This window comes from Acartia tonsa, chromosome 3, assembly GCF_053477335.1.
Source record: "Acartia tonsa isolate MP-2025a chromosome 3, ASM5347733v1, whole genome shotgun sequence".
Lineage (NCBI taxonomy): Eukaryota > Metazoa > Arthropoda > Copepoda > Calanoida > Acartiidae > Acartia > Acartia tonsa.
The window spans coordinates 13762926-13835014 of record NC_137262.1 but is presented as its reverse complement, the minus strand read 5'-3'; the positions used below and the strand labels follow the sequence as shown (position 1 = coordinate 13835014).

Below are 72089 nucleotides of genomic sequence, written 5' to 3'. Positions count from 1 at the left end.
TTTTATTTAAAAAGTACAGTAAAATCTAAAATTCAAAACTTAGGTGTCAACATCTATAAATGGCTTTAGCGCATTTTTCTTATGCTCAAATAATCAACCTTTTGCAAGAATGGCTGCTAAACACTTCAAAATTGAGATATAGAGCTAAAAATGTATACAGATACTATAAGGGACATGTACTAGAACATATCAAAGCTTGAAGGTCATATCTCAACCAGAGAGGGAGTACTGGCCCCCCAAAGTCGACTACAGAAAATCCATTTTTTAAAGAAAAATGTGCTAAAACCATTTTTATATGTTGACACCTAAGTTTTGAAATTGATCTAGCTATGAATTAAATTAATCAATAAAAATGTATTTCAGTTTGATATTTGTATCTATTCATCCTAATTATACTAGATATACAGGATAGCCTATATATAGTTTATTTTCTTGATAAGTGAAACTGCTAAATTATTTCTCTAGGTATAAATTTGTGGTATAGGAGTAAATATGGGACAGAGAGAGTTTATTGGACAGAAGATGTAAGTTTCTTGGCATTTAACAATGAGTACTTAATTAGATCATGCTCATACAGTTTCTAAACTATATTAATCTGCAAGCGGCTACGCCCGTAGGGGCCTCTAGGGGTACTTGATGGAAAGGGGATCAGAGTTTATACTTTTTATTTTAGTTTTAGAAAAAAAAAGGAAAAAAACGAAGCTCATAGAGGTTAGGGGCAACGCAACTGGTATTAAATGACTAAAACACAATTCAGCCATTTGAAAATAAATAATTCACGAAAATCGTGAAATCAAAATAGATCTACTTTTTAAAAAGTATACTCTCATATGAAACTAGTGTAGTGACTGCACTCCTTATCTCTTATTGCTTATACTAAGGATGGAGTTATGACAATGGTGTAAATGAAATAGAATAGCGTGAAACCTTCCCATATACAAAACGAATCTGCCCACTAAAAACTCAAACTGAGAACTTAATACAAAGAAAGACAAATAAATATAAAACAAAATATGTGGGGTAGATAGAATGCTCGATTAATTCTATTTCACCTCTTTTATATTAGGACTAGCGGCTACGCTCCTGCATCAGGGGACATTGTATTCTAAATTAATAGGTTGTAAATAGATTTTGAAAAAAATCTAAAGCACCATTTTATTATTTTAAAAATTGTCTGAATAATTCAAAATTAATTCAACCTATTATATTACACCAAATAGTTAGGTTTTTTGTCGGAAGCTTTAAATCTCAATAACAGTTGAACTTATTGTGTTCTCTATTTTAGGAAAGATTCACACAGTCCATATAATGGTTTTAAGCTATTTTATTATTTAGATTTAAGTCTTGGGATGGTTTTAATTCATATTTATACAGTGTGTTTTTTTTATGAGAACTTTTTTGAAAGCAATTTTACCCCACTTATAGTTATCAGAATTTAATGATTAATGGCTTATTTTCTTCGTTTTTTAAGACAACAAAAAAATATTTCAGTTTTTATTTAAAAAGTACAGTAAAATCTAAAATTCAAAACTTAGGTGTCAACATCTATAAATGGCTTTAGCGCATTTTTCTTATGCTCAAATAATCAACCTTTTGCAAGAATGGCTGCTAAACACTTCAAAATTGAGATATAGAGCTAAAAATGTATACAGATACTATAAGGGACATGTACTAGAACATATCAAAGCTTGAAGGTCATATCTCAACCAGAGAGGGAGTACTGGCCCCCCAAAGTCGACTACAGAAAATCCATTTTTTAAAGAAAAATGTGCTAAAACCATTTTTATATGTTGACACCTAAGTTTTGAAATTGATCTAGCTATGAATTAAATTAATCAATAAAAATGTATTTCAGTTTGATATTTGTATCTATTCATCCTAATTATACTAGATATACAGGATAGCCTATATATAGTTTATTTTCTTGATAAGTGAAACTGCTAAATTATTTCTCTAGGTATAAATTTGTGGTATAGGAGTAAATATGGGACAGAGAGAGTTTATTGGACAGAAGATGTAAGTTTCTTGGCATTTAACAATGAGTACTTAATTAGATCATGCTCATACAGTTTCTAAACTATATTAATCTGCAAGCGGCTACGCCCGTAGGGGCCTCTAGGGGTACTTGATGGAAAGGGGATCAGAGTTTATACTTTTTATTTTAGTTTTAGAAAAAAAAGGAAAAAAACGAAGCTCATAGAGGTTAGGGGCAACGCAACTGGTATTAAATGACTAAAACACAATTCAGCCATTTGAAAATAAATAATTCACGAAAATCGTGAAATCAAAATAGATCTACTTTTTAAAAAGTATACTCTCATATGAAACTAGTGTAGTGACTGCACTCCTTATCTCTTATTGCTTATACTAAGGATGGAGTTATGACAATGGTGTAAATGAAATAGAATAGCGTGAAACCTTCCCATATACAAAACGAATCTGCCCACTAAAAACTCAAACTGAGAACTTAATACAAAGAAAGACAAATAAATATAAAACAAAATATGTGGGGTAGATAGAATGCTCGATTAATTCTATTTCACCTCTTTTATATTAGGACTAGCGGCTACGCTCCTGCATCAGGGGACATTGTATTCTAAATTAATAGGTTGTAAATAGATTTTGAAAAAAATCTAAAGCACCATTTTATTATTTTAAAAATTGTCTGAATAATTCAAAATTAATTCAACCTATTATATTACACCAAATAGTTAGGTTTTTTGTCGGAAGCTTTAAATCTCAATAACAGTTGAACTTATTGTGTTCTCTATTTTAGGAAAGATTCACACAGTCCATATAATGGTTTTAAGCTATTTTATTATTTAGATTTAAGTCTTGGGATGGTTTTAATTCATATTTATACAGTGTGTTTTTTTTATGAGAACTTTTTTGAAAGCAATTTTACCCCACTTATAGTTATCAGAATTTAATGATTAATGGCTTATTTTCTTCGTTTTTTAAGACAACAAAAAAATATTTCAGTTTTTATTTAAAAAGTACAGTAAAATCTAAAATTCAAAACTTAGGTGTCAACATCTATAAATGGCTTTAGCGCATTTTTCTTATGCTCAAATAATCAACCTTTTGCAAGAATGGCTGCTAAACACTTCAAAATTGAGATATAGAGCTAAAAATGTATACAGATACTATAAGGGACATGTACTAGAACATATCAAAGCTTGAAGGTCATATCTCAACCAGAGAGGGAGTACTGGCCCCCCAAAGTCGACTACAGAAAATCCATTTTTTAAAGAAAAATGTGCTAAAACCATTTTTATATGTTGACACCTAAGTTTTGAAATTGATCTAGCTATGAATTAAATTAATCAATAAAAATGTATTTCAGTTTGATATTTGTATCTATTCATCCTAATTATACTAGATATACAGGATAGCCTATATATAGTTTATTTTCTTGATAAGTGAAACTGCTAAATTATTTCTCTAGGTATAAATTTGTGGTATAGGAGTAAATATGGGACAGAGAGAGTTTATTGGACAGAAGATGTAAGTTTCTTGGCATTTAACAATGAGTACTTAATTAGATCATGCTCATACAGTTTCTAAACTATATTAATCTGCAAGCGGCTACGCCCGTAGGGGCCTCTAGGGGTACTTGATGGAAAGGGGATCAGAGTTTATACTTTTTATTTTAGTTTTAGAAAAAAAAAGGAAAAAAACGAAGCTCATAGAGGTTAGGGGCAACGCAACTGGTATTAAATGACTAAAACACAATTCAGCCATTTGAAAATAAATAATTCACGAAAATCGTGAAATCAAAATAGATCTACTTTTTAAAAAGTATACTCTCATATGAAACTAGTGTAGTGACTGCACTCCTTATCTCTTATTGCTTATACTAAGGATGGAGTTATGACAATGGTGTAAATGAAATAGAATAGCGTGAAACCTTCCCATATACAAAACGAATCTGCCCACTAAAAACTCAAACTGAGAACTTAATACAAAGAAAGACAAATAAATATAAAACAAAATATGTGGGGTAGATAGAATGCTCGATTAATTCTATTTCACCTCTTTTATATTAGGACTAGCGGCTACGCTCCTGCATCAGGGGACATTGTATTCTAAATTAATAGGTTGTAAATAGATTTTGAAAAAAATCTAAAGCACCATTTTATTATTTTAAAAATTGTCTGAATAATTCAAAATTAATTCAACCTATTATATTACACCAAATAGTTAGGTTTTTTGTCGGAAGCTTTAAATCTCAATAACAGTTGAACTTATTGTGTTCTCTATTTTAGGAAAGATTCACACAGTCCATATAATGGTTTTAAGCTATTTTATTATTTAGATTTAAGTCTTGGGATGGTTTTAATTCATATTTATACAGTGTGTTTTTTTTATGAGAACTTTTTTGAAAGCAATTTTACCCCACTTATAGTTATCAGAATTTAATGATTAATGGCTTATTTTCTTCGTTTTTTAAGACAACAAAAAAATATTTCAGTTTTTATTTAAAAAGTACAGTAAAATCTAAAATTCAAAACTTAGGTGTCAACATCTATAAATGGCTTTAGCGCATTTTTCTTATGCTCAAATAATCAACCTTTTGCAAGAATGGCTGCTAAACACTTCAAAATTGAGATATAGAGCTAAAAATGTATACAGATACTATAAGGGACATGTACTAGAACATATCAAAGCTTGAAGGTCATATCTCAACCAGAGAGGGAGTACTGGCCCCCCAAAGTCGACTACAGAAAATCCATTTTTTAAAGAAAAATGTGCTAAAACCATTTTTATATGTTGACACCTAAGTTTTGAAATTGATCTAGCTATGAATTAAATTAATCAATAAAAATGTATTTCAGTTTGATATTTGTATCTATTCATCCTAATTATACTAGATATACAGGATAGCCTATATATAGTTTATTTTCTTGATAAGTGAAACTGCTAAATTATTTCTCTAGGTATAAATTTGTGGTATAGGAGTAAATATGGGACAGAGAGAGTTTATTGGACAGAAGATGTAAGTTTCTTGGCATTTAACAATGAGTACTTAATTAGATCATGCTCATACAGTTTCTAAACTATATTAATCTGCAAGCGGCTACGCCCGTAGGGGCCTCTAGGGGTACTTGATGGAAAGGGGATCAGAGTTTATACTTTTTATTTTAGTTTTAGAAAAAAAAAGGAAAAAAACGAAGCTCATAGAGGTTAGGGGCAACGCAACTGGTATTAAATGACTAAAACACAATTCAGCCATTTGAAAATAAATAATTCACGAAAATCGTGAAATCAAAATAGATCTACTTTTTAAAAAGTATACTCTCATATGAAACTAGTGTAGTGACTGCACTCCTTATCTCTTATTGCTTATACTAAGGATGGAGTTATGACAATGGTGTAAATGAAATAGAATAGCGTGAAACCTTCCCATATACAAAACGAATCTGCCCACTAAAAACTCAAACTGAGAACTTAATACAAAGAAAGACAAATAAATATAAAACAAAATATGTGGGGTAGATAGAATGCTCGATTAATTCTATTTCACCTCTTTTATATTAGGACTAGCGGCTACGCTCCTGCATCAGGGGACATTGTATTCTAAATTAATAGGTTGTAAATAGATTTTGAAAAAAATCTAAAGCACCATTTTATTATTTTAAAAATTGTCTGAATAATTCAAAATTAATTCAACCTATTATATTACACCAAATAGTTAGGTTTTTTGTCGGAAGCTTTAAATCTCAATAACAGTTGAACTTATTGTGTTCTCTATTTTAGGAAAGATTCACACAGTCCATATAATGGTTTTAAGCTATTTTATTATTTAGATTTAAGTCTTGGGATGGTTTTAATTCATATTTATACAGTGTGTTTTTTTTATGAGAACTTTTTTGAAAGCAATTTTACCCCACTTATAGTTATCAGAATTTAATGATTAATGGCTTATTTTCTTCGTTTTTTAAGACAACAAAAAAATATTTCAGTTTTTATTTAAAAAGTACAGTAAAATCTAAAATTCAAAACTTAGGTGTCAACATCTATAAATGGCTTTAGCGCATTTTTCTTATGCTCAAATAATCAACCTTTTGCAAGAATGGCTGCTAAACACTTCAAAATTGAGATATAGAGCTAAAAATGTATACAGACACTATAAGGGACATGTACTAGAACATATCAAAGCTTGAAGGTCATATCTCAACCAGAGAGGGAGTACTGGCCCCCCAAAGTCGACTACAGAAAATCCATTTTTTAAAGAAAAATGTGCTAAAACCATTTTTATATGTTGACACCTAAGTTTTGAAATTGATCTAGCTATGAATTAAATTAATCAATAAAAATGTATTTCAGTTTGATATTTGTATCTATTCATCCTAATTATACTAGATATACAGGATAGCCTATATATAGTTTATTTTCTTGATAAGTGAAACTGCTAAATTATTTCTCTAGGTATAAATTTGTGGTATAGGAGTAAATATGGGACAGAGAGAGTTTATTGGACAGAAGATGTAAGTTTCTTGGCATTTAACAATGAGTACTTAATTAGATCATGCTCATACAGTTTCTAAACTATATTAATCTGCAAGCGGCTACGCCCGTAGGGGCCTCTAGGGGTACTTGATGGAAAGGGGATCAGAGTTTATACTTTTTATTTTAGTTTTAGAAAAAAAAAGGAAAAAAACGAAGCTCATAGAGGTTAGGGGCAACGCAACTGGTATTAAATGACTAAAACACAATTCAGCCATTTGAAAATAAATAATTCACGAAAATCGTGAAATCAAAATAGATCTACTTTTTAAAAAGTATACTCTCATATGAAACTAGTGTAGTGACTGCACTCCTTATCTCTTATTGCTTATACTAAGGATGGAGTTATGACAATGGTGTAAATGAAATAGAATAGCGTGAAACCTTCCCATATACAAAACGAATCTGCCCACTAAAAACTCAAACTGAGAACTTAATACAAAGAAAGACAAATAAATATAAAACAAAATATGTGGGGTAGATAGAATGCTCGATTAATTCTATTTCACCTCTTTTATATTAGGACTAGCGGCTACGCTCCTGCATCAGGGGACATTGTATTCTAAATTAATAGGTTGTAAATAGATTTTGAAAAAAATCTAAAGCACCATTTTATTATTTTAAAAATTGTCTGAATAATTCAAAATTAATTCAACCTATTATATTACACCAAATAGTTAGGTTTTTTGTCGGAAGCTTTAAATCTCAATAACAGTTGAACTTATTGTGTTCTCTATTTTAGGAAAGATTCACACAGTCCATATAATGGTTTTAAGCTATTTTATTATTTAGATTTAAGTCTTGGGATGGTTTTAATTCATATTTATACAGTGTGTTTTTTTTATGAGAACTTTTTTGAAAGCAATTTTACCCCACTTATAGTTATCAGAATTTAATGATTAATGGCTTATTTTCTTCGTTTTTTAAGACAACAAAAAAATATTTCAGTTTTTATTTAAAAAGTACAGTAAAATCTAAAATTCAAAACTTAGGTGTCAACATCTATAAATGGCTTTAGCGCATTTTTCTTATGCTCAAATAATCAACCTTTTGCAAGAATGGCTGCTAAACACTTCAAAATTGAGATATAGAGCTAAAAATGTATACAGATACTATAAGGGACATGTACTAGAACATATCAAAGCTTGAAGGTCATATCTCAACCAGAGAGGGAGTACTGGCCCCCCAAAGTCGACTACAGAAAATCCATTTTTTAAAGAAAAATGTGCTAAAACCATTTTTATATGTTGACACCTAAGTTTTGAAATTGATCTAGCTATGAATTAAATTAATCAATAAAAATGTATTTCAGTTTGATATTTGTATCTATTCATCCTAATTATACTAGATATACAGGATAGCCTATATATAGTTTATTTTCTTGATAAGTGAAACTGCTAAATTATTTCTCTAGGTATAAATTTGTGGTATAGGAGTAAATATGGGACAGAGAGAGTTTATTGGACAGAAGATGTAAGTTTCTTGGCATTTAACAATGAGTACTTAATTAGATCATGCTCATACAGTTTCTAAACTATATTAATCTGCAAGCGGCTACGCCCGTAGGGGCCTCTAGGGGTACTTGATGGAAAGGGGATCAGAGTTTATACTTTTTATTTTAGTTTTAGAAAAAAAAAGGAAAAAAACGAAGCTCATAGAGGTTAGGGGCAACGCAACTGGTATTAAATGACTAAAACACAATTCAGCCATTTGAAAATAAATAATTCACGAAAATCGTGAAATCAAAATAGATCTACTTTTTAAAAAGTATACTCTCATATGAAACTAGTGTAGTGACTGCACTCCTTATCTCTTATTGCTTATACTAAGGATGGAGTTATGACAATGGTGTAAATGAAATAGAATAGCGTGAAACCTTCCCATATACAAAACGAATCTGCCCACTAAAAACTCAAACTGAGAACTTAATACAAAGAAAGACAAATAAATATAAAACAAAATATGTGGGGTAGATAGAATGCTCGATTAATTCTATTTCACCTCTTTTATATTAGGACTAGCGGCTACGCTCCTGCATCAGGGGACATTGTATTCTAAATTAATAGGTTGTAAATAGATTTTGAAAAAAATCTAAAGCACCATTTTATTATTTTAAAAATTGTCTGAATAATTCAAAATTAATTCAACCTATTATATTACACCAAATAGTTAGGTTTTTTGTCGGAAGCTTTAAATCTCAATAACAGTTGAACTTATTGTGTTCTCTATTTTAGGAAAGATTCACACAGTCCATATAATGGTTTTAAGCTATTTTATTATTTAGATTTAAGTCTTGGGATGGTTTTAATTCATATTTATACAGTGTGTTTTTTTTATGAGAACTTTTTTGAAAGCAATTTTACCCCACTTATAGTTATCAGAATTTAATGATTAATGGCTTATTTTCTTCGTTTTTTAAGACAACAAAAAAATATTTCAGTTTTTATTTAAAAAGTACAGTAAAATCTAAAATTCAAAACTTAGGTGTCAACATCTATAAATGGCTTTAGCGCATTTTTCTTATGCTCAAATAATCAACCTTTTGCAAGAATGGCTGCTAAACACTTCAAAATTGAGATATAGAGCTAAAAATGTATACAGATACTATAAGGGACATGTACTAGAACATATCAAAGCTTGAAGGTCATATCTCAACCAGAGAGGGAGTACTGGCCCCCCAAAGTCGACTACAGAAAATCCATTTTTTAAAGAAAAATGTGCTAAAACCATTTTTATATGTTGACACCTAAGTTTTGAAATTGATCTAGCTATGAATTAAATTAATCAATAAAAATGTATTTCAGTTTGATATTTGTATCTATTCATCCTAATTATACTAGATATACAGGATAGCCTATATATAGTTTATTTTCTTGATAAGTGAAACTGCTAAATTATTTCTCTAGGTATAAATTTGTGGTATAGGAGTAAATATGGGACAGAGAGAGTTTATTGGACAGAAGATGTAAGTTTCTTGGCATTTAACAATGAGTACTTAATTAGATCATGCTCATACAGTTTCTAAACTATATTAATCTGCAAGCGGCTACGCCCGTAGGGGCCTCTAGGGGTACTTGATGGAAAGGGGATCAGAGTTTATACTTTTTATTTTAGTTTTAGAAAAAAAAAGGAAAAAAACGAAGCTCATAGAGGTTAGGGGCAACGCAACTGGTATTAAATGACTAAAACACAATTCAGCCATTTGAAAATAAATAATTCACGAAAATCGTGAAATCAAAATAGATCTACTTTTTAAAAAGTATACTCTCATATGAAACTAGTGTAGTGACTGCACTCCTTATCTCTTATTGCTTATACTAAGGATGGAGTTATGACAATGGTGTAAATGAAATAGAATAGCGTGAAACCTTCCCATATACAAAACGAATCTGCCCACTAAAAACTCAAACTGAGAACTTAATACAAAGAAAGACAAATAAATATAAAACAAAATATGTGGGGTAGATAGAATGCTCGATTAATTCTATTTCACCTCTTTTATATTAGGACTAGCGGCTACGCTCCTGCATCAGGGGACATTGTATTCTAAATTAATAGGTTGTAAATAGATTTTGAAAAAAATCTAAAGCACCATTTTATTATTTTAAAAATTGTCTGAATAATTCAAAATTAATTCAACCTATTATATTACACCAAATAGTTAGGTTTTTTGTCGGAAGCTTTAAATCTCAATAACAGTTGAACTTATTGTGTTCTCTATTTTAGGAAAGATTCACACAGTCCATATAATGGTTTTAAGCTATTTTATTATTTAGATTTAAGTCTTGGGATGGTTTTAATTCATATTTATACAGTGTGTTTTTTTTATGAGAACTTTTTTGAAAGCAATTTTACCCCACTTATAGTTATCAGAATTTAATGATTAATGGCTTATTTTCTTCGTTTTTTAAGACAACAAAAAAATATTTCAGTTTTTATTTAAAAAGTACAGTAAAATCTAAAATTCAAAACTTAGGTGTCAACATCTATAAATGGCTTTAGCGCATTTTTCTTATGCTCAAATAATCAACCTTTTGCAAGAATGGCTGCTAAACACTTCAAAATTGAGATATAGAGCTAAAAATGTATACAGATACTATAAGGGACATGTACTAGAACATATCAAAGCTTGAAGGTCATATCTCAACCAGAGAGGGAGTACTGGCCCCCCAAAGTCGACTACAGAAAATCCATTTTTTAAAGAAAAATGTGCTAAAACCATTTTTATATGTTGACACCTAAGTTTTGAAATTGATCTAGCTATGAATTAAATTAATCAATAAAAATGTATTTCAGTTTGATATTTGTATCTATTCATCCTAATTATACTAGATATACAGGATAGCCTATATATAGTTTATTTTCTTGATAAGTGAAACTGCTAAATTATTTCTCTAGGTATAAATTTGTGGTATAGGAGTAAATATGGGACAGAGAGAGTTTATTGGACAGAAGATGTAAGTTTCTTGGCATTTAACAATGAGTACTTAATTAGATCATGCTCATACAGTTTCTAAACTATATTAATCTGCAAGCGGCTACGCCCGTAGGGGCCTCTAGGGGTACTTGATGGAAAGGGGATCAGAGTTTATACTTTTTATTTTAGTTTTAGAAAAAAAAAGGAAAAAAACGAAGCTCATAGAGGTTAGGGGCAACGCAACTGGTATTAAATGACTAAAACACAATTCAGCCATTTGAAAATAAATAATTCACGAAAATCGTGAAATCAAAATAGATCTACTTTTTAAAAAGTATACTCTCATATGAAACTAGTGTAGTGACTGCACTCCTTATCTCTTATTGCTTATACTAAGGATGGAGTTATGACAATGGTGTAAATGAAATAGAATAGCGTGAAACCTTCCCATATACAAAACGAATCTGCCCACTAAAAACTCAAACTGAGAACTTAATACAAAGAAAGACAAATAAATATAAAACAAAATATGTGGGGTAGATAGAATGCTCGATTAATTCTATTTCACCTCTTTTATATTAGGACTAGCGGCTACGCTCCTGCATCAGGGGACATTGTATTCTAAATTAATAGGTTGTAAATAGATTTTGAAAAAAATCTAAAGCACCATTTTATTATTTTAAAAATTGTCTGAATAATTCAAAATTAATTCAACCTATTATATTACACCAAATAGTTAGGTTTTTTGTCGGAAGCTTTAAATCTCAATAACAGTTGAACTTATTGTGTTCTCTATTTTAGGAAAGATTCACACAGTCCATATAATGGTTTTAAGCTATTTTATTATTTAGATTTAAGTCTTGGGATGGTTTTAATTCATATTTATACAGTGTGTTTTTTTTATGAGAACTTTTTTGAAAGCAATTTTACCCCACTTATAGTTATCAGAATTTAATGATTAATGGCTTATTTTCTTCGTTTTTTAAGACAACAAAAAAATATTTCAGTTTTTATTTAAAAAGTACAGTAAAATCTAAAATTCAAAACTTAGGTGTCAACATCTATAAATGGCTTTAGCGCATTTTTCTTATGCTCAAATAATCAACCTTTTGCAAGAATGGCTGCTAAACACTTCAAAATTGAGATATAGAGCTAAAAATGTATACAGATACTATAAGGGACATGTACTAGAACATATCAAAGCTTGAAGGTCATATCTCAACCAGAGAGGGAGTACTGGCCCCCCAAAGTCGACTACAGAAAATCCATTTTTTAAAGAAAAATGTGCTAAAACCATTTTTATATGTTGACACCTAAGTTTTGAAATTGATCTAGCTATGAATTAAATTAATCAATAAAAATGTATTTCAGTTTGATATTTGTATCTATTCATCCTAATTATACTAGATATACAGGATAGCCTATATATAGTTTATTTTCTTGATAAGTGAAACTGCTAAATTATTTCTCTAGGTATAAATTTGTGGTATAGGAGTAAATATGGGACAGAGAGAGTTTATTGGACAGAAGATGTAAGTTTCTTGGCATTTAACAATGAGTACTTAATTAGATCATGCTCATACAGTTTCTAAACTATATTAATCTGCAAGCGGCTACGCCCGTAGGGGCCTCTAGGGGTACTTGATGGAAAGGGGATCAGAGTTTATACTTTTTATTTTAGTTTTAGAAAAAAAAAGGAAAAAAACGAAGCTCATAGAGGTTAGGGGCAACGCAACTGGTATTAAATGACTAAAACACAATTCAGCCATTTGAAAATAAATAATTCACGAAAATCGTGAAATCAAAATAGATCTACTTTTTAAAAAGTATACTCTCATATGAAACTAGTGTAGTGACTGCACTCCTTATCTCTTATTGCTTATACTAAGGATGGAGTTATGACAATGGTGTAAATGAAATAGAATAGCGTGAAACCTTCCCATATACAAAACGAATCTGCCCACTAAAAACTCAAACTGAGAACTTAATACAAAGAAAGACAAATAAATATAAAACAAAATATGTGGGGTAGATAGAATGCTCGATTAATTCTATTTCACCTCTTTTATATTAGGACTAGCGGCTACGCTCCTAGCATCAGGGGACATTGTATTCTAAATAGCAGAGAGGAACTATAAATATGAATTAAAACCATCCCAAGACTTAAATCTAAATAATAAAATAGCTTAAAACCATTATATGGACTGTGTGAATCTTTCCTAAAATAGAAAACACAATAAGTTCAACTGTTATTGAGATTTAAAGCTTCCGACAAAAAAAACTAACTACTTTGTGTAATATAATAGGTTGAATTAGTTTTGAATTATTCAGACAATTTTTAAAATAATAAAATGGTGCTTTAGATTTCCTCCTTTTAACTCCTGTAGAAATATCTTTAAAAAAAATTTTCAAAATCTATTTACAATCTATTAATGTCTTTTATATAACCGTTCTAGATATACTTTCCTTTTATCAGTAACAGACAAAAGTTTTAAAAGTGTAAATAAGATAAAATGTGGAGCAAATCTTTCAGACACACAACAATTGGATTATTTACTTTATATCATAAACAGATGAAGACAAGAGAACGGCCAGGCTGGTGGACAGCAGGCTGGCTGGCTGGCGGACAGCAGGCAGGCAGCCACAAGGCAGCCATGCTACCCAGGATACAATTGAATTACAAACTTTACCAACTTTTCTCATCTAACTTTCAAACAGGAAAGGAAAAGGGGTCCTTTGCAAGCAAATATTGATCATTAAATGAGTAAATAAAATATGACTAAATATAAATTATAATTTTTAAAATTTATAAATGAACCTAAAAATATTAGCCCGAAGCAAAAATAATTCTTGTCTGAATTCTAAACTACAACTTATTATAGAAAGTCTAGATGATGAATCTCTTAATTAAACCATTAGTAACACAGTTTAGGATAAATATGATCACTTTTTTGGCTAGAATGTATACTTTTTTTTTAGAAAGAAAGAGCATTTTTTCATTTCATTCAACAAGTTAAGTACTTAAGGCCAAATTGGTAGATATTACTTCGTCCAAAATTCCGTTGTTTGGGAATATATAATAGGTGACTAATCATAGACAAAAAACTTTTTATGCTTTAAATTCCTTTTTAATCTGGACAAATTATTTTATCAAATCTATCATCTAGGGTATCAAATCTATTGTGTCACAAACCCAATTTAACCTTACTCATAGATAGATAAAAAGACGTGTCACTTAAATACATTTTTTAGCCAATTTATTTACCTGTGCAACCATGATCCAGGTAGAGTGGGAGTAAGATCTTACCATGAGAAAATTTGAACTACAAGAGGAGAAGGAAAACAGTGTTCTTACAAGTAGGAACTTAAAACAATTTTAAAATCACCCACAGGAACTTATTATGAACACTATCCAAAATTTTTTATATATAAAAGTAACAGGATGTCTATGTGTTTCTGTACCTAAGGATCTAGCTAACCACTGAACCGGTATTGTTCTTCTCATAGGTCATGGGAAGGTTTTTAACCTCAAGTGCCCTTAGAGGCCTCTAATGGCGTAACAGCAAGTAAAACATAAATTTACTGGATCGAGAACAATATCAGAATAATTTCTATATATAGGTAATAAAAAAATTTTTTTTTGCATGCCCCATAGCAAAATTTGACTTAACTACAAATAGAAGAAGAAAAAAAACAAATATAGTACCTGCCGATTTAAAAAGGTGGAGAATTTAGGAAAATAGAATAAACTAAACAACGAAAAATAGTAAACTATAAAATTTATTACTTTGCAGGAACATCTTTTATGTTTTAAAATTGTGAAAAGTTTAGATTAAAGATTTACTTCTTTTCTGGCAAGTTGATTGACCAATTATCTTCTTTTAGTAGTGCAAATACCCAGCTAACAGAGGATTTCAAGAGGTCAAGTAGGATTTACAACTTCAATAAAAGAAAACTTTTAAGACAAGAACAGTTTTGTAGTTAAAGGTAATAAAACAAGGACGATTAGCTTCTAATTTTACATAACATTCATAGCTCAGAAACAACACGGCTGCTGCAGCTGGGAAAAAATTGAACCGCTTGGCCGCCTCCTTGGCTTATTTTAAATTTAGGATACTAACTGTTGCTTCAATAGTATCTAGGAGAGCAAATACAAACCTAAACCGTTAAAGGCCTTAAATAAAAGGATGAAAAAGCTTTTAAACGTTCAGGGACCGATGTGAAGCTTCTTAAAAAGGAGAACAATGGCTTAGTTTATATATTAGTATGTGGCTGCAGTCAATTATAGCTGCTGCGAGTTCAAGTAAGTTTTGTCAAATATGTATATCTAATTTTGTATTAGATAATTTTGCTTTTGTTATGATGTGTGAAATAAATAATATAAAAAGTACAAAAAAAAACTGCAGAAGCAAAATAAAAAGTACATAAGCGATCGCGTTACAGACCGACAAACATACAAAAGAACCACCGACCGACAGTCTTGGTGATATCAAAAGATATTTTTTGTAAAAAAAATGTGAAAAACTTAATAAATTTAATCAAATATTTTCTATTTTTATCAGTTTATCTTTGGATTTAGTTGAAATGTTGATTAGTTTTTTCTTTTAACTTAAGTAAAAAGTTAAAATTGTAAACATAAACTAATGAAAAATCACAGATTATGCTAATCTTTTCTTTATTCAACTTAATCAAAATAATTAATTTTTAGAGAATAAAACAAAATACAAATTAAAATGATTTGAACAAGTATGACAACATCTATAAAAACGAAGCTCTAAAACGGTAGGACAAACGAACATTAATACTTGTAGAGTGTTAGAGCTGAATAATCAGAATATAAATGTATAAAAGTCGAAACTTTATTGTAGGTAAATCAGTATAAAAAGTGCTTAAATACAGGATATGTTTAATGCACAAATTTCTTTGTCTGCAGCCGAGTCAAGTTTTTTTTTTCATTATTCTTCATCAATATACAACTCCAACAAAGCTGTTCTTAATAATTATAATAATAATAACATAAAAATGATAATTACATATATTTCCTACAAGCTGCGACCTCCACTGTCCTTGCGACTCGCACCTCCAAACAAAGAAGGGGCCGGCTGATTACATACAATTGATGATTACAGGAGGTAATCGCCCATCAGCTTGGGAGCTACCACCTTAACAGATTGTAATATAATTACAATGCTTTTTGGTAAATCAACATATTAAAATTATCATAATGTAATAAAGCATACAGCCAAATTAACTGCCAACTAAATATTAGTGTGGTAGCCGGACAGACTATCAATTCCCAGAGTATGCTACGCTACGGGGCTCCCGATAAAACGCACAGGTGATTAATCCCCTAACCATCACATTCCTAAGCCAACCCTTTCTTCTATTGTTTGACCGCCAGAGAATGCGGTCAAAGTTTATCAGCCGCCGATGTGGGGAGGGAGTTGCCCCTCCCCCTCTTCATGTTCCAGATAACCTACCCTTTTCTGGGGGACGTCTACCTTATCCCCACAGGGGCCTGCCCGTCTGCCATTCACCTGGCCTGCAGCCCCCCATTTTCCCCACACCCATTTTCTACCTAACCCAATATTGTAATCTGTTGTATATAAAGCCATTAATTTGTTATGTCTAATCAGTTCTAAATAAACCTTCAAACTGTAACTACTTGAAGTATTTTATTGATAGAATCATTAAGGCTAGGGGCTCTTTTGACCGGACTCGCTCAGTAGGGTTGAACTGCTTCCAACTAAAAGGTCCAAAAACTAAAGATGTGTTACCAAATGAATAATAATAATTCTTTGTACTTATAATGAAGGTTAAAGCATACATTTATGTACATAGAAAGAAACACTCGGACAGAACAAAAAATATATAATGAATAAAGATTAAATAGTCATGGAAACGAATAATTCCTCGGAAAATTATTTACTTTTAGTAAAAAATTATAGCTTTTTAAGTAAAATTTTCAGTTAAGTTAGAAGTTATTTTTTTCATAGTCGAGTTTGATATCTTTAACATTTTATAATTACCATTTTTCATAAACAATTTCAAAAGCCTTTTGACCCGGTAAATGTTGGATGCATACTATCAACATTCAATTTTCCATGGTTTCTGTCGACTTTATGGCATTTATGAAAATGTTCGCATTTAACAAAATGTTGTCATGTTGTCTTACCTTCACATCAATAGTTATCATTTATCATTGATTTTAAAGTGGCTATTTATAATGCTATTTCATTACTACATAAAAATTTTGACAGTTCAATATCGCAAATTATTACTAGAGCTCAAAATCTTTAGACTAATCTAATTATTTTCTTTCCTTCCGAATACAAATATCTGACCGTGTTTATGTATGTATGGAAGGGAGGGGGAGGGGGAGGGGAGCTTGTATATACAAATCCTGAGGATTTATCCTGGATTATCTTTATTACTGAGACAGAATTTAGTACCATACCCTGCCCTACCCTGCCAAACAGACTAGTTCTGTTTAGCTGGGTCTTTGGGCATAGAAAAATATGAGAGGCCCAGAACGCTTATTTCGTCCTGTCTACACTGTTTTTTGTTTACAAATAATGAACTAAAATAGTGGAATGATATTATTTTCACATTATTTTAATAAAAGTAGTTTTAATTCAGCTAAAACTGAAGAGAAAATTGGGCTTACTGAATCAATTGAGGATTTTTTTTCTCGTATTCATTGGAATCCGGTGGATAGGAACCGGTTTTCATCTATACGAAAAAACTATGTCTAGCATCGTATTATATCCAGCTTTCTACGAATATAAAAATGCACAATCATAAGATTAAAACCATTTTTTTAGCCCGTGCCTTCGGCACCTCGGGGATAAAAAAACTGGTTTTAATCTTATAATTGTACATTCTATATCCGCGGAAAGCGGTTTATAATACGACGAAAAAAATAACTATTCTTCCGACAATTTCTAATTCATTGTGTTAGTAAATAAGCATCTTTTTGAGTATAATACTGTAGTTTCTATATAGTTAGTATTCAATGTTTTTAAGCCATCTTCAGCCATCTCATTAAATTATGGTAATATGTCCTATTCATTATGTTATATCGTATTAGTCTCTCTTTTAAGACGTATTTATCTTTTTATATTGAAAACAAATAAGCAATAAATTGAAAAATGCACAGCAAATTGTTAAATGTTTTAGCCAATATTAAAAAATTCATAAAAGTAATAATAAACCTTTAAACGATTTATTATAAATTTCATTAGGCATTATTGAGCACTTACCCCCCCCCCCCCTCCCTTTTTTCATAAAAAAAGTCGCACAAGATTTGGGCAACACGGATTTAGGCCCCGCAGTGATAAGGCACAGAACAAACCTACCCATCTTTATCAAAGAGGGAGATTTAATGCTTGATATGCAATTTGAGGTAAAGCACAAATTTATCTTTCTTGAAATCTTAAGAGAAAGAAAAACATCCACAAATATTAAACACTTGTAAAGCAGCTTTACTTATAAAAAGCTGGATATTTTCATTCTTTCTCTTTCTTCCAATATGGTATGACTTATATATATTAAAAGAATGGGTGCATGCAGTGCTTCTAGATTCAGGGCTCGGCAGCCGCACAGAAGCTATTATAATCCGTAAGAAATATACTTTTGTTATTTTTGAAAATCAGTTTGATGTATCAACAAATTACTGATATAGCAATTCGTCTGTTCGAAAAAAAAACACCCAAATAGGTTTTCATTGGTGGCTTATAAGCTACTCACGCTATGCTGCTGATCTATCAAAGTAAAGCAATAGAGGGGAAAGAGGTTTAATAACTGTATGTCTCCTCCCCGCTTACCCTGTGCCGACTTTCAATTGGGTCTTTAATATCAGCCAATGGTGAGGGAATTTTTAACACATCTAAATCGCTACAAAAGAGCAGAAAGCAAATTGCTAGCTGACGAAAAATGTCCCCGCCACTAGATCCAGGCAGCTGTCTAGGTTCTACCTAAAACATTTATTGGTGAGCCCTGGCCATAATCATAATAAATCTCTCACAATAAATGCCTCTCTATTCATTAACCTCTTCCGCTTACTTATGGTTGGAACAATATATAATGAATTCTTTTTCATATTTATTTATTTTTCATGCTGGCGGCTACGCCCTTGGAGGCCTATATGGAGGGGGGGGGGGGGTGAGGTGTAAGTAGATCCTCAATTTTGCATCTTAGTTTAAAAAAAATTAAGGGGGGGAGTAAGGTGTTACAATGCCCCGAAAAAGAAACATCACTATACAGGAGAACCATATGGGTCCAGCGGTTACCTAAATCTTAAGCTACAGACAAAAATCAGGTTACTTTTAAATGAGAATACATAATAATATTTTAAATACCAGATCATTGAAGTAGAATTAAACGCACAGGTTCTAAATGAATACAATATATTTTGTCTTGGTGTGTTTCCTAATAAAAATCTTAAATTGTGTAAATGATAAATCTGTCTTGCTGATATTATTTCTATTCATTTTGGTTTCTTGAGTTGCCTTTAAGTGTAACAATTTACGACATACAGAAAAAGTTTTTTACCTATAGCCTTCATAATAGTTATTTCTCGCATCGTAGTATAAACAGCTTTCCGCGGATATGGAACGTAAAATTATAAGATTAAAACCAGTTTTTTTAGCCCTGAGGTGCCGAAGGCACTGGCTAAAAAAAGGTTTTAATCATATGATTGTACATTTTCATATTCGTAGAAAGCTGGATATAATACGATTCTAGACATAGTTTTTTCGTATGGATGAGAACCGGAGCCTATCCACCGGATTCGAATGAAAACGAGAAATTATTTTAAAGAGGGCCCTTTGGAAGGTAGAAAACATTATGTTACTATAAAAACAAATGCACAGACAAAGTTTGAGATATAACAAGGATGACAACATCCATAAAAGCGAAGCACTGAAACGGTAGGACAAACGGACATTAACAATTGCATGGTATCTGAACTGAATAATCAGAATTTAAAAGTATTAGAGTCGAAGCAAAATTGTAAGTAAATTTGTTGAAAAAACTGCTTGAAGCAGGATAATGTTTATGGACATACTTACATATTTGGACTTGATTATAGAGTTGCTTTGCTTATAATATTGTTCGTTGTTGTCCCAGGAATCAATATATCAAAAATCAGATCAAACGGATAATTAGAACACTTGAAAATTTGTTGTTAAAAAAATAGAAAAATCAACATTTTTAAAATGGACGTACGGACATTCTGGTAATGATTATAGAGTTGCTACGCTTTCTAAATCGTGCTCAACTTCTACAGGAATCATCATGCAAAGTTTGAAATCCATAGGACAATTCTAACATGCCTAAATTAACGAATAAAAGCTATCTATCTCGGACGGACGGACGGACCGACCCTAATTACAGAAAAGCTTCGCTTTTAAAAATTTATTCTATGTATGTTCTGTAAAACAATCAGGACAGTGGTTTCAACTTTTACACTTTTTGTGTGTGTGTTTGTGTGTGTGTGTGTGTGTGTGTGTGTGTGAGTGTGTATATGTATGTGTGTGTGTGTATGTGTATGTGTGTGTGTGTGTGGGCGTGACTGTGGCCGTTTTTGCGTTTCAATGGACAAATTTTATCACATTGGCATAGCACAGTGCATAAATTAACAAATAAAAGACAAAATTTATTGAAAAGAAAGTCTATACATCCAAATAATTATCAATCACTACATCTTATATTATCAATAATTTTTATAATTTTGTACATTTTTTATGATAATTTTTCATTTTCAGTTTCAAATTAATACATACAAATTTATTAGCTAAAATGCTTTATGCGCTTGATTTAAAAAAAGAAAATTAGTAAATAAGAATTTCAAAATTGAATTTACTACTTGCTCTGATTAATAAAAAAATCAAATAAAATGGATTGACAATTTGTTGAAAAAAAAGGGTTATAACTTAATTGAACCAAAATTAGGCCCTAATAATCTTTTAAGGGATATTTTTTATTACATAATTTCCATACCACGTATTTACAAGACTATATACAACTATATTACAATATTTACTATAAAAAGGAACATTATCACAACCTTGTTGTACAAATATTTTATCCTAACTGGACAAAGAATCTCAAAAATCAGCCCTGTGACGTCATAAAAATGAGGGACTATCAATCTCTTTTTAAGGGGTTTCTTTCCCACTTCTCCTCTCATCTCCCTCATTTTTATGACGTCACAGGGCTGATTTTTGAGACACTTTGTCCAGTTACTATTTTATCCACCCTCTCCCAACCTTTGTCACATTATGTCCAGTTCAATTTCACAAACACTGTGGACAGTAAGTGTTCTTAAGTGACAAGATTCTGACCAGAAATAGTGTAAACCTGCTCGGGATCTGAATTCAATCCATTGTTTTCTTTCTCAAGTAATCTCTGAGTGGAACAGGACCGGTCCAGTCCAATGGCCGCCATTTTAGCCGGCTTCGTCACAATCATCACCTGCCGCAGCGTAAATATGGCGCCGAGAATTATGAAAAGTGACAAAATCATTGAGCCGCCGATTATGTAGCGCGTAAAGTCTGTTTTTCCCGCGTGGTGCTCCTTTGTGGTAATGTTGATGGAGCCAATAATGGCGAGGCTGGGACAGAATGGAATGTCCTGGAAGAATTGTATGTGGTAAGTCTGGTTGGGTGCCAAATTCTTTATGGTCAGATCATTACTCGTCCTGTCAACCTGGTAAAATAGAGTTGTAAATCACATGAATAAGTCAGGTTTACTTTTTTGTTTAAATATAAGAACATAATATTTTATGCCTACTCTAGCGGCTGCGCTCCAATCATTTAAGAGATTTGTAATTGGAAGGGTAAAGATGAAGCAGAAAAATAGAAACTATCTAAAGCCATAAGGGGCGATTCGTCGTATCTTTAAAATGGCTTTTTATAGGTTATTTTAGGTTATATTGGGTTAGGTGATTGCCCTACAGGGTTAGGTAATTGGCCCCGCAGGGTTAGAGCCCCCCGCAGGGGCTAGAAATAGTAGAAAAGCAACTGTGAAAAATACGAAGAATCGCCCCATAAGGTGAGTGTTACGAAAGGGACTATACCCAAATTTTCTTTGTAATTATTGCCTAAAAACTAAGAATTCAATTGGTAAAGTAGTTAGTAAATCTTAACTAACAAACAAAAAATATTAAATACTACTTTATTTAATAAATTTTTTTTTAGAAAATACCTGATGATAAATAAATAACAAAGCACAATTAAATGTAAATTATATAACTTAGTCTTACGTTTTTCCACATAACCAATTAGACAATGAAAAAAAAATTACTTCTGATCATCTGTTAGAAATGTACTGAATCACAACATGCGTTCTCTTATATATATTGTAAGACAATTATGCATTTGGGAGCCTAACGATTTTACAAAGGGTGTGTGTGATGCTTTTTGAGTAGACTTATTACTACTAACACATTCTTACCTTTGCAAGAAATATGTATATATATTGAAACACCAGAAATAAATTTTATGTAATTTTAACAGAGAACAAGGACTTTTCTTTTCTTTACTAATACCTATTCCAATTCTGGTTGGTATGAAAAATCAGAAAACAGTTTTCTTTAAATCGTACTATATCTTGGGGCACTTGAAGAAGGGAAAGTCAAATTTGATTACCAAATTTGTTATTTTAGATTTATAAGAAAAAGTAAAAAATATTTTTATTTGTAGGGGCGATTTCTCTTGGGAGGGTGGTGATACCCTCCCCCCAAAAAGTTATAAACCTTCCCTGGACCTATGAGAAGCTACCCTGTTAAGGAGAACCCGATCGGTTAAGCGGTTAGCGAGATCTTTTGGTACAGACAGACAAACAAACAAACAGACATCTATTTACTTTATTATAAGGATTAACCAAATATGTATTTACCTCAATAGTAAGATGTCCATCTCTAAGTTCATCCCCCGCCTTAGCAATAGAGAAATGATAGGTGGCTGGATAAGCACTGCGCAGGCTGGCAAACCAGATCAACTTGACATGGTTGTCAGTTATCTCTGTGTGGTGCAACTGTATGCTTGGAACCTGAAATAAGGAAAATATTAGCCTATGAATAACAAAAATCTAATTCTAATTTATCTTCTGCTTTGAAATAAGTCAAGCATACCGAAAATAAACAAGTGCAAAATTTATAATCCTGATATAAAAGTAACAGGATCTATGTATGTCTATCTGTACCAAAGGATCTGGCAAACCGCCTGATCGAAAGGGTTCTCCTTTACAATGTAGCTTCTCATAGATCCTAGGTAGGTGTATAACTTTTTTGGGTGATGGTACTTGGATGGTTTTACACTGTTTCATTTTTTTTATTCAAGTCTTTTTTTAAGAATTGAAAAAACAAGTCACATGTCAGATCAAGAAACAGACAAACATACTAATAATCAAATAAGTAGCTTTGCTGTTAAAATGAGATAATTATGTCAGATGTATTATTTCAATCAGACAAATAGACAGAAAAATCATACTAAAACAAATAATAGCTTAGCTTTTAATTATATTTAATTACCCGACATAAGAAGATGTATGAATGTATTTTATATCATTTAGTAAGGTAGGTTAATGAGTTTTTGATGCAATTATTGAAAGAACCTAGACAGATACATCTATCAGATAAATGTAGTATCATCGATTTTAGAAGCTAAATTGGTAAGATACATGAACAGTACATTATCAGATTAAATGGAGTGTATTGTATTTCAGTATTTCTTACTATATGTACATTCTATATAATAAGGAACCCAACAGGGTTCCATGAAATAATGGCAATAAATAATATCATCAAGTACTACCCTTTGAGATCCAGGTAATAAATTTTAATTGCATATCCTTTAGATTTATTTAATCTTTTACAGTAAATCTAAATTTCTGTCAAATACTACTCTAAAGTCAAGCTGATCTAAATTATTTTGTACATTTTTTGGGGTAATTTAAACTCAGGTTGGCGGCATGCGGATTGTGGATGTAGGGGATTTTTTCTCTTACCAAAATTTTTAGGGGGGTTTACAACCCCATTAGAATTTTCATTTAATTTTCACCTTACCTTACCCCCTAGAAGTTGTCATTTACCCTCCCAATCCCTACTTCTATTTTAAATTTTAGGAAAATAAAAAAAAAATAAGTTGCACTTCGCGCGCTCATCTGCTTAAAATAAATTTTCCTTATTTAAATTTAGACATATATTTCCTGTATTTTTATTGTTATATTGGAGACTTGAGGGTCAACTCAGACATTTATTTTAGACAATTTATATCTGTGACTTGACAAAATAGAATATTTATTTTATGTATGACTTGCACAAAACTAAATAAACATTTACAACAATGCACTTCAAATTACATTACTTGGTTTCAAAGATTCAATAACTTTTTTTTGTCCGTCCGGACAGTCAGTCCGTAACGCTATGGGGGAAATGTGATTTTCTCGGTTGCAAAACAGACGGCTGAAGATTCCCTTTACTAATTAGCATCCATTTACTTAGTCCGTCGGTAGGTCAGTCATGCTGTAAACATAAATATTACAAAATGTTAAAATACATCTTAAACTTTCGTGAATTTTTCCAAATAATATTTCTAACCATGATTTTCTTTGTGCTTCATTACTTATGGATGTTGGCATCCTTGTTTTTATATTATGCATCTTTCCTACTTTTAGACATTCATGTTTTTGGAAATAATCATTTTGGTTTAAAATTGCTCAAAATCAAATATTATTATTCTCCTTTCAATTGTTTTTAAATTCCTATGTTTTTCTTTTTAACTAGTTCATATACTGTCCATGCACAATATTTAGTTTTGTTTGTAAGCACTTTTTCTTTACAAAGTTATAAAAAAGTTAAGTATAAAATGTGCAGTGAATCTAAACCAATTGCGTATCTTGCAAGTATATTTGTTTTTTAACCTCTTGGGTAAACACAAAGTATCGATTTTCCCCTCTGTCTTTATTTTCTATTTTAACATTTTAGGCGTGAAATGTTTATGTCTTAGTTAAATCTTCATATCTTTTTTTTGTTCTGCAGATAAACACATTTATCTTTATTGCTTTTTTACAAGGATGACAACATCCATAACAGCGAAGCTCTGCAACAGTAGGAAAAACGAGCATTAACACATGTGGATTGCCAGAACTGAATAAGCAGAAAATAAATATCAAGTCCAAAATAGTGATTAAATTTGTTGCAAAACTACTCAAATAAAGAGTACTGTTTAGGGACATAATTTCATTTTTAGGACTTGATAATAAAAATGCTTCGCTTCTAAAATTGTACCTTGTTGTAAAAGAAATCAATACTCAACAAATCAGATGAATAGGATATTTATATTATACAAAAAGTTGTTGTCAAAAAAGTTAAAAAACTGCGTCATACCTATGTTTCTATAATTATTTTATAATTTTTCATTTTACTAACCGCGGAAAACTTTTCATAATTCTATTATAATATTTTTATTAGTATGAATGTTTTTATTCTAGTTTATCTATCTAAGTTTCTCTGTTATGATTCTACCATATAAAAAGGTTGAAAAGATGTTTACACAAAAGAAGGTTATCTAAATTTTTATTATTATTATTATTATCTAAATAGCTAGTAAAAGAAAAGATAAAGACATAATGACGCCCTATGGGAGTCTAATGTTGTCAAGGAACAGGAATGTAGGTAAAAAAGTATCCTGATAAGATTTTAGGATATATTTGTAATATAGTTGGCGGTTTCCCTTAAAGTGCACAGTCTAGCACAGAACTCGACCATCCCCACGTTTTGAAAACTTTACAAAGAGTCTAAAAAAATCAGCCATGTAACGTCATAAAAATGAGAAAGAGATAGGAGAAGAAAGAAAGAAAATCCCTAAAAAAAAGATGGATAATCCATCATTTTTATGACGTCACATGGCTGATATTTTTAGACAGTCTGTAACGCTTCTTTGAAATAATTTGAATAACTTATTTTTCGACTTTGAAAAAAGTTTGTTGGCTGGTTTCTCTTATGTTTATCATTATGAATTTACTGTTCATTTTATAAAATTTTTATTTGCCTATATTGTGTAGCAATATACAGAGATCTTTAGGGAAAAACTAATATGAGTCCCCATTTTTGAACATAGTTAACCAAGTTTGAACTAACAAGATAAAGTTTGAGCCTACAAATAAGATACCGCGCGCATAAAACTTTGGGTTCCTCCCTCTCTGATTTCTTCAAACTTACACATGATTCCAGTTCTCATGTTTATATCCTGTTTTGTCCTAAACTTTCAGCACCTTGTCCTATTCTGTAAATAAAAAGTGTTATCTCACCTGTATGTCTAAATTTATACTTCTGGAATGCTCCCCGAGGACATTTTTAATTTTACAGGTATACTTTCCAGAATCCTGCGGGCATACACGAGATATGTTTAGCACTCCATGCTGGATTGTAGCAGAATCCTAGATGGAAAAGAGTTATAAATTATTCACCTTTAATAATGTATATACAATCCTGAATACATATATATGTGGTAAAATAAGTATAGTATTATACATATTATACATAGTACATGCTTCATGCATATCAATTCTAATTTTTCCATTTATAAAGTTTCCCTTAAAATTGCAACTTATTCAGACCAGCAAGTTACGAGATCTTAAGCTTCAGACAAAAAACTTTACTGCTTTATATTACAGCTTTTAAGAGAAGAAATTAATATATCAAAATAAAATATGTTTGAAAATATGGTACCTTTGAGCCTGCAGCTATCTCCTGGTCATCAGGTGGGAGCAGCCAACTTGACGAGGAGTCCAATTCAGATTGTACTTCTCTACAAAGGAATCCAGTTAGTTGAAATTTTGCTACATAAAATAACTTAACATAACCTGACCTAAATTTATAATAATACAAACAGAAATCTACCCCTAATATATTTATTATTTACAAAATATAAGCGGTGGGGCTAAGTTCGACAAGGCACTTTGAGGGGAACTGTCAGATTTGGAAAAATAAATCAATATCAATACCTGCAAAGTAGTGAGATATTGCTGCCAGGATGAAGCTGCCAAGAAGTAGGAAACAGCGGTAGCACATATGGCTCACAAGTCTCACTTAGATCAATCTCACTCAACAGAATCCAATCCTCGCCGCACGATATGTCGTCTTTGTCTTTGACAACAAAGCCAAGGTCGTCTTTGAGGATTTTCTTTTGCAGCCATTTAAGGCCGCAGTGACATCGAAAATTGTTGCCTATAAATTAAAAGAGAATTCAGGGAGTAAAATCATAATAAACAAAAAATTTAAAATTAATAAAAACTATTACTTGTGTTATCCTCTTAGAAATGTTGGGTATCGTCCCTTTTGTGGTAACGCCCTTTAAAGGGCGTTTCTTCGTTTTTTAACAGTAGCTTTTTTCCTATTTCTAGCCCCTGCAGGAGGCCCCAATCCTACGGGGCCAATTGCCTAACCCTGCGGGGCAATCACCTAACCCGATATAACCTAACCTTACCTAAAATAACCTATCAAAAGAAATTTTGAAAATACGACCAATTGTTCCTTATGAGGCGTTGCCACGAAAGGGACTATACCCGAAATGACTTTTTATTATTAAACAGTTTTTTAACCTGTAAGATAAAGCCTCCTCAATGATGGTACATACGGCTGCAAATCCTCGAGGACAGATAAATCATTATGGCTCAGGTTCATTTCCATCAGATTTGCCACAAAAGAGACGGCACCTGTAAACGAAAGTGTCTATGCATATTTACTCAGCAAAAAGTGTATCTTGTTAGAATAATTGATGGGTTATGTCAGTTATCTCATAGCCTCATTTCTTATTAAAGCCAAAAAATCCAAAGATAACCAATAGCATTGATAGTAAGAGTTGAGCATTCAACGGGTAGGTATGATACGAATTAATTAAAAATAACAAGGTATTATATAACCCATAACATTCATACCTATTCAAAACAAACACTTTCTTTTGGGACGAAGCTCCTATAGGTTAGATTAAAATATAACTAGAAAATAAATGGAGGTTACATTTGTATGTCATAAAACTGCAATAACTATACCTGGATGGACATAGATTAGGACAGGATTCTCCGTGATCTTGACTGTCTGAAGACTCGGGATAGAATAGATTGCCTCGTGGCGGATATAATTCAGGTTGGGACATCTGGATATGGATATGTGCTGCACAGGTACGCTCTATATAGTTAACAAGATTAGTTGTCTTAAAAAATGATGTCTTTCCAAAATGAAAAAATGACTTTTGTCTTTTAGTGAACAGAATAGAAAACCAGTATTTTTGAAAATCAACCAGCTAAAAAATTGAAAATCTGACAAAAAGGTGATGATACGCAAAATTTACTTAAAACAGACACAAACAAATGACGAGAATGTTTTTTGATTGTTGGAAGAAGTAAAAACGATACGTATTTTTTTAAAAAAGACTTTCAGAGAAAAGTAAAATAAATTTGTAAATTTTTACCATTAGTAGATGGTAAATCAGAGAAATAGAAAATCAAATGTTTGTATGTGTGTGTGCGTGTCAAGTTTGTAAAAAGTACATTCGCAAACTGCATTTCTATACAAATTTGAAGTCATTCTGTTTAAAATATTTTGATTTTATTGAACAAGAGTTAATCCTAAAACAAGGATGACAATATCCATAAAAGCAAAGCTCTTAAACGGTAAGATAAACGAACATTAGTAACGATTATATATATACGTACGGACGCTTTTAAAAATTAGCTTTTTAGCCCATAAATATAGTAATATTAAGTAACAAAAACTTACTTCTAAAGATCTTGGAATAAGATCATCTGCAGTAAGACCATCAAGAACAAGCTCATCAATACTCAGGGCTCCCCGCAAGGACTCGGATGGTACACTGTCTAATCTGTTGAAACCAAGGTCGAGCCTGGTCAGGTTTAGGCCAAGAAAGGTGTCGGGTTCGAATACCTTGAGTTACACGCCACGTCATATTATGCACATGAATAAATATATGAAATAAAGTCATTTGAAATAGGCCTACTAGACTTTATTTAAGGAATGTTAGAAAGGAGCCTGGCCGATTATTGAACAGTTTTTTATTCCAATAAGTCTAATGACTGTTAAAACATACTCTTTAAATGCCTAATTCAATTTCGTTTTTAGACTTTCTTTTCTTTTGGGCCACCCAGTAATCAATGAAACCTTACCTAAAATACTTATGACACGAGCCCATTTGAAAATTTTGAAAAATGTTAACAAAATCGAAGAAAAAAACATTTTTTGATTGTCATATTTGTAAAAGCATTTACAATACACTCTTAAAAATAAATTATTAGATTCAAGAGAAAACGAATTATTTATGTTGTTTTCCTTAGAGTATTGTTATAGAATTTTAAACGAAAATACAATCTAAAAATAGATTTGCTCGTATATGAAAAGATTTAAACATGGTATACAAATCATACAAAGGGTCTAGGTTAAAGAGACGCTTTCGTCTATCAGGAAGGAAAAGGACATTAAGCTGTGTATTACGCTATTTCCCAAAGTTTTCCAGCAACGTTTTCTTTTTCGTTGGCTTAACAACTTTGGGGACTTTTATGGAATTTTGATTGGTTAGTTCATTAAGTTGATTGTCTAAACGTTTCAACCACAAATTATAATCTAGAGAAGGGATTGTTACCATTGCATTGGGAATGAACATCAAATTATCGGCTATTGTCTTATTTCTTTAGATCCCTGTCTAAGATAAGCACAATATGACTGGTGTAGCTGCCTCTATAAGGTTGAAAGAAAGATCTATGATGGAGATGTTTGTTTTCTGGTAGAACAAATCATCTGAAAATACAAAAACATTTAACAGAATTTCAAATTTAGTTGAACAAAAGAATCTATTTTGGCAGATCCACAAAGCACTATTCTTCTTCTTTTTACCCACCCAGGCTTTGATGCTTTGTCATAAACTCTTTTACAAAAAAAGTTATTTTCTGTTGGAAATTGAGAAATGAACGGTGTACAGGTATTCAGTTATTTTAAATTTAAAAGTAAGAGAATGTTTGTGAGTCTATCTGTGTTTTGTGTGTATGTGTATTGAAAAAACTCGCTAATTACTAAACCGATATGGTTCTCCTTTGAAATATAGGTCTTGAGAATGTTCATAACTATTTTGGGGGACCACCACCCTCTCAAGAGAAATTGCTTCTAAAAAAATTACCCCCCCTCACCTAAAAAAATTCAACCTATTATAAATGGTTTAAGATTTTATTTAGGCTTTCTTGTGCTAGAAAACTAGTAGGCATTTTCGAATTTTCATTATTTTGTAAATTTGTCTTTATTCATTTTCTTCAAAGAAAAGCAAATAGAAATGTAAAATTCGAGGAAAACTGGATATATATACCTGGTATAAAAAGAAGGTCATTGTTGGCAACACGTAGTATCTGTAATGACTGCAGGTTGTAGGATATACTAGCTATGGTGGTCAACCTGTATATACAAATTCACTTTCTTATTAGTTATGATAATTAAAAAAAATAGGTGTAGTTCAGATTCCAGAAATAAATTAAAAGTTATTACAATGATAACATTAGATGTTTAAAGACAATTAGAATGTCATATTTAGAATCATTCGTAATTTTTAGACAACACTTGCCGCAGAAAGTGAGGTAATTGACTTCAAATGGTGCTGACCCCAAAATTAGCTAACTTAAAAATTTTGTGAGTAAGGTTGGATTAAGATTGGATTGTACAAAGTAATATTAACGCTAATTAATTTTAAGGGACAAAAGTGGTAGTTTTGTTTTTGGGAAGAGAGATTATTTAATAGTCTATTGTCCTATCGCTGGATATCTTACATTAATTAGATCTTAATTTATTAATAAAAAGTAAATTAGTTCCTGTTGCCACTGAGACACAACTCTACAAGGCTGGTCATCTGAGTGAAGAGCGTGGGCTCCAGGACGGTCAGAGCGTTGTTGCTCATGTTCAACACCTTCAAGCCACATGGTGTTATAGGACCCTGCACTTCTACCAATCTAAAAATTAAGAAAATAATATTAATTTTATTTTTAAGTATGGCTATTCTATTTCATTTCCACTTTTTTTCAAACCAGTTTTTGCCTGTTTTTGCCTAATTTAATAAATTATAGTTTCTTTTTTAAACCTTTATTTAAAGAATTTAGAGGGATTTTATGGAAAAAATAAATAAAATACTTGTGAATACCACAAGGACATGTAAGAAATATCATGGTGACTCTGTAGAATTTAGAAAATCTGGCGAATTTATGGTATTGGGTATATTACATGTGAGAGATATTCCAAAACTTATGTACATTTACAGGGTGGGAAAACTTCTTTAGATTATTTATAATTTAAGAAAAATCCCATACGCGTCCTGTATCTATGATATTCAGAGATAAAAGTTACATTTAAACTCTAAAATATAATAGAACCAAAGTTTAAAACCAAATGATCTTATCTATTAAACTTTGGGTATTACTGATAAAATTTTATTAGTTTCTTTCATCTAGCAGTTTTCAATTTCAATCAATAATCTAAAGAAGGGATAGGTTTGTTTAAAATCATTAGTGATGTACATTGATTTTTTGTGTATTGTCTTATCCCAGAAAATATTATTTTTAAAAATAGCTCGAAAAAAAGAAAAAAATGCCAACGCCTTTTAAGTTTGAAAGTATTAGGTTTACTTTAAATTAAGTTTTTAAAAATTTTAAGACAGGGTCAACTTATATGTAGCACCCAGTATAGTACATTATGGAGTGTCAAATATGGTAAATATGTAATATTCTCTCTAGTTCTGTACCCAGGGAGGAAGGGGACATTGGGCTGTTTATTAAACTATTTAGTCCCCAAAGTTTTATATTAACGTTTTATTATTCGTTGGCTTAACAACGTTGGGGACTTTTATTGAAAATTGATTGGTTGGTTCATTAGGCTATGTGTCCAAACGTTTCAATCACTAATTGTAATCTACAGATGGATTATTTTGTGTATCCTCATTGGGGATGTACATCAATTTATCAGCCATTGTCTTATCCCTTTAGATCCCTGCTCGGTACCTCTCTCATTGTCTTTACTACATGTATAATGGTATGTAATTCTTATATTTATGTATGTAATGGTTAATTTAGAACCTTTATGTTCAAATTTTATTATAAATGTGTCTTGAAAGTTACACCTAACAAAATATTTCTTAAGAATTAAAGCAAAGCTACTCTATTTTATTTTATTTCTTTAATCTAATAAACGGAGAGCTGACATAGTTAATTCAAGCATGTTAGATTCGGCCTTTGCATGATGATTCCTGTAACATATATGAAGTGTATCAACTTATTAATTATTATCAGAATTTTTAATCATACCGAATTTTATATTATTTTTATTTTGGTGCTTTCTGTCAAAGTGCCAAGCGAGCACAAAACCCCCTTATTTTTAAAATAAATTGAAAATAACTGGGAGTTGTAATTTCCCTACGTCGTCTAACCCCATTCGGGTGACCCTACTCTGTACCTAATATTACCTAACCTGACCTGACCCTTATTTTCAAAGTGCTCTGTGGACAACTAGGAAATTTTGGGAAACCTCCCAAAAAAAATTACCTGTTATTTGGAAAAATAAACACGAGAATTCTTCCCCCACAAAAAATATTTTTATCGCTTTCAAAATTAGGGAGAAGGGTTTCTGTGATCGACAAGGCACTTTGAGTGAAACCACAACGTAAAAAATGTTTTTACCTGTTATTTGATAAATCTAGGGTGTGAAGGTTTTTACATTCAGGTATATTGAATGATGTTAGCAGATTATAGCTCAGGTCAACAGCAACCATCTAGTTTAACATTGTTTATTATTGTATTGGTTTTAAAAAGGTTTACTATTATAGTAAAGAGGGAAAAGGGGTTAAATAACTGTATGTTCACGAGGTGGAAACGCTTTGCCGGCTTTCAATTGGGTCTTTGAATATTAGCCAATAACGTAGGAAATATTAACAAAGCCAAGTCGCTACAAAAGAGCAGAAATCAATTTGCTAGCATACGAAAAAGGTACCAGGTAGTTGTCTGGGTTTTGCATCTATAATGACAGATATATTGTTTTAATCACTCAAATTTCAAGTTGATAAGTAGATTAGTTAGTGAATTTTCTTAGTCAATCTTCCCACTAAAATTAATACACATTAAAACCGATTTAGTTCATTAATTACAATTTGTTGTTAGAATACTAATTATTAATTACAATGCATCAGTAACATATCTCAATACTCAGCTAGAGGGGGAGATTTGAGGCATTAAAGCATTGAATCTGATTTGTTTAATTAGATTTTCACAACCATGTATCTGAATCATGTATGGACTATGCATGTGTAATAGGAATTATAGTTAATATATACATACACAGTAAACACGTATTAACACTTTAAATTTAAATTCTACAATAACAAATGTCAATTATAAAATAACGAAAAAAACTTATTTTTTTTAAATTAAGTCCTCATTACTTGTACATTATTAAAGGGTATAGCTAATATCCCTGAAAGATCCTATGATTGAAAGACCCATCTTAAATTACAAAGTAAAATGCCTTGCAGTTTTTATGTTTCATGAATAATAAGTAAAACTATTATCAAATGCTTTGCAAATATCAAAGATACACTAATTAATTATAAGCAAAAAAACAGGGCTTGACAGCCGAGCTTAAGTCAATTTTAAGCCTCTTAGAAATTATAATTAAAAAATTCAGCTGGATGTCAAAACCTGTTTTAAACATACAAGCTTTTCGAAATTTCTTGCACAAGCGGGTTTAATTTAAAGGCTAATGAGCGGCTGCCGAGCCCTAATATAAATTTACAATACTAAATAAAGGTGTTTTTCTTCATAAAAAAATAATAAAATAATTGCTTTTGAAAAATCTACAAATCTAATTGCAATTTTCTGATAATTTATAAAGGTTTAAAAAGACAAATTGATATTAACATAATAATCTACTTAGTGGATATATACGAATGAGACTAAACCCTGCAAATTGTCAAAGCCAATAAAGAAAATAATCCAATTTATTTACTACAGAAAAACTTTTTTTTACAACTCCTTTTTTTCATTGCAATTTTGTGTGACAGGTCAAAAGATGCACTTTTTGTGCTGGACAAAATTATCATTTAGAAAATATTTAACTTCATCATCAATAATATTGGAGAAGATCTGTTTAGAGAAGAATATAATTTAGAAATAAAGGAGTTTACAACTGTTTTGTTGCTCGTACTCCAGGTTTTATGGTTGGGGATGTAAAAGCAGTGTTTGTAGAATTGCTGGGATTTAGCATTTTATCTTCTCGTGGAATGGATTTGTTATTATTGTAATTTGTTATTGCATATTTTTACATTACACTAGTTAAGATAGTAAATATTTTTCTAAATAATCTTTAAATAAAGATTTTTATCACAGAAAAGTTGGCTCCCACACCCACAAACTTGAAAAAAATGTATTTTTAATGGGTAATGTAAAGATAGGTTGCACAGGGTTGTAGAACTCAGCAAGGGTCAGAAAAGTACAAAAAAGGAATGGAAGGGGATCGATTATAAAAATACGTTTGAGTGAAACCACCAATTTATCTATTACCCACTTTATATTAACATTCTGATAAATTAATTGGTAAAAATTTGAGCCTATTTTGATGAACAATGTTCCTGATCTACAAGGTAAAGCTGAGGAAAGCCACTCAGATTAGGATTTGATACGGATGGCAGCCCTAAATAAAAAATATGAGAATCCTCTGTTTTTCTCAGAATTAAACTGTTTTTTTTGCTTCATATAGTCCATGTCTGGTACATGTAAATTAATATAATCTGTCAACAGAAATGTAAAAAAAAATTTTTTTTTAGATAAACCTGTTAAAAAGGATTAAATTTAGCAAATTCATTTGTAATAATAAAGCATTAATTGTACAAATAATCGCCCCATTTCGTTAAAACATTCTCCGCATAGTTTAAAATCTAGTTCTGAAGGCAATGGACTAATTCTAAATGTCCAAACAATTCGACCAACCTGACGAAGAAAAACTGATGTCCCAGTCACTGACAAAAATATCTTCCTCTGAGCTGAATGCAAAGGTTGCCTTGAAAGTTTCCAAGTCTATGAAGGTGAGGTTGCTTCTGGCACAGCTCAGTGTCCATGGTGCCTGCTCACAATACAGGTTTATAACATTTCATTAAAACAGTACAACGCTTTTATTTTTGCAGTTTACTTTTAATAAGGTTTTTTCAGCTAAAGCTAAATATCTTTTTTCTTCTCAGAGAAGCCTCATATATATTATATATGCTGCTATGGGACTTCTTTTTCTAGAAGCTATTGCCGCAACGACTTGTAAGAAATAAAGAAGTAAGTTTAAATAGGGTATAGATTAACACTGAATTCTAAACAATTTGCCTAAAGTAAAATTAAATACTGAAACAGCCTAAACTGGTAATTCCTAATATTAATAATTTTCTTTTCCATACTTTCTTTAAAACACGTGTTTAAAATGGATTAACTTTTAGGCTACAATCTTTAAATAAAACTTTGGCTACAGATAGCTGCGAAAACGGCTATGGCTCAACGCAGCTCCGGGTGTCGAGCCTTCATGTTATGAATACAAATTTCATATATAAAATACACATTTTTTATTATGAAAATTTTAGGTTTACAACACCTTAAATCAAGTTGATGCATACATATATGTAGAGCACATTCAACAAATTATATCATTCAAAATATTATAAATTGTTCCATAAAAAAGAATTGGTTAAAAAGAAAGATTCAAGTTAGGTTCATTGAAACATATATTCATCTCTATGAAAATTAAGCATACTTATTAACGAAGATAGGTTGACCTTTGTGGTAAATAGACATTCCCTTTCTGAAGATACGTACGCCAATGAGGATTAGGTATACAAACCATACATGCATTATTCTTAAAAATGTGGTATACATATGATTTATTTATCATTTTGGTATTATGGATAGTCGTAAAAATTGAAAATTATAAAAATGTAATGCTTTGAATATATTTTGCGTAGAAACAATGCGATACAAGTATTTTTTAAACGTCTCGGAACCAGATTTAATCCAGCAGAAAAGAAAAAGAATCGCATCCGTGTTGGAATAGTTCGGCACCTCGGGGCTAAAAAAACTGGTTTTAATCTTGTAATTGTACATTCTATATCCGCGGAAAGCTGTTTATAATACGATGCTAGACATAGTTTTTTCGTATGGATGAGAACCGGTTCCTATCCACCGGATTCGAATGAATACAGAAAGGTTATTATTATTGGTATGATTATGCAAATCTATCTGAGTTATATTGAATGGACTGGATATAACATCAATCTTCAGTAGTAATATACATACAACTAGAATACAATATACTTACAATATATATCTTAATACAATACATACCCTCTAAGCACAGTTATGGAATCTCGACAACAAAGATTTTTTTATCCAATCTTTACAAGTGAGGTATTTTTGGAAAGAGGAATATATATAGAAAACGCCTATGTAAATTAGAAAATCCGCAGAAATCATATTTGCAAGTTATTTGCAAAAATCTGCAATGAAAATTTGCAAAATTAATTTCATCCCTTAAATGACAGATTTAGAAGAAAAAAATTTATGAAGTGTGTTTATCTATAAGTTTAGAATATACTTAAGGGCAAAAAAAATTTCTTTAGTGTTACTTTTTTCACCTTATATATGAAAAAAGCAGTTTCTCACATTTTATGATAGAAAAAGGTATAGGAACAAAGAACATGTTTTTTCTTGATGTAAACACAATAATTGGCATAAAATCTATCATCCTAAATGTAAAAATCAGATATAGAATCCTTTTTAGAGAAAATATAGTGCAAAAAGTAACCAAGACATTTTTGCAAAGTATGAAAATCTACAGAAAATAGTTCTTTTTGATTTTGATATACATATCAGATAAATGTATATAAAATTAGTGATCAAAAATTATAAAACAAGTTATAACTTTTTTCAACCCTATCAATGATTAAAATGCACTTTTAGGTTTACTCATTACCAAAGTAGCATATAAAAACTCTTTTTATTAGGTTATTAAACAAAATAAATTCAAATCAACAATTAGGCATTTTTTATAATGCAGTAGACCATAGGCGTCCAAGGGGGGGGGTAATGGGCCATTTGGCACCCCCAAACGATTTTAGGGGTGCCGTAGGCACCCCTAAAATTTTGTGAACAATACCCCCCCCAAAAAAAAATTACCCCTACCTTGGGGGTGCCGTAGGCACCCCCAACGATTTTGGGGGGGGTATTTACCCCCCCCAACGATTTTGGGGGGGTAAATACTCCCCCCAAAATAGAAAATCTCTAACAAAAAAATTTTTTGCGCGCTTCGCGCGCATTTTTAATACTAAATATTTTATAAAATTTAAATTACCCCCCCCAAAAATTTTACCCCGGGGGTAAATTTTGGGGGGGGTAAACAAATTTTACCCCTGCCAACAGATTTCAGGGGGGGTAATTACCCCCCCCAAGCAAATTTTACCCCCGGGGTAAAAATTTTGGGGGGGGTAAAAAAAATTTGCGGCGCGCTTCGCGCGCCATTTTACCCCCCCCAAAACCAAATTACCCCCCCCTTAAAAAAATTTTACCCCCCCCAAAATAAAAAGCTTGGACGCCCCTGCAGTAGACCATTTTGTAGTTGGTTATTTGGAATTTATTTTGTTTAATTACTTCATAAAAAGAGCTTTTATTCACTACTTTGGCAATTCCTAAACCTAAAAGTGCAATTTAATCAATGACAGTGTTGAAAAAACTTATAACATGTTTTATAGATTTTGATCACTAATTTTATATACGTTTATATGATATGTATATCAAAATCAAAAAGAACTGTTTTCTTTAGATTTTCATACTTTGCAAAAATGTCTTGGTTACTTTTTGCACTATATTTGCTCTAAAAATGATTCTATATCTGATTTTTACATTTAGGATAATAGATTTTATGCCAATTATTGTGTTTACATCAAGAAAAAACATATTTTTTGTTCCTATACCTTTTTCTATCATAAAATGTGAGAAACTGCTTTTTTCATATATAAGGTGAAAAAAGTAACTCTAAAGAAATTTTTTTTTGCCTTAAGTATGTTCTAAACTTATAGATAAACACATTTCATAAATTTTTTTTTCTAAATCTATCATTTAAGGGATGAAATTAATTTTGCAAATTAACATTGCAGATTTTTGCAAATAACTTGCAAATATGATTTCTGCGGATTTTCTAATTTACATAGGCGTTTTCTATATATATTCCTCTTTCCAAAAATACCTCACTTGTCAAGATTGGATAAAAAAATCTTTGTGGTCGAGATTCCATAATTGTGTAAGTACTATTTTAGAGCAACAGTCAGTCAGCAATATTTTTTGTTTTGGTGTTAGATATAATTTTTAAAGGTTATAGTTATTGAAATAAAGGTTCTTTTTGCAGTAAGGTTATCGAAAGTGAGAAGTTGAATGGACATGAACTTACCCCCAAAAAAGTTTCTTTCAGTCGTTTTTAAAACAATCTAAATAAGTATACAGACAAAAAAATTAACATAATACTTCTGTATTATTAGGTGAAAATGTTAAGACTCTACAAAGTGTCCTAAAAATGAGCCGTGTGACGTCAATATATCCGTCTCTTTTTAATGGGTTTTCTATACCACTTCTCCTCTCTCCTTTCGCTTTTACGAAGTCACACGGCTCGTTTTTTGAGGACACTATGTAGAGTCTCCTTTGTGTTTCTTTTTTAATGAAGCAAACAAAAATGTAAAAATAAATACAGAAGAGATTAAAATACTGAAACTTTTAAAACGAGGAAAATTGTAAATTTAAATTTTCTTAACCTACTCTCTCTGTGCTTAGAGAAAAGTATAAATAAACCCATTTTCTACAAAATTGCGCACACCAGAGTAATCTTATCTTTAATGAACAAAACCTTTCCTCCTCAAACTCCTGCTTTAAACAAAATTTTGTCGGAACCTAAATATGTTTTTAAAGGCGAAACTTTTCATCATATAGCTTCGGTCATTCCGTTCGTCAATAACACATAACTCTGATATTTAATTTAGCCATGCCAGAACAGAATAGTCCTATTGATTTTAAACTTAGCCCAGTGATTTCCGTAACATTAAGGTATAATCTAAAGGCATAAAAATCGTAAAAACTTGATATTTGGGACGATTAGACACAATGTTCTAAGCAAAGCATCTCTTTAATCAAGTCTAACTAAATATTTAGCCTGTCCATACTAGGAATTTAAGTAATTTTGGGATAGGTGTATACAAAAATATTCAGGCTTCTAAATACTTTTGCGTTGATTATCTATATTATATATTATATCAATGTTCGTTTGTCTGACTGTATAGCTTCACTTCTATGACTGTTGTTATCCTTGTTAATTTAATTTGATAAAATAAAACTCAGTTTTAAAATATAATTTATGTTTATATTGTATTGAAAGAGGATACTTTATTTGACACTTATTACAAAACCTTCATCTTTTAGTGTCATATTATGTTACAACACGTAATCCTAAGCCTTAATGTTAATTCATCATATTTCAAAGAATTTATACAGAAGTATTTCTTTCTTACTGAAAAATATGAAATCTTTTAAGGCCCCAGCTTAGAAACATTGAAGTTAAGATTTGATTTATGGATTCTGGCTTCAACTCTTGGCTTGATATCTCATAATGTGTTATAAATCATGAAAACTTGCCGCCTCACATTTATCAGTGCAACCTTTGCTCCACCAATATTGCAATAGTTTTCCTTATTTTCAATTTATAATATTTTGTTATCAATAGATAAATAGTCAGGTAGCTTATTCAAGATGTCTATGGCTGCTTTCAACAAACGGCTGACCGCATTGTCTAGAATTGCACATTATTATAACCGCCAAAACCTTCCGTGACAAAAATCGGAATAGCAACCTACAAAGTTATATAAGAAAACTTCGCAATGTCTACTTGATAAATATTTACTTTCTATTCGAAGAACGCACTTCCTATTAGATGATTATACTTCTTTGGATTTTATTAGGTCCTTTAATTCAACATTCTTATGTTTTTTCATGAAAAAAATCGAAAGTAAGGCCAAAATGTTTTTTTGGCCTTTGTCAGATTGTTTAGGTGTTGATCGATTTTTTTACTTTCACCCTTTACATTTCTATCTTAAGATAAACTCCCCTTGTTTCTAACATTTAACAGAATTCTATTATGATTACTTATAGGTTATAACCCAAATTTCCCAAACTATACAAAATTAGAATCAGACTATTTCGCTAAATATCTTTATCTTAAAGTTAAACTGGCTTTAGTTATTAAATTAGTTTTAAAGAAAAATACAGAACCCTTTTCTAAAGTCAAACTTGCATTATATTAAGCAAAATTAACATTATGTAACAACCACATTTTCAAGTATTAAAACCATTATTGCTAGAATTGCTGTACATATTATGTATATTTGATTTTAATTTCAATGACATAATTGTAAGTTGAATGGTTTGGGATGGTTACAATATAACTTTGAGCAAATATTGTTTAAAGAGGGAATCAGGAAATGTATAGATTAATACTAGCGGTTGCGCCTCTAGCATCTAGGGGATCTGTATCCAAAGGGGCTAGATAAATAATCTTAAACCAAGACTTTAATCTGAAAACGAAATAGCTTAGAACCATGACAGGACCTTTGTGAAGCTTACTTATAACAGAGAACCCAATCAGTTCAGTAGTTATTGAGATCTAAAGCTTCTGACAAAAAAACACCTCCCTTCCTACTTTATAAATATAATAAGATATGCATTCTATATACTCTTTCCATTGTAGTTATAATACATAAAATACTTTTTTATCGTTGTACAAAAACTCTTAAATAAAAAGAATTGAGAAGGCTGGAATAAAGTGAAATATATATTCTACTAGCTGGAAAAGCCTGTTTTTTTGTATTCTATACATCAGAGTATAACAATAGAGGGTATAGGGGGTAAATAACTTAATGTATCCACCCCTTTGCCGACTTTCAATTGGGTCTTTGAAAATCAACCAATAGCGTTGGGAATGTAACCACAGCTAGAGCATAAAGCAATATACTAGAAGACGAAAAAGGTCCCCAACTGGGGGATCCAGGTAGTTGTCTGTGGTTATGCATTTATATATAGAGATTTATTGGCTATAACACCGCGTTTTTTGAAACTGTTTGGTTTGTATGGAAACAAACATCCTGTTAACTTCCAGTATAAAAGAAATTAAGTAAAAATGCTTTCATAAAAAAAGTTGCATTGTAAACAGAATTGTGTTGAATGTTATTTTTCCTGAGTGCAATGGCAGGAGCTGGGACAAATGACTGATTCCGTCCTGACAAGGCATATCAAATAATTAGGTGTTTTACCTCAAAGTTTCCACTGAAGCATAGAACCCCCCCGCCTCATTACTTTGGAACAAGTAGGAAAAAAGGTGGGGTAAGTTTTTCGTATGTTTGTTTATCACTTTAGGTCGGGTTATGTTAGTTTGGGTGCCGGGTAACCCTGCAGGGTGAGGCTCCCCTCGAATTAGGCTTTTGGTAAATCAATATAAAAGAGGGGGGGGGGGCAGTTTAGTGCTCAATGGATACTTAAGGGAAAGCACCAAATAATTACAAACATGTGACCCAACATAAATTTTGCTCAACGGGGACAAGGGATAGGGTAATGAAATATATATTTGTCACCCAATGAGGTAAATAGTAATGAATTTATGCTTAAAATGTTTAACTAAACTTCGTAAAAAAGGTTTTTTCATTTTTATCATTGTTCAATAGAAAATGTGAGATGTGAACAAGCACATCTTAATGGCTTTTCAATTGTTTATTACACAATCTGTTATTTGTTTCAAGCAGTAACTACCTTAGAACGTGATCATCCTTTTTAATATAGAATTATCAGATTATGAAGCTCTTTTTTTTCTCTCCACGTATTATCAGACATAGTAATATAGTAAATAAAAGAATCCTATAATAATGATTATTTTATCAAGGTTATTCTGTCTGATATATATATATATTTATTTATTTATATTTCTTAAAGAATATTCCAATAACTACAAATACCCCGGCTCATGCTTTTACCATGTAAATGTAACAAGGAAAACGTTACAATTTAGGTCTTAACTGCAAAGCTTCATTTAATTTTTTTTATAAAATGACACTTATTTCTTTTTTTTACAAATATACTATTTGCATTTTTTACTTTTTCTTGACCTTCTAATATTCCCTGTTTTTATTTCTATAGCGAAGAAATTCTACATTTAAGGTCCGTCCTACCTTAAATTGAATTAGTCATGTCAGAGTCGTACTTTTGTTTTTTTTCCGAATTTGCATGTCGATTCCTTTGACAGTTAGGTACAACTCTAAAATTATTTCTGATGTGTCCGTATGTCCATTTTTGATTTGATGTTATTTTATCTATTTAACAGCAATATTTTATTTGACATAGTTAACCTATTCAATTGAATTTTGGAAGAGAAATTCCTAGGCGGACGTAAAATAATTCTTGAGTGTATTCGCTACCAGAAAAGAACGCATTAATAGTTTACTTTATATTCTTTGTTTTTTTATTCTTTTGTTGTGTAGTGTAGTGCACTTCTAATTGAATGATTATCTAATGAGCTTCACTCTGTGCTAGATTAATAAAACAGTAGGTTGTCCTTTTGTTAGGTAAATCACATTATGCTGTTAATAGACGTTGCACAAAAAAGTCACTCTTAAAAAATCTTCCATCAAATTTATTTGAGGATTCTAAAAGTCAAAATACTAAAAAATGGTATTAAGGTAAATGGGTTAGCAAGCATAATTCACTCAAGAAATAGCCTAAAACTTGAATAGGACAAAATATTTTTAAAATCTTAGTTGCCATACAAACAAGCATTCCTACCTAACCAATTAGGGATTCAAAGGTACATGAGACATGTTAAAAAAGTGATTGGGTAGTTTTACATTTTTGAAATAAGGACCTCTTTTACTCAAAAATTATTTGATATGTTCCTTGTGCTAGAGAAGATAGTTGCACTGAGAAAGACAAGCTGGAGCAGAACCTTGTACAGGATCATCATTGCTGGACAACTTTGCTTCGCCAGGTTCTTGTCAAATGTCAGGTTAGGAACAGTCACGAGAATAGCGTTTTCTGGTGCTGTTGTTTTATTAACATTTTAGGAGCTGATGGCGTGTCAGTATTACCTGAAAATAAAATATATTTATTATCTACGTTATCATATTAACAGATCTAAAGTAAAGATAAATATAAAAATGACTACCTCCCCTCCTTTCCCACTGAACTTTTTCGTCTGCTACCAAATTGTTTTCTACCATTGGTTGATTTTCAAAGATCCAATTGAGAGTCGGCACAAGGACATTGCGAAAGGGAAATAAAGTGATTTAACCCCTTCTTCCCCCTCTGTCTCTAATATCCCATAAATGGCATTAATCCTATTAATAACATTAACAAGTATTATAGATCGAAAAGAGATAAAATTAAAGATACACATAAATACAGGGCAAATTTAATAGAATCTTTGCTGTTCTAAAAAGTTGTGGACTAGATTAAATTTAAAATAACATTTTTGTGTATGTTAATTAATCTTTAGCTGAGTCTGTAAGTCAACAGACAATTTGGCCAACAAAAATATTTCATTTTGCATTTCTAGTCTTATATCAACTTAAAACAAGGCTCGGCAGTTGCGCATCGTTTAATCCTTTTTGTGTGTTCGCCAAAATATGGCATATTAGAAAGAGGTTCAGACAGCAAGTTGAGTTATAAAGTTATAAAATGTCGATTTTTTTCTCCAGTACAGAGTACAGTTGGATGAGGCGCAACTGCCGAGCCTTGCTTAAAACTATGTTGGCTCTGTTTTTTTTTGTTTATATAAATGCATAGACCAACTTATTAATTAATTTCACAAGTCTAGAAACCAACTCTTAGTATTTTTCCTTCTTCTGCTCCAGAATATACGGGAACAGGGAAGAGGTAAAGGTTCTAATATAATGGATATACAATACATGTAGATATTATGACAGGGGTAAAATTGTCGTCAACTCATTAATTGCTAACATTAAACTCATTACTGATCAGTTTGTTCATCCAGTAGGAGTGGAAAGATTGGGTAACAGAGGATGTAATCGTTATTTTAGCCCGCTGTACGTTTCACTTGATTTGATTAGAGAACATAAAAACTGGAATAACTTCCAAGTAATAATAAATCCATTTATAATCTATATATCTTATTTCTCATAGAAAACTAATAAAACTTATAAGATTCAAATACATATACTCTTCTAAACATAAAAATTACATTAGATCTCTGGTCTTTGATATATAACATGTATTGATATATTTCATCTTTAATTTTCTAAACTTCATATCTATACCATCTTTCTCTTACACAACAAATAGACACAGAAAAGGCAAAAAAATCCTTTATTTGTAGATATTTGATTTTTTTAGTAGTTATTACTAATATTTGTTAGCTCCTTAAGGACAAAATCAACTTTGTTTACTTGATTAATTTTTTTTTCTTCAGATATCCTGTCCCTGTATTTGAATAGAAAATCTCAAGTCCAGAGAGTTCATTTCAAAACTTTAAATAAATATTCTCAGATGCTAAAACTTTTCAAACAATTTGATTCGGTTTCAGACCAATACTTTAAATTGTATATTTTTTATTAAATTAATTATTATCTAAAATGCCCATACAACTGTTATAAAATAGTTTTCTTAAAAATTGAAATTTTAAATAAATTTAACTTTATTTATAGATATTCTGTACAGTACAACTAAAACGTCAACTACATTCATAGACGTACAAAGGAATGTAGGGGGGGGGGGGGTATAAGGGTTTACATCCCCTCAAACTTTGAAACCCCTAATTTCACCCGCCTCAAAATTTAAAAAAAAATATATATATTAGATTACCCCCCTTAATCCATTGAAACCTCTTTTTACCCCTAACAAAAAAGCATGGACGTCCTTGACTACCTTGTTAAACTTTGGAAATTAATTTTTAATGCTTAAAGCTCCTTGAAAAAAAAACAGTTATATATATGTATATAAGATATCTATAAACAAAGGGAGATTTAAGATAAAATTAGAGCTGTAAAATATAAAGTATTCAGTAATAACTATTCTCTATGAATAAATGTAATTGTTTGTATATGCCTGTGTGTGTGTGTGTGTGTGTGTGTATGTGTATTTTGGTGTGTACTTAGGCATTTAGAGTGCTTTGTTTGCTTAGATATAACTAGAGTGTTATATGGTACTGTATATCTATAATACAAAGTAGAACGATGTCTGTCTGTCCGTCTGTCCGTCTGACCGTCTGTCCGTCTGTCTGTCTGTCTGTCCCTTAAGATCTCGGTAACCACTGAACCGATTGGATTCTACTCTTCAGGGTATATACCTATTGGTCCTGTGGTGGTTTTAAGCTATTTTCTTGGGGGGTGGGACACCCCCAACCCCCCCAAAAACAAAAAAATCCTCCCCCCCATTTTTTTTTTTTTTTTTTTTTTTTATTTGCTGAAGATTTCCTAGGTCCTTTGTTAAAAAATATTTTTTATTCCAGCATTTATTTTGAATGAAAGAATAGCAACATTCTCTCACTAAAAACAATAAATATTAATTTTTTTTATCACCTCTTGGGGCAAAGCCCCTAGAGGCTAGGGGCGAAGCCGCTAGTTACAAAATATATTATATTATTCAATATTTCAGTTGGATTCAATACGATAATCATATAAAACTTAAACTAAATTAAACGGCAAACTATTTAATTTCATTATATGTGTTTTCAAACATGATTATGAAATAAAGTTTCTAATCATCCCCGCCCACCTCAAATTCATGCCTTGCATAGCAGCGGTGGGTAATTTTTGGATAATTCAATACTCGAACCCAAACCCAACTAACGAAATAAACCAATGAACGCTAAACGAAAAAAAATATGCACTTTAAAATAATAAAAGGTTTGACTGCTTTAACTTCATAACAACAATTATATAAGCAAAGCATATGCGTATTTAGGTATGTTAGAATTTTCCTATCGATTTCCAACGATTTATAAAGCGTTGCAATTCTATAATCGTTACCATGCAGATAGTCTGTAGGTCCAATTTTTAGAATTAAAATTATATTTTTTGATTTAGAATAATGATTTCTAGCACAACAAGGTACAAAATTATAATACTTTTGTTCAGATTGATAAATATATATCCTTCTCATTAACTTATGACACTATAAATGTGTTAATATTTGTTTGTACTATAGTTTTACTTTCAGTCTTAGCTCTTAAGGTTGTTGTCATGCTTGTTATATTGTATATACTTGCTTTTCTATGAATTTGAATATGTATAGCAGCTAGAGAATAAAAGAAAAGCTTACACAACCTCTAAACTCAACTTGTGTTTCCCAGAGTTTGGAGCAAAACTTTTCACTTTGCTAAAGGCCCTATGAATTCAGAAATATAGTTAACGAGGATAGGATCTTTTTAAATGGGAAGAAATATAGACTAAAACCAACCAAAGATTTATATAAAAAGTAAAATAGTCTAAAACTATCTCGGGATACATGTGAAGCTTCCCTAAAAAGGAGAAGTCAATCGATTTAGTAGTTATTAAGATCTTAATAAACAAATATAAACACCTTACTACCAATTCAGCGGTAAGCGAGATCTTAATCTATAGACATGTAGACATCCTGTTACTGTAATAAGGATGGTGATAGTCAAACAATAGGCTAGCTGCTGCTATTAGAAATTTTCACATTTTAAGTTTTTGCAGTTTTAGTAATAACATGAAACAATTTATCCCATCAAGGACCAGCCCTATATTTGTGAAATGAATATTATATGCATAATAGATCCAGGTATAGGATAGTATATTCCTCTGGCCATGAAATAAGTTTGGTGGGTTCATGTTTAGGCCACTCAGACCTAGGCCACACTCACATATTAGTGATTAAGAATATTCAATTAAAAAGAATTTTTAATCAGGCATGTTATTAAAGCAAGTCTGGGTTGAAAATTTAATCTTCAAACATACTTCCTTCAATATCAAGGTGTATTATTAAATCCTTACCAAAATAAACATTCTTCATGATTTACAATGATCTTAAGGGATAAGACTAAGGGTGTTTAATTGATATAAATCCCCAATGATGAAAAACAAGATCTCCCCTTCAGTATATCAAAATTATTCTTTAAATAGTTTTTGGACACTACTGGTTTGCAAATAACCAATAAAAATTCAATAAAAATACCAAAAGATTCTTAACTAAGATAACATGGTTAAAAACTTTGTACACCATCTCCTCCCTCCATGCAATTTTAGGTAAACAAGGATAATAACATCCATAAAAGCCAAGTCATTAAATAAGATAGAAGGACAAACAAACATTACCAATTTGAGAGTTATTATAAGGAATTTTTATTATAAAAGAAATGGAACATTATTTTAGTTTATGGAAGCACTTACATTTTAAAACGTAACAATAGTAATGATTGCCTTATAATATCAATTAAATATAACTTAATCGACTTAGGATTCGCCAATCAAAAACCAAGTTGACAAGACAAGTATTCAAAATAAAATTTTAAATTGATAAAGTTTTTCCAACATGCCATAACTTACAATAAGATTATTGTTATATACAGACTGACGGACCGACCCTAAGCTAGTGTAGAAACGCTTTATTTTGAAAAAAAGTAAAATAATCAAATTTATAGCTTAATGTAAAGCAGTGCAGTTTGTGCGAATTTGAGATTAAATTTGCTAACTGAATTTGCTGAAATTCTAAAAATTGGCAGGCTAGGTAAAAGTAGCTTAAATTGCAGGAAGTAAATTCAATGAAGAATTTAATTTTCCAAGTATTTCAAGCATTAAATTATCTGAACTAAGCAGGGGGTTTAAGCTTACTCAGTTATTTTATTTTCCTAAGAATTTTAATAAATTTATTGTTTTTTATACTTAAATCTTTAAAATGAAAAAGAAATAAGAATTGTTTCACGACTAGACAGTACGGGTTCATCTTTTAAGGGAAGCATACCCTTGGTCCTTTAAGGGTTGCAGCAGCTATTTTTTATAAAGCATCTGAAATCAGCGGCTTTTTGGCGTCTATATACTTTGGATATCCTTTTCCAGGGGATAAAACGAAAAGCTGTAAATTCTTATGAAACTTTAATAAAGGGCCTACCTTCGCATATAAAGAAGATTTGATATTTTCATATGAACTTTATGGCCTCCTGCTGTCTCATATTCTTATTACACAATCCTTTACTACATCTTTATACACAGATATCAATTCTGGACTTAAGGATCTGTAAAAAAAAAAATAAATGAAAAAGTTATTATAAAAGTTTATGAAACTAAGAGAAAGAAAGAGAGAGAGAGAGAGATAAAATGATACATTTGTTAAATTAACAATGATAATCCTAATCTTGTTAGCTCAACTTTTTCTTTGGGAAAAATATGAAAAAGAATGAGAAGAGATAGAAAACTTATCAAATTTTTTTTAAAATAATAAATGTGCAAATGAAGATAATGAAAAAAGACTAAACTTTCAAATTACACTTTATTTTGAAATAAAAATATTAATTTAGATATTTTATAGAATTGTAATAATTTTGCAAACCCAAAATCTTAAGTTTTACTAAAAGTATAGTTTTTTTGTTTAAATCATAGGACTAAAAAATATAAGCTAACCGTTTTCAAGATAAAATGGAGAACTTTTAAACATACCCCTAAACTCAGACAAACGCTTAGTAATATAGCTAGACTTCAAACTATTTTAGCGTAAGTAGTATTTGTAAGCATATAAAAATAAGACTAAAAAGAGAGAGGAAGAGAGAGAAAGAGAGAGAAGAGAGAGAGAGAGAGAGAGAGAGAGAGAGAGAGAGAGAGAGAGAGAGAGAGAGAGAGAGAGATAGATAGAGAGAGAGAGAGAGAAAGAGAGAGAAAAAAAGGTAGGAAAATGACCTAAGTTAATCCAAAAAGGCTTAGGCCAAAGAATACTCCTCTGCATTTTCTTTTATGAAGTAGATCCAATATTCATAAAACAGAGGCATATTTTATATTTTACGTTCATATGATATTTTATAAGGTTCTTTATTATATAAATCTATAGATGGAAATATAACATTAAAATTTTCCCCCTTAAAATTTAAAAGTGTTAGGTAAGATTTCATTTTAATAATTTGTCCATCCATACCGGCGTAACAGAGAGCTCTGATTGTTATTTTAGGCATGGTAGATCCGTCCTATCCATTTCAAATTTTGTAAGATGTTTTCTGTAGTAGCTTTGTTCAATTTATTAAGCAGTTTTAGAACTGAATATCAAGTTAAAAGATATAATTGCGTTCGTACTAAGCATCCTATTTTCAACTAATTAAGCGAATGATTAACAAAGACCTAAACTAGAATTCTTTTCCTTCAATATTTATCAGTTAATGTTCGTATGGCCGAATGTCTGATTTGTTAAGCTACGCCTGTATGGATGTTGCCATCTTTGTTCACAATATTTTCAAGTTGTCGAAAATGTAAATTCTGAATGATGTTGAAGAAATGTTAACACAAATGTTGTTGGAAATGAATATTTTGACAGAACATGATTTATCTTTGTTCTCACATCAAATAAATAAATCAGGGCTCGGCAGCCGTGCCTCAGTCGCGCAAAAGCCTCACAGTTTAACCCGCTTGTGTACGAAAATATTCCAAAATTATGAGCTGTCTGTTTAGGAACAGGTTTAGACATCCAGCTAGATTTTAAAGTTATGATATGATGATTTCAATGAGGCTTAGACGCGGCTGACGCTCGACTGCCGAGCCTTGAAATAAATTATAAAACTTTTTGATATTAGAATGGTGTTTGATAAATCATCTTTTCTTATTTTGCGCCATAATTTATAAATGTATTAAAATAATATTTAAATAAAAACAAATTCTCTAAAACCGTTTATGTACAATGGTAAAATTAAAATGAATCTTTTGTCGTTAAAAGCCTAGACGTCTGATTATCATAATGTTGGGAAATTTTTAAAATAATAAATAGTACATTCATTAAACATTTCTTTCGGGTATCGTATAAATTTGGGGGGGAGGGTGTTGGCATATCCTCTGCAAGTAGCCTAAAACCTTCCCTGGACCAATACTAGATTTTACTGATTATATGGTCAACTGCCCAGCATTTATTAGATCTTACTGGACACAAACTCACAAGTAAAAATTAAAACATTGATTAGATAGCGTGTCTATGAATATAAAAAAATATGTAAAAATCTCTTTTTCCCGATTTCGTGTATGTATTTTGATTCTGTAAAAAAAATGCTGAATATCAGATTTTTGCAAAGATCAAAGACCAAAGTTAACAAATACAAGTAAACGAGAAAAAGATAAAATGTTTTAGCTTTACAAAGTGTCTAAAAAATCAGCCGTGCGACGTCATAGAAATACGTCTAAATCCTTATCTTTTTTAGGGGTTTCCTTTCCTACTTTCAATTTTTATGACGTCACACGGCTGATCTTTTGAGACACTTTGTAAAGCTTTTAAAATGTTTGGAATTCTTATACCAACAAATTAATATCTTCTAAAATAAATCCATCAATTTGTTATTTATAAAAATTTCGTGTTTTTTTTATTTAAAAATATAAATTAACGTTGAAGTTGAAATCTCTGCGAGGGCATTGCTGGAAATTGACAGGTAGAACAGGATTTGTGGAGCCTGCTGGGCTCCATGATAATATGCAAAAAATATTTGCCTTGACTTTGCATTGAATATCAACTATGCAAATATGTTATACATACATACATGTGGATGTGGAGAGGTATATAATATCCAGCTAAACTTAGAGGCATTAGTGAGAATCACAAACGAAGATAAGTGTCCCTAATGGTATTTTCTTATGTCAGGCTTATGTAAGCTTTTAGTTAAGTATCCCTATAAAGTTTCTAAGTTATTGTTAAGTATTCCTAAATGTAGTAATGTTAAGTAAGACTTAGGAAAGGTTTAAGGTACCTTATGAAGTTTACTAGGGCTTCCTATTTTGTTCTTAGTTACATTAAGCTATGTCAAGAAAAAGCAGGTTTGATATACGAGTACCTTTTGGGTTATGTCTTAAAACAGCCAATTGTTTTTCTAACAAAATTTTTTTAAAAATATTCCTTTCTTTTTAAAGTTTTTGAGCACGGTTCCTTGTAAATTCCACCACATACATCCTATCTGTGTTATACATAATAGCAAGTAACCATCTAAGGCCTCTTTAAAGATATTTTTGATTTTTCTAATTATAAAGAATGGTTACTTAAAAATATTTTTATAGGGTGATTTTTTTAATAGAAAATATGGTAAATTAACCTCCCCCAATATATATAAAAAACACAAATCATATTCAAATATTGGAAATGGGCAGGTGTCCTAAACATTTGCAAATTATTTTTTTTTCGTTAAAATGAATGAACATCAAAATAAATGTTATAATTTAATTCTACATTTAAAGAGTAATAATTCAGAATTTATTGCAATGAGTATACTTTTAGTTATCTATAATGTTTCTTTCATTTTTTTTTACTAAATTAAATAAAAAATTTTGCGCTAAGTAAGACTTATTTTTCATGATTTTTTATTTTATTTTTTTAATGATTTAATTAGGGTTACTTAAAGTTGACACTAACATAGGTTAAGTATACTTAAGCCATACATATATAAAATTAGGACAAGTTTTTCTAAATTAGCCAAAAAAAGTATGCTTTGAAATAGCAAAAAATAATTAAGACTAAAAATAATGTTCTAAAGTTTTCATAACTGCAAAACACAATATTAAAATTAGAATGGAAAACAATCCTTTAAAGCTCCGTAAATTCTCAAAAAAATGTTAGAATCAATAAACACTATTAAGGGGAGATGGATGTGGAGTGCCGTCTAGCGTAGGGATACATAAATAGATAGATAAGATCTAGATGGTCTATCTGGCACCAAATTCTGTCAAACATAGAAAGAGATTCCTATAAGACAATCCCTTTTGTTAATTTATAACTATTAACTGTATGTATATGTTTCAATTCGATAATTTGGGCAACAAAATGTTTAAATGATAAATTTTCTGAACATTAGCTTTATCTACTCTGGAAAGTGGCCCTATAGAATTGTTCTCAAAGGTATGTTATGAAAGAGATGTTATGAAAATTTTCTAAATTAAAGTTATTCTCGGCCACACTTTGTCTCAGCCTAAATGTGTTAGATTGAATATGTAAACTTTTATATTCATTACTAATAAAAGATGACAACAAAGGACAACCTAGCTTTTATCTGGGGAGGGGGGGGGGGGTAAGAAATTAAAAACCAAAATTTCATCTTTATATCAAATAGGCAAGGACGCGCGGATAGGCTAATTTTGAAAATGTGTATCTAAATATTTTACATCTATGCCAGGCCTTTGTTTCCCTTTCATTCTATCCCCATACATGTATCCTTCTTAAAAGCGAAGCTTTAATCTATAATTTGGGTAGGTCCGTCCATCTGTATCTGATAGCTCATATCGTTAATTTAGGCATGTTAGAATTGTCTTATAAATTTCAAACTTTTCATGATGATGCCTGCAATTGTTAATACTATTTCGAAAGTGTAGCAACTCTAATAAATATCAAAATGCTCATTTTAAACATGCTTTTTAAAACTATTTTCTATAAACATTTTGATTATATCATTATCCCATTTATCTTATATCTAAAATAATAATTCCTAGAAAATTAGGTACAATACAGGTGTATGTATTTCATTAAACAATACCATGCCGTCAATCAATTTTACGTAATTATGAACAATTTTAGAGCTCCGTGTTTTTTTATGATGCCATTCTTGTTTAGCAACTCTCTAATGAGAAAGGAATAATGCAAAGAGTACAATTAAAAGACAAATTCATGCAAATAGAATGTTTATAACGGCAATTTAATAATATACATTTTATTAAATCAACAAAAAGTTTTGTTGAAAAATACATCAAAATGTTTACTGATAAAGATTATTATTAATGTTTCTTTTTTTAATAAATTGATATAATATTATAGGGTACCCTAATTCTATATTGGAGTATGTTATGAAAAGGGATGATTTCCGAAGGTGGTGCAATGGTAAAGGGGGGGGGGGGGGAGAGGTTCCTTAAGGAAAGCCTTGCTCAATCTTAGCCAATACATAGGAAGAGTTTTTCTAAATGAGCTAAAAAACTTTATTTTAAAAGTAGCATTAGATTAAGATTAAGTGATAAAAGGGAAAAATTTAAATATGAATGTCTAGCATCTTTGATGCAAACTTTAGAGGCTTTTAATTGTTATGAAAATTTGCTAATGCAAATTAGCTTATATAAATCAAAATGAAGGTATACTTATTATTACACTATTCATTAGGGGGAAATGATTGAAATGGGTAGGGAGAAGGGGCGGGGGAGAGCTGATAATTGAAGACATAGGGTTACTTAAAACTTTACATATGTATACATAAAAAGCTTATTTGAAAAGAAAGCAGGTAGAAGGGAGAGGAGATGGGAAGGGAGGGGAGGGGGGTTGATGAGGGTTACTAAAAAAAATAATGTCAGAAGGACAAGCTTAAGATAGGCTTTCATTAAAAGTTAGGGATGCCTAAATAAATTAAGGTATTCTTGAATATATGAGAAAGCAGGTAATATTTCTTTCTTCTCTTACAGTTTGACAACCAATGAATAGATATATAAGATCTAGATGGTCTGTCTGGCATCAAATTCTATCCTATTTCTAGCGGCTACGCCCCTAGAGGCCTCTAGAGGCACTTGAGGAGGAGAGAGTCGAATTTAATAATTCAATTTCTTATTTTAGATTTTAAATATTTTTTTGTGCCCCCGCCCCCCCCCCTCATTTTTAATTTTAGTTAAAAAAATATTTTTTAAAATTTTTTTTTTTTTTGGGGGGAATTTTCCATTTTTAGGGGGGGTTACAGGTGTCCCACCCCCCAAGAAAATAATTATAAACCTTCCCGGGACCTATGAGAAGCTACCCTGTTAAGAAGAACCCGATCAGTTCAGCGGTTAGCGAGATCCTTCAGTACAAACATACAAACATACAAACACACAAACACACAGACAAACATCCTGTTACTTTATCATCTATAATCAATAATACAAAGTAGTACAATGTCTCTCTGTCTGTCTGTCTGTCCCTCTGTCCGCTTAAGATCTCGGTAACCACTGAACCGATTGGATTCTACTCTTCAGGGTTTATAACTATCGGTCCTGTGGTGGTTTTAAGCTATTTTCTTGGGGGGTGGGACACCCCCAACCCCCAAAAAACAAAAAAATTCCCCCCCCCTTTTTTTTTTTTTTTTTTTTTTTTGCTGAAGATTTCCTTGGTCCTTTATTTTTTTTGTAGAAGATTTCCTTGGTCCTTTTGTTTTGAAGGAGATTTCCTTGGTCCTTTACAATTTTTGCCTTAATTTTTTTTATCACCTCTTGGGGCAAAGCTAGTACATAATACAAAGTAGCTTGATGTCTGTCTGTCTGTCTGTCCATCCGTCCGTCTGAAGCTTAAGATCTTGGTAACCACTGAACCGTTTGGATTCTACTCTTCAGGGTATATACCTATTGGTCCTGTGGTGGTTTTAAGCTATTTTCTTGGGGGGTGGGACACCCTCAACCCCCCCAAAAATGAAAAATCCCCCCCCCCAATTTTTTTCTTTTTTTTGCAGGAGATTTCCTAGGTAATTTTTTTTCCTTTTTTTTTCAGGAGATTTCCTTGGTCCTTTTTTTTTTTTTTTTATGAAGATTTCCTTGGTCCTTTTACAAATTTTGGCAAAATTTTTTTTTGATCACCGCGCATTTTTAATACTAAATATTTGATGAATTTTACCCCGGGAGTAAATTTAGGGGAGGGGTACACAAAATTTACCCCTGCCAACAGATTTCTGAGGGGGTAATTACACCACCCCAAGCAAATTTTACCCTGGGGGTAAAAATTTTGGGGGGGTAAAAAAACATTATGGCGCGCTTCGCGCGCCATTTTAACCCCCCCCCCAAAAAGCTTGGAAGCCCCTGCGTAGGTGAACTATTTTTCCATATTTTTTTTTTTTTTACGAATTTCACCTTAACTTATTTTATCATCTATTGGGGCAAAGCCCCTAGAGGCTAGGGGTGAAGCCGTTAGTTATACATATAAAGGGGTTCCTATAAGACAAACCCTTTTGTTCATTTAAAAAAATTTTATCCCTCCATTTTCAATTTTTTTTTCAGGAGTGGTGTGATCTATAACTCCCCACCTATAAAAAATTTGTTCAATATTTTTTTTCTTTTTTTATATTTTTCGGGGGATGAGTGACCTCCCATACCCCCTCAAAATTTAAAAAAACATATTTTCTTTTATTTTCAAATTTGGGGGGGTGGGGTGACCTCTCACACCCCCCTAAAAATATTTCTGTGGGTCAAATTTTTTTCAAAATTTTTTCAAATTTTTTTTTCCCATTAGCAAAGCTACTATATAATTCACGTGGTCTGTCTGTCAGTCAGTCCGTAACGCTATGGGAGAAATGTGATTTTCTCAGCTTCTATTCAAGGTAGACATATGCCCATCTAATCTTTACATTGTTTTGTCCATCTGTATGTTATTTGGGATGCTAGATTGCTTCATAGATACAGCTGCGGCCGCCTAAATTTATGTTTTGAGATTTCTATTATAAAATTTACATAAAGATAAACATTTTCTAAAAAAAAATTGTTTTTCTAGCTTCAAAAATAGGAAAATGACAGCCTTTTGAATTTTTACGTAAAAAAGGACCTAAAAACAAAGGTTGTTAAATAAAAGGGTGGAGTTAGCAAAAATTGACTCTGATTCACTTATAGTCGAAAATTTATTATCAAACAGGGGACATGCACAAAATTTTTTTGCCCTCTAGCTTTAATAGGAGGTGAGATAATGGGCCCAACTGTTAAGTTTCACAAATTATGGGGCATCTAGTTCTATTATATCTATTGGTTAATTATACTGTCGCACTACTGTACTTTCTTACGTAAAATATTTTTTGGTTATTTTCTAAAACAGCGAATTGTTCTTTTAGCTTGAATTCAAAAAAAAATTTATTTTGGGTTTTATTAATTTTCAATTTAAGTTTCTATTCAAGTCCAACATACATCCTATCTTTGTTATGCATAATTGTGGCTACCCCTCTAAAATTAAAAGATGTAAGATTTATAAAGAAAGATTTAAAAATTTTTTTGTACAGAGTGATTTCTTTTCTTGGTACAGGCACCACATGAAATATAGATAAATCACATGACTCATAATCAAATATTTGAAATGGAAAAAGTGCTGAACCTTTGATCCTTTTTTGTTAAATTGAATGAACAACTATGTAGATGTGAAAATTAAATTCTACAAAGAGTTATATTTAAAACTTATTACAAAGAGTATGCTTTTAGTTCTGTATAATTCTATAAGATTTTTTTCTATTGTATTAAAGTTTAATTTAATCCACAAAATTTTTTGTTAAAAAAATATATTAAATTGTTAAGCTAAGAAACAATTTTATTCATTATTTTTTTTTTAATAAATTAACGACACCCTTAGGTAACCCTAGGTGGAGAATTAGATGAAAAGGGATGATTTATAAGGCTGGGGCATCATAAAGGGAGAGGGGTTTATGATAGGGATTCCTAAATCTTTTACTTAAAAGATAGGAAAAGTTTTTATTAATCAGCTAAAAAATCTCTAAAGTAGTAAAAACAAGATTAAAATTAAGGGAAAAAATGTAGAAAACTTAAAATAGAATATACAGCCTCATTCATGATAATTTTTAACGCCTCTAAGTCTAATGAAACTTTGCTAATGAAAATTTTCTTATATAACCCCAATTGAAAGAACACCAAGGGACGGGGGGAGGAGGGGAATGGTGAGTGTTATGGCTATTCATTGGGGGGGAATCGTTTGAAAAGGGTAGATGTGGAGGAGGGGGGGCTGGCAAAGGAAGACAACTTAGGGTACCTTATATTGATATGATAGGTTTATGTAAGGCTAAAGTATTCCTATCAAAATCTTTACCTAAGCTTGACATTACTAAATTTAAGGGTAGACTATCTCCCCTAAACTAAAGTAAGGCTAAAGATACCCTTATTTTTAAGGGGTCCCTAATAAACCGTTTGTGATTAGCTCTATTATAATTTCATCCAGTTAAAATGGTTTTATTATTAGGGTCGACATTGATTGAGCCAAAGTGCCTTAAAATGTGTTCAACTTTAAACTATTGCAATGTCACTATGACCATAATAGTAGCCCCAAAGTTAAACTTGGAAAAGCTGATATAAATATGTACATACACATATGTAAATTTCTGTACCAAAAAGTTTTTACGCCTTTTCCCGAGGCAAAAATATTCTTTCATTCGATTGTTTTTACAAATCAAACGATGAAAGTTTTGCCTGTTGGTATCCAAGCACCAAAAATTAATATAGTAAAAATATAGAACATCTTATTACTAACACATTATCTGAAGTTCTATGTTAAAAGATGAACCTTGAATATTGTAGAGCAAACATTTTAACATGATTGGTCTGATAAAACTTTTCGGTTAATAATAGACATATTTTTTTAGACTATTCATTTTATTCCTCAACAATTCTCTATTCCTCTTAGGATCAACATAAGAGTATAATGGAAAAACGTGATCTATTTTATAAGTCTGACACTTTTGTTCAATTTTGCTGAACCTGTTTGATTTTTATCTAAAGATAAAGGTTTTCAAATTCTATTCAGAGCTATCCACAAATTTTTCCTCTTATACAATATTTTAGATTTTACACAAGAATGAAAACATCCAAAAAAGCGGTCCCAACAAATCAGACAGTAGGACAAACGAACATTAACACTTAGGAGAGTGTCAGCACTTGATTAATAAAAAGTTTAAAAAGTTTATTTCTAAATAAGTTTTCCTATTTTTTATGAAACCACTTAATAAAATAAATAATAAGTTGTTTAAAATTACTTGTCAGGTCTTATTATAATAATACATTTCAGAAGCGGAATAGATATACTACTCTACAATACGTATGGTAAGTTTGTTGGCTATCCGGAAGGCCATTTTTGAAGATTTGCTCATTGCTCGTTATCTTGATAAATTTTTAGTTTATGTCAGTTTGAAATTGAAAATACAATTGTAATTAATTGTAATGATGTTAAAAATCACTATAATTTGTTTAAAAATCTTTGTTAATCTTTAATTTTACTAAAATAAATGTAATAAACAATAGTGCACAAAAAAGTATTACTTTTAGATTTTATTTTATCTTACATATTAAAAAACAAAACAATAAAAAAGAGTATAGCAATTCAATTATGATATCATCCATAAGTGGCGAAGCAAAAAAATATTAATTCACAAACGGACAAAGTGAGTTATAAAGCAAAAGTTTAGTGGTCAAATTTACGGACCAAGCAAGTTGTATACTTGATACCCTTCGATGAGAGTGTATCTTAAAAAAAACAGCAGATTCATAAATAGCAGCTGAGAAAATCATATTTACGACATGGTATGACGGACGGATAGGGTGAATTATTGAGTAGCTTCGCTACTATAAATTTAGAACAGAAACTTAATTTTTATTTTACACACATACAGTTAATCCAACTGGTCGGGTTTAACCTTTTTAAAGGCAGCTTTAGATTCGTGTCACGTTGACTTACAACTCATTAAACACAAAGAATTACCAAGAGAAATAGTTTTAATTTGCGCTCAGATCTTGCAGCTACTTGGCTCTTAGCAAGGATGACAACATACATAAAGGCGAAGCTCTAAAACATTAGCAAAACGAACATTAACACTTGCAGAGTGTCAGAAACTAAAAAAGTAGAATATTAATCATGAGTCTAAACATAAGTCTAAACTTAAATACAGGATAATGTTTAAGAACATACTTACATTTTTAGTACTTGATTACAGAGATGCTTCGCTTAACTTGTAGTTAGTTGAAATAAAAATCAGTATTCCAAAAATTAGATGAATAGGATAATTATAAAATACAAAAATTTGTCGTCAAAAAAGTGAACAAATCAGCATATTTTTAATGGACGTCCGGACTTTCTGGTAACGATTATAGAGTTTCTACGCTTCATACGTAACTAATTGTTATAGGAATCATCAGGCAAAGTTTGAAATCGATAGGACAATTCTAACATGTTTAAATTAACGAAAAAAACTAACGTTCACCCTAATTATAGAAAATTTTCGCTTTTATAAAGAAAGCTATTAGAAGTAAAGACAGAATTTTCAAATTAGAGGAAATAAGATTTATTAGTAACTCTTATTTTCTATCTCTTTTAATGTTGTGGTTAAACGATAGAAAATTTGTTATTCCTCTATCTTATCCATGCATGCATATAGACCTTAAGAGTGACATCCCATCTAATGCTGACAATCAACCCTTTGATTGCACGAGTTTTGTCTTCTTCATTACGCGCAGAAGTAATATTTTAAACATCTTCAGTTATTACTTGACTTGGACTAAAATTCTAACTTATCACTTATCAATAGTCATCAGTAGACTATAAAACAAACTGAACTAAACGACTAATATTTCCTTTAAAAAATTTCATACCTAGCTACTTATGTGTCTCTTGCAGCAATAGTTTTTAGAAAAACAGTTATTAAAGATCGAGTGCTCTTAGCTATTAATATATTTCCTTCTATCTTACAACTTCAAGTAATGAAACATAGATAAAGGGAGGAAGATGACATTTGACTGTAATTTATACCTGTACCCAAAAAGGTCTCTCATTTGTTGACTGAAAAAGTTTGGGTACTGCCATCAAATCTTGATTGGTTGGACTAAACTATCAGTGACAAAATTTTTCAAAAATAATTTTAATTTACAAATTTTCTTTCATAATTGAAAAATTTGGGGATTAATCGAAATTTATCTCCAATATTATATCCCTTACAATCTGTGCATAATTATACATACACAAAATAAAGAAGTAATGATCATAAAAAATACAATATTAGATTACTCAAAATTATTAATTGTTTAATATCGATTAAGATCTAAAGAAATGAAATTGTAATTGAGAAATTAGTGTAAAACACTAGAGGGAGAAAGGGTTAAATAACTGTATCTCCCCATCGCAACCACCTTGTGCAACCTTTCTATTGGTTCATTGAAAATCAACCAATGGTGTCGCTTATATTAACACAGCCAAGTAGCAGAAAATAATTTAGAAGAAGACGAAGAAGGTCGTTGAAAGGGGAAGGGAGTAGTTGTCTGTATATACATCCATGCTATAGATCTGTAATTGAGAACAAGGTACATCACATTTTTATGGTATAATCTCACATTTATTGATGGAAAAATTTAAAATCTTGATTATGTTATAACTTATAACAGTTATGGCAGCTTATGATTAACTGAACAACAAAATGAAGATCATTTTCCTATCATGTTAATTTCAATCTCAATCTGCCCAACTAGGCCATAATAAAAGAAAAAAATGGCTTTGCTGCATGACACAATTGTACCTCGAAAATAGCTATTTTTTTCTTAGATGCCTAGCTAATGGTACTTTTTTTGCTTCAGACAAATAAACTTAAAACTTAGGATGTATCTATTAGTAAATAATTATAAAGCAATGCAAACTAAAAATTAACCATTCCTTCAGTTTTCAAAAACTGCTATCCTTTTCCTATTATATAGAGTATTATATAAAGTAGTAAGATTTTTTTGTCTGTAGCAAAGGATCTCGCTAACCACTAAATCGATACGGTTCTCCTTTAAAGTATAGCTATTTCGGGGGAGGTTACCACTAAACTCTCTCCCCCCGTAATTTTTTTTCTTTTTGATGGTAGGATAAAAAATGGGGGAGGGTCGAATTCAACCCCACTGCAAGTACCCCTAGAGGCCGATAGGGGCGTAGCCGCTTGGTACTTAAAAAGGAAAATAATTCATCTATAATATTTTGTCGGGTTGGTGGGATTAATTTTAGGGTACAACTGAAACAAATTGAACATTGGAAAACAACTTTTTTTATTCCATAAAAGTTTGTTAGTGAAGAAGGCGTAATTACTCATTACTGGATTATTATACTCTTCTCTCTCTCTCTCTCTCCTCATCTATCTTTCTCTCTATCTCTCTTATTCTTGCTCTATCTGCAGGAAACTTGAAAACTTTGATGTTAAAACTTAGGCTTACAACAGAAAAAAACTGCATTTGAAAATTTTTACAAGTGTTTCACTTCTTTTTTATACTCTTTACTTCATTTTCCTTTTAATGGAATCTTTAAAAAAGAAAAAAATCTTTTTGTTAATTTTTTTAACAATGCGTCCTTAACGTATTGCACTGACTGTAAATCTACACATGCTAGAATCGTCCTATTTATTTCAAACTTTGCATGATTATACCTGTAATAGTAAGGCAGAATTTAGAAGGAGTAGATCATCTATAATCATTACCAGAAAGTATGTATATCCATTTTAACGTGCAGATTTATAAGTATTATCTTGAATTATTAAGAACTAATTATTTTATTACCTTGATTTTTGAAATGGCGATTCCTATGACAATTATTCACTATGTTTTTGATAATAGGTAAGATGTAGTAAATTTTTGCTTCTGATTTATAAAGCTATATGGATGTTGTCATCCTTTGTTGAAAATATAATATTAAGTACAATCTAGGTATAAAACCATTTACCTAGCAATCAATTGATTTTTATTATTTCCATAATGATTTATTTATCATGATATAAAGTACATAAAAAAAAACCAATTTGTAATTATTTCAAGTGAAGCCTAATCTTTTTTTTCATCAACTGTAAACAAAGCAATATAATTATTTTCTTTTCATTTACAAATAAGTTTTTATTAGTTACAAAATTGTTACAAAAACTGAGAGTTCTTAAGGGATAGGAAGATGGAAGATATATTGCTGTACTGTACACCCCAGTTATGATAAACAAAATTATTCTTCGTATAGGTTATAATCCTTAGTGATGAGGTTTCACACTATTAGTTTTACAACTGGATAAAGATTTCATAAAAGTCCCCAAGTTTAAACGTGTCTTTAAAACTTTGGGGCCCAGTATATTTTACAGTCTTATGTCTTCTCCAAGAGAAAGATAAAAGATTTTAAGTAATCAACAACAAGAACCAGTATGAGCTCATATCGCAAAAATAAAAATAGTTCACCTAAACACCAAATCAAGAAAAATTATTAAAATTTTAGATAATTTCACAAAAATATAGAAAATTGCAGCAAATAAATGAACAGTGTTGTATCAGGAGCAGCGGACAGAATGGCACTGCAATACAAATATTACGGACCATATTCTCTTTTCTCCGAGATACACACACACACACTCACGCTCAACCAAGATCCAACGGAGAATTTTCACCTCTTCTCGTGAAGTTTCCATAGTTATGAATACAATCAGCATCACAGTATAATTACTAACTCTACTGCAGTGTGAATCAAAAAGTGTGCAACCTTTAGAAATAATACAGCCCGCTTCTCTTTTTGATGAGCATGGTTGCCTAATAATTAAGTTGTAATCAGGGTAGCCAGAAATATTTTAGAAGCAAAGCTTCTCTTAAATGTTAGAATTATCCGATTAATTTGATTTTTGGAATACTGATTCATATTACAACAAGGTATAATGCACATAGCGAAGCATCTATATAATCAATTCCTAAAAATGTAAGTATGTCCTTTATCTTATGTATATAAACAGTTTTGCAACAAATTTACTTACAATTTTGTTAAGACTTATTTATTAATATTTTGCTTAACTAGTTCTAACACTCTACAAGTGATAATATTCGTTTGCCCTTCCATTTCAGAGCTTCGCTTTTATGGATGTTTCCATACTTGTTTCATAATGATTACCAGTATAATTTACAATGTCACCTCCCTCCTTGTATTATTATACTGTTGTCCATAAATGTTAAAGTTAACCAAACCTTGTTAAATTACAAGAAAAGAGTTGTGTTTGTTGAGTGGTGTAAGATAATACAAGGATAATATCCGTATCATTTCCTTAACTTAAAAGGTTTAAAAATTCTAGCTTGTAATTTCCGCCAAGGTACAAATGAATTTGAGAAATATAAACTGTTGTTATAAACTGCTAGTTAGCTTGCTGACTCAATAGATATAGATAACCTAGATGAACAATTCACTAAATTTGACCAATAGCGACACAGCGTATGTAAAATCAGACAATATCATTGGTTAAAAAGGTAAATTTCATTTTATTTTAGCCCATAAAAAGTCAACTACAAACATTTCAGGATTAAGCTTTGCTTTTGGAATTTCACATTAAAAAATGGGATCTACTGCAGTTTACGTTAAAATGTTGCTGGTAACGAATATTGCCAAAAATCTATGAATTTTAAAGGCTGCTAGCCCGCACACTGTTTTAGGCGGCATAAGAATGCCTACAAACAATCTGGAATAGCCATAAATCAATAATGCATAATTATCTCGCAGTGCAGAGAAATGCGCGAAAAAGGCCTATTTTACGCGTTTTTTCTTCTGATCTGTACGTTCAGCCTTTAAAATTCATAGATTTTTGGCAATATTCGTTACCAGCAATATTTTACCGTGAACTGCAGTAGATCCAAAAAATGTTGTCACTCATAATATGATATGGAATCACACGTGAGAGATTACGTTAATATTGAAAAAAAGTTCCTCTTTAAGTTGGACGGATTATTGTGTCTAATTTACCATCTAGGATAATAAATCAATTGCTGACTGTTTGAAAATGCGCTCAAGTTTGTTTTAAAAGTTATACAGATGAGCGGCAGGGATAAAACTGCGTTTGAAATAATTGAAAAAGTAATGAGAATTGGACTACCCAAAGTTTTTTTTTAACACGTTCACTTATTCGAAAGCTCAAATATTTTGGGTTAATATATTTTGATTGGTTGGTTCCAATAGGTAGAGTCCAAATATATCTACAGTAGGGGTTATATATTAAAAGCGAAGCTTTTCTATAATTAGGGTCGGTCCGTCCGTCCGTCCGTACGTCCGTAACGGATAGCTTTTTCCGTTAATTTAGGCATGTTAGAATTGTCCTATCGATTTCAAATTTTGCATGGTGATTCCTTTAGTAATTAGGTACGATTTAGAAAGCGTAGCAACTCTATAATCATTACCAAAATGTCCGTACGTCCATTTTAAACATGTTGATTTTTTTACTTTTTTATTAACAAATTTTTATGTGATCTAATCATCGGATTGATCTGATTTTTGGTATATTGATTCCTGGGACAACAAAGTATAATGTATTAAGCGAAGCAACTCTATAATCAAGTCCTAAAAATGTAAGTATGTCCATAAAAATTTTCCTGTATCAAGCAGTTTTTCAACAAATTTACTTACAATTTTGCTTTGACTCTTATAAATTTATATTATGATAATTAAGTTCTAACACTATACAAGTGTTAATGTCCGTTTGTCCTACCGTTTCAGTGCTTCGCTTTTATGGATGTTGTCATCCTTGTTTATACATAAATTTATCGTAGATTGTCTTATCCTTTAATCCCTGATAACACATAAACATTAAGGTGCGTGCATTTTAAACTGTTACCAACTTAAATTCTAAAATAGAAGAATATCTTCAACTTTGTTTACCAAACAATCTTGTTTTCCTGGTTCTAAATTTAAAGTTATCCTCTTGAGTACATATCATAAGGAATAAACATATGAAGAAAATCTCCTTTCAAGTTTTGAACAAGCTTGAAATATTTCTTTTTAACAGTTATAGCATCACAAATATGAAGATTTTTTTGTCTTAATAATAATCATCTTAAAAAAATTCTTCAATGTAAATAAATTCCTACTTTATGTTTGGGATTATTTTAAGAACCTAAATCGAGATTACTAACGTATATAGTTAATATTAAGATTACTTTATTTGAAATTTATTTGAATAGGATGACTTTTAGAAAAGCTAAGAATCTGAAATGTTTTAAATATTTCTTCTATCTTCAGTTTAATGGCACTAAATATTCAAACTAAAATAAGATTTTCCATGAATAATGGATTGTGTGATAATGGATAATGAAGTATCTAGCGAGCGCAATAACCTCCCACCCAGCGTTATTTTGGAATTGAAAATAAAAAAGAGGAAAGTTTTTTTATTTATGTAAAACCCCGGCCCTGTTGGGGTCCATAATCCTGCGGGGCTTATACCTGTCGTGTCCTAACACTGCAGGTCAACACTGCAGGTCTACCCTCTACCAAATTTATAACCTAACCTAACTCTTCATTTCAAAATAAAGGCGATGGGTGGAGGGGAGTTTCTGTGCTTGACTAGAAACTAGAAGGAAAGCTGCCAATATTTGAAAAGTAGTAGTTACGCTAGCTAAAACTAAAAGTTTAACCACAAATGAACTTGCAAACTTGAAAATGTATAAAAGTTCTCACCACCACCCAGCCCAGCCTAGTCATGACGTCATTATAATTTTACAACTTTTATAATCTGACGCACAAAATTCATATCTGAGCAAGAATAAATGGTTCCCAGATATATTTGCACATCTGTCAAATATATGAAACTTTATATATCGATGAACAGAAAAGTTATGAAAAAGGAGAAATAAGGAAAAATAGCTACATTTTGATGTTGAAAAAAATCAAACTGTACAAAAATAATAAACCAAATTCAAACAAGGATGTAAATATTCATAAAAGATTCCCTCTAAACTTAAAATTAAGTATAGAAATGTTTAGACAACAACTTTAAGTTGCTACTTTTAAACATCAAAACATTTAATACAAAATTATAAAAAAAATACTCAAAGCTCTAAAACATAGAAATATTTAAAGAATATAGTTTGAAAAAATGTTATTATCATCCATAAAAGTATAACTTTCTATTAAGATACAATTACATAGAAAGTGCGTAACTATAATGGTTATGCTTAGTTTTGCCATATTAATTATAGAAAATCAAATATGCCAGTGATGTGTAGACTCTAAGAGTTGAAAAACTTCACTTTTAAGAACATTTTTTAACAATATGACAACATTATGTATGGATATCGGGAAAAAATTGCTATAAAACAATGTCATACAATAAACATTAAACTTGATAAAACAGGGGAATCACGAAACCTTAATCATATAGAAATCGATCTAGCACCGCAATTAATAAACAATTCTGAATGAAACTTGATGGATATATGTAGAATATGAGCATATTCAATCCCTAAAAATTTCAGCCGTCAATCCTGAATTGGAATCGAGAAAATCCTGAAAACCTAAAAATCTAGGAATCGGTCTAGCACCCCAAATAACAGACAGATGGACAAAACAATGTATAGATTAGATGGGATTGGGCATATGTCATAAGATTCTTCACTAAAATTTGCAACTGTCTATCTTGAATAGAAGCTGAGAAAATTACGTTTTCCCATAGCGCTACGGACTGAGCGACTGACAAACAAACAAAGTGAATTATAGAGTAGCTTCGCTACTAAAGATATTATATAAAAGTACAAACAAACAAAAAAACAGGAGACAACGTGCGATTGAAAAATAGGAAGGATCGGTACGTAAAATTTGTTCCTGAAAAAGCAAAAAAAAAGAGAGAATTGTAGATTTAAAGAGAAAGAGAGAGCAAAAATTATAATGTAGTGAAAAGATAGATATTGAAAATCCACACTATATAGGCAATACGAGTCTTATAAGTCTATTTTAAATCTATGTAACAATTTAATCTTTTACTTATCGAGGTTGTTATTGCTCTGTAATACTAATTCGCCTGTTTGTTTTCAGAACACGCTTAATGTGGATGATCAATCATTTACAAGAAATCGGACACACAACACTTTTTATATCTTTCAATTTCTTTCCATCTTTCAATAACTCTATCTCTACCACTTTATATTTATAGAGTTCAGTTCTATTTTATTTGTTACCGGTGCTACTTTACAATTGGGTCTGTATATGTTATGTTTTATAGTCTGCATTTCAAATTATCATAGCAAGCTAAATAAAATGAAGGTTCGGCAGCCGTTAAGTAATGCGGTCTGACATCTGATGCTGAATTATCCGTTAGGGAGAAGAGCTAATGCTGTGCCCAACCCTAGGGACATCCAAAAAATGTTATGCTCTTCGCTGCAATGGCTCAAAGTCCCAGGATTTTAAAAATCAGGTAATTTTTTAAGCATATCACATCCTAAATGAGGATTTTCCCCCCTTCCTCTATGAACTTTCTACAAACATTTTGAAGAATTTCCGCGAAGTTCGGGCTCCATTTACCCCCTCCCCACTACCCTATTAGAAAAAGCTTGGAAGTTTTAGAGCAATTTCTTCACCTCCTATATTTGTATTTCATTCATTTACAAGAATACACATAAATAGTAAACATAACAACAAAATGCCTTTTCTTTCCTAAGTAGTACTTTTTGCCATCTTATATTTTATTTTCTTGCAAACTAAGTTTACAAATGTTAAGAATTTAAATTCTAAGACTAAAATTCGCAGACTCGAATAGCATTACTTTTATGAACTTTAAGGATTAAATATTTTTCTTCTTCTGTTGTTTATGTAAAAAAAACAATTATACTTGCAATGACGTCTAAGTTTTTAATTTCGGGGTAGGGGTAAAATGGCGCGGAAAGTCTGGCGAAATTTTCTCCTCCTAAAAAAAACTAGATGGAAAAATAAAATTGGAGGAAGGGGGGGGGGGGTAAAAAAACCTACATTTTGGTGTACTTACCTGATTTGTAAATACTAAAGGAGAAAAAAACAGTGTTTGTTTTCAGATGTTGCTAGGGAGGGGGATTCAACCCAGCAAAACTTTTAGGGTGCCAACAGTGGGTGTAAATTAGAAAAGGGAGGGAAAGAAGGATGGGGAAGGGTAAAATTTACAATTTCAGATTACAAAGATTACAAAAATCAAGCAATTTTACTGTCAAAATCAATACGAATAAGCTATAGCAGTTGTTATGTTAAACTTTTAAGATTATTCACAAATAAATAAAACTTTGAACTATAATACAAAACCAAATATAAATTTGCTTTGCTAAAGGCAAAATTGAATATGTACATAAATACATCTTCACATATATTCAAATATAAAACTACAAAGAGCGCATAAATTGTCGAAGAAGAGCATAGAATTGGTAAAGAATAGATGAAAAGGATCCTCTTGTCAAAATATAATGGATAATTATGGATGCACAAACATACAAGTTAGTTTGAAGCAGACATTCAGATGTCATCAAAAAGGAGAGTGAAAAAAGAAAGAAAAAATGGTTAATATTATAAAATCACAAAATTTATATGTAAATATGTAAATTTCTTTTGTAGCTTGACCGACCTTCTAACAGGCCAGGAATATTGGATGCTATTTGGTAAAAAAAATCAGCAGTCTATTTTAAATATCAGCCGAGAAATTCCAATAACCATTACAACCTTGATTGAATTAAATTTTGTAATTAAAGTGTGGCTAGAGAAAAAACGCGAGAAAAATACACATTTAGAAAAAAATCAAGAAAATGGGAAATGGTTGATTTATAAAAAAAATAATACATACAGAGATAGCCTTCAATTTGGAGTTATTAGGGACTTGCTGAAACCCCTTACCAGCCCTCCCACCCCCCCCCCCAAAAAAAAAACAGATTAGATAACTTTTGTGCTTGTTTTTACATATTCCCAAATTTTAAACTCAAAAATATTGTAATAATTATGGATTACAAATGGAAAACATATAATGCCTATAAAAAATGACATGAAACTGTCCTACCATTGGTCAATTAAAATGTATACTGGTCTGCTATTGGTAATTTAGTCTAAGTACTGGTCTATCATTGGTCATTTGTATTGTATACGTCATTTTTTAATACTATAAAGAGCTTCTTACAAATGATATTCTTTTATTTGAAAATTTTCTTAAACATTCTTCCCTTTAAATGAAACAAATATGAACACAAAATTGAATTTCTACATCAAACTTCAAAAGACTCGACGTGATTAAATCCAAATTTATTTAATGAAATGAATTTTCCTGAAATCAAAGAACATAACTTCAGAACAAATGTAGAAAAAAAATAAAGCATAAATAAACTATTATTATCCTATGATATTAAGTAGTTATTTCGTCTGATGCTTAAGATCTTAATAACTGATTTAGTTCTGTATTTTGGGTAAGATTCACATGTTTTCCGTGAAGGTTTTAGGCTTTTTCAATTTAATCCTTTATATGGTTTCAAGCTGTTTTTTTAAATCTTTTAAATACAATGCCCATAGATGCTAGGAGTGCTTAGTTTTTCATACTGTTATTATTTAGGTGTTATATATTTCGCATCTGTTATATATAGAAAAGTAATTATTAGTAGAATTATCATTGAATATCATTTGTTTTTCATAGTAATAAGCTTCGCTACTTATGGATGTTGTCATCCTGGTTAAAATTCAAATATAAATCGATGATTGTAAAAGTTGAATTCATATAATCAATCTACATATACACTAACATTGTTATCATAATAACTTTGTTTATTTAATACTTATATTGGCAGGAACTTTTGTTTAATGAAATCTTCCAGTTTTTAACATTTACAAAACAGCCTGCTTTATTGCATCAAGATCCATGACAGATATATATAGTAAAATGTCTATATATGAGCTCAAGTTTTCCAAGCGATGGATGTTTAAAACTCATAGTGCTCCAATAATCCGTAATAAACTCTCATTGGCTGAACGATGAGACCCATTATTTTACTTTATTAAAAATAAATTCATTTTTTTTGGTTTCATGTTGCTATTTACATTATTATTGAAGTTTTTAATTTCTAATCATAAAAAAATTTAATATAGTAAATTTAAGAGAACTCTGTTTTAAAAGAATTCGATTGTGGCGACACTTTCTTTTGTGTGTTGAATTATTAAAACTAAAATTTTAATCATATTAATCCTTTGGTGATGGTAATGTGAAAAAAAATATAATTGAAAAAAATCTTTTTAAAATCATTTAAATTGTCAAATTTTTAATTCTTTCTTTTAGATAGTAATGGCGGGGGAGGAAAATTGATTTATTGAGAAATAGATAAATAGATATGTACTCATAGAAAACTAGCCAATAGTGAGATAGTTAAATCGAGTCAACTCTAGTACTACATATATAGACCAATCCAATTTAACTTTATAGGCAAATATATACAGAGTTAATACTTTTAATTGTTGCAAACTTTTAAAATCATAAATATATATTTATATTTATTGTTGAAAAGTATCTTCTTATTAAAGCAAGGATGACAACATCTAAATAAGCAAATCTCTGAAACGGTAGGACAAAAGAACATTAACAATTGTAGAGTATAAAAACTGAATAATCAGAATATTGTACCAAAATTGTAAACCAACATTATGGGTAAATTTGTTAAATAAGGGATTTTTTAAAGACATACTTACATTTTTAGAACTTAATACAGAGATGCTTCGCTTATAACATAGTACTTTGTTATCCTAGGAATTAATATTCCAAAAATCAGACCAATCGGATAATTAATAATAAGGACTGAAACTATCCAACAAAGAGATAAATGCCTGACAGTGCATTGTATCAACAATCCACGGCTTAGCCCATTACAGCTGTCAAAGATAATAGTCTGCTTTCCGGACAAGAACAGTCATTTTCGGTCAATTTTTTCAATAAATAGATAAGGATAGATTTATGTATAATACAGACAAATGTCCCCCCCCCGGGCCCCCCCCCCCCCACAACTAGCATGGACCCGTGAGCTAGCAGACGAAAATTAAAATTATTAGTGTATTTGTGAATGTTTTTTTTATTGAAAATTTATCAATAGAAGTTATAAGTACACCTTTAAAAAGTAGAAAAAGAAATATTCTAAATCATTGAATAATTGAAATCCTTTCATAGAAATAACTTCAAAGTGCTTAATAGAAGGCTAAAGACTCTATTGAGATGGATTCAACATATTCTAAATATAAGCTTCCAAGGATAAAATAATACGTTGTATGGCTAAATAATGCAAAACAAATCATACAGTCAGACAATTTAAACTACTATACTACAGGTTGCACCCATATCACCAAGACTAAAAAGAAACAAATTTGTCTAAAACCAGAATAGGATCCATGTGAACCGTTCCTAACAAAGAAAACGCAAACAATTTAGTGATGATGGGATCTTAACATGAAAACAATAAAATTTTATCTAATACTAGCGGCCTATACTTGAGGGAAGGAGGGGGGCAGGGCTAAGGTATTCTACTTCAAAATAGATAAAAACCTGACTTGGACCTAGAAACTTCACTGTAAAGGAGAACTATATTAATCCAAAAGTTCGCCATTTCCACACAAAAAAAATTATAAATGAATTATAAACCATCCATTACACCCTGAGACGTTGGATAATATACATACTTGAATTACAAAACTAGAATTTAGTCTCTCTTTGATTCATTCCTTTCAATCATCTACACATTTTGCGTTCAATTTAAATCAGTTTCAATTTGATTTAAATATTATTCACATTTATTAAATTATTGGATTTGCATGTCTGCTCAATAAAATATATTTATATTAAATTTGCTCTCTTAGATATTCATGAGTAAATGTTTAACATTAATCCATAAAAGCAAAGCTAAACAAATCTGCTACAGTTTACGGTGAAAGGTTGCTGGAAATGATTATTTCCACACTCAAAAAAAAGAACTTTAAAGGGAAGTAGCGGCTAAACGGCTATGTTCGCGCATCATTTTAACAATCTGGATTAGCCAATACTCAAAGTTAAATCGCAACGCACCTAAATGCGCGAAAAAATATATCTTATTCGCGTGTTTTCTTTGGACTAGCATAATTGTATCTAGACAACTTTAGATCATAAAGTGGAGCGTTACTGGTTCAGCGGTTACCGAGATCTTAGGACTGATAAACAAAAATAGTACTACTTTTTTATGAATGATTATTATATAAAGTAACAGGTTGTTTGTTTGTGTGTGTGTGTGTGTGTGTGTGTGTGTCTGTCTGTACTGAATCGTTCTCCTTTACAGTGCAGCTTCTCTTAGGTCCTACTAAGGTTTATAACTATTCTGGGGGAGGGACCACCACCTTCTCAAGCGATATCGCTAGTACATACATATTAAGATAT

The 72089-nt window shown here is 30.9% G+C and overlaps 2 protein-coding genes across 2 annotated transcripts; both read right to left on the bottom strand.

The window, feature by feature from the left end:
* Positions 1 to 20572: 20572 nt before the first annotated feature.
* On the bottom strand, positions 20573 to 32803 carry LOC145313384 (leucine-rich repeat neuronal protein 3-like). Its single transcript, XM_080152747.1, has 12 exons — positions 32654 to 32803; positions 30804 to 30937; positions 30304 to 30393; positions 29683 to 29744; positions 28713 to 28877; positions 27986 to 28121; positions 27536 to 27649; positions 26939 to 27161; positions 26664 to 26742; positions 26243 to 26371; positions 22829 to 22981; positions 20573 to 21637 (listed from the first exon to the last, which is right to left on the bottom strand). Exons 1-12 carry the CDS (start codon positions 32743 to 32745, stop codon positions 21254 to 21256), a joined length of 1761 nt encoding a protein of 586 aa, XP_080008873.1. The 5' UTR covers positions 32746 to 32803; the 3' UTR covers positions 20573 to 21253.
* Positions 32804 to 34575: 1772 nt separating this feature from the next.
* Positions 34576 to 48289, bottom strand: LOC145314142 (uncharacterized). The gene is made up of 5 exons (XM_080153940.1): positions 48164 to 48289; positions 42975 to 43164; positions 41270 to 41311; positions 34955 to 35090; positions 34576 to 34658 (listed from the first exon to the last, which is right to left on the bottom strand). Exons 2-5 carry the CDS (start codon positions 43038 to 43040, stop codon positions 34576 to 34578), a joined length of 327 nt encoding a protein of 108 aa, XP_080010066.1. The 5' UTR covers positions 43041 to 43164; positions 48164 to 48289.
* Positions 48290 to 72089: the final 23800 nt, after the last annotated feature.

Bases quoted from the DNA above. Each gene is read 5' to 3' on its own strand.
- LOC145313384 (XM_080152747.1), bottom strand. From the start codon at position 32,745: ATGGTTGCTGTTGACCTGAGCTATAATCTGCTAACATCATTCAATATA. The intron at 30,394-30,803 runs ACAGGAACTAAT...GAATTTGTATAT, and splicing joins AGAGTTGTGTCTCAGTGGCA to ACAGGTTGACCACCATAGCT. The intron at 28,122-28,712 runs GTAAGTTTTTGT...TTAACTATATAG, and splicing joins TTATTCCAAGATCTTTAGAA to AGCGTACCTGTGCAGCACAT.
- LOC145314142 (XM_080153940.1), bottom strand. From the start codon at position 43,040: ATGATGATCCTGTACAAGGTTCTGCTCCAGCTTGTCTTTCTCAGTGCA. The intron at 41,312-42,974 runs AGGAACATATCA...ATATGCCTTGTC, and splicing joins CAACTATCTTCTCTAGCACA to AGGACGGAATCAGTCATTTG. The intron at 34,659-34,954 runs GTTGGTCGAATT...TTTTTTATTTAG, and splicing joins CATCAGTTTTTCTTCGTCAG to GGCTGCCATCCGTATCAAAT.